Genomic DNA, 72,089 nt, shown 5'->3' with positions numbered 1-72,089 from the left:
ATGGACACTGTAGGCTCAGTGTAACCTTTTTATATAGAAACTCCGAAATTGCCCAGGAAGATACCATCCCGTGTATGCTATGCAAATCCCTTCCAAACTTTGGCCCAGCAGTTTCCCTTATAAAAGAAATAATAACTGTAGTAGTTAATGTTCATTGAGAGCTCGTTATGAGTGTGTCAGGCATTTTGCTACGCACATTATGTGGATGATCAATTCCATCCTTTCAACATGCCTGTGAGTAGATACCATTATTATCATCATTTTACAGATCATTGGACTGAGACTCTGAAAAGTTAGGTTACTTTTTTTTATTGTTTTAGATAGAGAGAGCACACATGCAAGTCAAGGGAGAGGGGCAGAGGGAGAAAGAGAGAGAAAATCTTTTCCTTTTTTTTATAATGTTTATTGACTTTTGAGAGAGGGTTAGTGAGGGAGGCGCAGAGAGAGAGCCGGGGACAGGGCATCTGAAGCAGGCTCCGTGCTGACAGCAGAAAGCCCCATGTGGGGCTTGAGCTCATGAACCATGAGATCCTGAGCTGAGTCAAAGTCAGATGCTCAACTGACTAAGCCATTCAGGTGCCCCAGAAAGAGAGAGTATCTTAAGCAGGCTTTGCCCTCAGTGAGGAGCCTGATCCAAGCTTGATTCCATGACCCTGGGCTCATGACCTGAGCTGTAATCAAGAGCTAGATGTTCAAACAATTGAGCCACCCAGGCGCCCATGAAAAGTTAGGTTACTTTCTAAAAGGTCACACAGCTAATGGGTCATAGAGACTGGGCTTGAACCCAGTTCTGTCCTCAAAGTCACTTTGCTACAAAAAACAAAACAAAACAAAAAACTAGCACACACACACAAAACGACTAGCACACAAAGGTTATTACATGAAAAGACATTCACTGTGAGTTGTTTATAATAGTGAGGAAAGAAAATAAAACATCTGATAATCTTCGAGGACTCTAAATTGGGTAAAACTCATCTGATAGCTTGCAGCTATTAAAACATGAGTTTGAAGTAAATAAGTATTGTGGGGCCAGTCTCCTTATATAATACATGAAAAAAAGAAATTACATAATTATAGCATTGGGCGACATTTCTAAGAAACTGTACCTATAAGTGTGCCTTAATAAAGAAAGAGCTTACACCAAAATCCCAACAGTGATTTATCCCCTAGATGGTAGGATTATGGGCTATTTTATTTTGTCTTTTCTTTTCTGTATTTTCCAGTTTATACAATGATCGTCAGTAGGAGTGCCACGGGCGATACAAGCACTGTCTCATGTAATTCTAACACTCGTATCCCCAGTTAACAGGTAACTTGCCACAGTGCACAGGTGGGAAGTGACAGAATTTTACATTAGACTGACTCCAAAGTACACAAAATGAACTGTCCTTACATGCAGTCTCTAAACTGCTTTTGTGGTCAGAAAAATAAAGCCACCAAAGAAAAATGGCCATAAAGAAAATTAACTAACCCCCACATGAAATGCATGCGTGGAACAATACGCAGGTGGAGTGGGCTGGGGTCCAGAGGGGAAAGTAGACTTGGGCCAGCCTTGAAAAAACAGATTCCTCTTTAATTTTCCTTACAGAATTGAGCTCATGATAAACCTTAAACAGAATTTTGTTCAAGCTTTTGGCTACTGGGGTGAAGTGGGGTGCTCCAGAAATAATCTGAGGCACCCCTATAGGAGGGGGGCTTTGACTGAAATTCACTCTGGCTGTTTGCGTGAGGTTCTTTAGACCAGGACAGAATCACACTCCACAGCGTCACCAACGGAACTCCCCAAGGGTGTGCTGTTTCAGCAAGCATGAAGGGCTCTCTGCAGAGAGAAGCGCCTGGGTGGCTCAGTTGGCTAAGCATCCGTGACTTCGGCTCAGGTCATGATCTCGCAGTTCATGGGTTCAAGCCCTGTGTTGGGCTCTGTGCTGACGGCTCAGAGCCTGGAGCTTGCTTTGGATTCTGTGTCTCCCTTTCTCTCTGCCCCTCCCCTACTCACACTCTCTGTCTCTCTCTCTTTCTCTCAAAAACAAATAAGCATTTTTAAAATTTTAATTTAAAAAAGCTTCATTTAAATTAAATAGCAAATGTAAACATAGCTTCAGAATCAGTCCAATAGGCCTTGACAGTGCGACTTTGGTGGATAAAAACGTGGTCTTAGATGAGGCTGGAAAAGTACTGCCTATGAACAGAGCCTTCAAGAGAGCTATAAAGAATATTTATCTGTGAATATTTCTGGAGTTATAAATATTTCTTTAAATGATAATGAAAATGATTCCTCCTGCCCACTCAGTTACTGTTGCTGCCTTTTCTTACAGACACAGATGTCTCCTCTGGTCATCTGTCTGGAATTCAAGAAGTGGAAGAGTGGGGACTTTCGGATGATATCTTCTTGTTTGCCCACAGAATGGAGTGTTTTCTGCTTTGCCTAGCAGACCCCTGAGCTGTGCGGTTCTTCAGCCAGGAATCGTCAGCATAAGTACCTAACATGTGCAAGGCATGACAGCCACGTAGAAAAAGGGAGTGGGGACTGAGGAAATTAATAAACCATGCATAATTATAAAAAGCTTTAAGGGTGCCTGGGTGGCTCAGTCCGTTAAGCATCTGACTTCAGCTCAGGTCATGATCTCACCATTCATAAGTTCAAGCCTCGCATCAGGCTGTGTGCTGACAGCTCAGAGTCTAGAGCCTGCTTCCAATTCTGTGTGTGTGTGTGTGTGTGTGTGTGTGTGTGTGTGTGTGTGTCTGCGCCTCCCTGACTCATGCTCTGTCTCTCTCAAAAATAAGTAAACATTAAAAAAAAGTTTTATAGATTCCTTCCCTCCTTCATGCAGGTCATGACCAGGTTACCAGCAGCTCAGTGAACAAGGATTCTGTGCCTCATGGTACAAAATGAATATCCACCTTTCCAGTTGCCTTTTATCATTTACCATGTTAACAGATGTCTTGTTTGGTTAAGACAAAGCCCATTCAAAAATACCTGGTCTAAAAAGACACCACTTTGCTTTTGAATCTAGTGTGTATAGACAGTGGATGAGCTGGGGTGGGCGCTCACTCCTCAAGGCCGCTCCTCTGTCGCTTGTGAACTGATACCCATGGGGTTTGCCCCTGCAGAAGGTGTGAAGCCGGGGGCCTCGGATCTATTCCTTAATCATATTCTTAGCTTTCATCACAGATGACATCAGGGGTCATTGGCAAAACTCCAGGGAGGTGACAAGGCCATCTGGGATTGTCCGGAGGCTAATTATTTAGACTCTCTTATCTCTTACCTCCCCTTTCCATGTCGTTTTGCTTTTTCCCTCTTTTTGTTCAACAGCTGTCTCCAGAGACAGGGGAGTCAACTACTTTCCTGAAATGTCAATTAAAATTTTGTGTAGTATGAAGGGGTTGTAGCAAAATAGAATTTAGGGATCATCATTACACATGCAGCTTGAGTATTTCACGCATGATAACACTTTGTCACAACAAATCCCATTATATCTATGTAATATTATTATCACCTCTGTTCTACAGATGAGGAAGCCAAGGCACAGAAAGATTAAACAACTGATCAGAGGCCATATAGCTAGTCTGTGATAAAGCTGGGATGTGAACCCAGTTAGGCTAGTTGTAGAATTAACCTCCAGGCTATGTTACCTCTTTTAGAGGTTACAGGGAATTTGGTTGTATTTTGCATTTATACCTGCTCCTAAAAATTAGAGCAATTTGTGAATTTCCTTGTTTTCTTTACAACAACCTTCTGTCTGCTCTTCGGATTTATACAAGCTGCAAGGCCTTTATTATAGCAGTTGAGGGGGGAAGCCAAGTGAACGCGCTACCAGGTGTGAAGCCCCTCTCTTGGTTAGCTGGCCTGACAGAGTGATTGATGGTACTGAGCTTAACTCTGACAGCAGCCTGACTGGGCAGCCACAGGCAGGGAAGCTTCTCTCTCTCATTCTGGATTGACTTTCCGGAAGGAAAAAGAAGGTATACTTAAGATCTAGCCAGCCTTCTGCCTGATCCCCTTCCCCATGGAAGACCTGACAGTCTGCTCTTCAATTTCAATCTGGCCTCCTTTTATTAGAAGCCGGTTAGCCTTTCCAAGCTTCATGACTGCCAATTCATCACCACATCCCCTTGCCATGTTCTCACCTGCTCAGAGGATCTTGCCCACCAAGTGGCTCTGACCCCTCAATCCTCCAGATCTCAGGATGCACAGCTGGCCACATTGGGGCAAAAGAGAGTCCTGCCAATAAGAACAGACAAGTGAGGGGCACCTGGGTGGCTCAGTAGGTTGAGCGTCCGACTTTGGCTCAGGTCATGATCTCACAGTTCATGAGTTCAAGCCCACATGGGGCTTTGTGCTGGCAGCTCTCTGTCTCCCTCTCTCTGCCCCTCCCCACCCTCTCTCAAAATAAATAAGTAAACATTAAAAACATAATAATAATGGACATGTGAGAGGTTGATAAAATGGTAGCCCAAATCAATTCTAAATAATATGCTAATTCTGCTCTCTTGTAACTTACCAACTTTGAATGGAGCAGTCATGAGAATCTCTCACTTGAAAGCATGATGAATGTGGCAACTCACTTGGAATCCAACAATAGCACACCACGCCCAAGTGTAGAACTGAATAGGTGGGCGTATGTCACTTTAACGCAAGATCATTAAAAAGCAAACCAACAAAAAGCCAGAAAACCAATATTACTGCACTCCTTTGGTCCAGGCATTTTGACATACATTGTCTCCTCCAATCTTCATAATAATCAAAGATGGTAGCTATTACAGACAACATATTACAGATGAGGGAAGTAACAATTATCAAATGTAAGTAGCTGTTCAGGGTTACACTGTTAGCTGGTGACAGGCAAGATTTGAACCTGGGGTTTTGACCTTCATTATAGCAATCTCTTGAATTCAAAAGTCTTTGTTTGAGCAAGCTTGAAACCTTGGAAAAGGGTTTATTTAAAATGCTCTACAATCAGATGACATTTTTAGATGCAATTATTCTCATGAAGAGTAGATTAATCAAATATAATCATGGTGGATGATCTACTTGATTAGCCTTATCCTTCCCAATTTCAGATAAGCTTTGGTAGAATTCTCCTTGCCCATACAAACTGGCCTCCATGATTAAATGCGATGCCGCCAGACTGCTGTGAATCAGAGTCTACATTCACTGAGCTCCTCATCTAGTCAACCATCTATACTGCGTGTGTGTGTTTTTTTTTTTTTTTTTGTACTCTGTATACTGAGATTCTTGCCAGAAGGCCCTTGAGGGTAATTCTAACTAGCTTTATTTGGAGACCATTACCTTGCCAATGTCCCTCGTCTTCACTGGGATTCTTCCTGGTTCAGTCTCATGTGTTTATCTTTGGCCAGTGCTGGATTTGTAATAACCTCCTAAGTGGTGTATCTCCAATTTCTGAATTTTCATGCTATTAGTTGTATTCCAAAACACTCTTTCCCCTACCCCAAACCACAGGCTACACCTGTGGAGAAGTTGAAGTTCCTTAGTATGTATTTAAAACTCTCGAAATTCTTGCTTTAATGTAATTTTCTAGATGTGTTGCTTTCCACTTCCCTTCATGATACTTGTTTTAACCAAACTGGCCCCTTGTTGTTCCCAGGACATATCACTCCTGCTCTCTGCCTCTTACCACATGCTGGGCCTGAAGTGACCTTGTCCCCCTCTTCGGTTGACGACACCCTAGCCCAGCTCAGATCTATGTCCCCTTCCAAGTCCACACAGTCCCTCCTTCATTGTTGCTTCCCTTGTATTTCAGGGTTTTTTTTTACTATTACAGCATATAATAGTTTCAGCCTTGACTTACAGCTGCTTATAAATAGGAGTCTGTCTCACCATTTGTAACTGCTGTAGGGGAAGGAACATTTCTCATTCACAGTTGTATCCCCTGCAAAGCTAAGCACAGTACCCTGCTAATCATAGGTATTCAGTAAGTGTTTGAAAACTTAAATATATTCTAATAAAGTTAATTTCTGAGTATGTGACAAAGGTTATGAAATCATTAAAACTGGATGTTTTAAGAAGTAAGAGCTAAAATTATTTTTAGATTCTGCTCTCCTACTGACAGAATGGCATGTTTGTTCAGGTTATTTCTTTAATGTAAGTCCTTCTGGAACACCAAATATCTCCATGCAGAGGAATTCACTGTAATCTGCCCCTTATTGTAGATACCACACTTTGCCTACCTACTTGATGAGTATTTCAGCAGCCTTCAGATAAAAGCAAAATAATTTGACCCAGCCTGAGGAAAAGCCATTATAATGCAGTGCTATGATCTTCTTGGTTTGTAAAAACTATGAGTTGTTCTTTTTTAGTCACAGGACTCTCTAAACTGTCAATAAGATATAATTCATGTCACAAAATTGATTACTGGGAGCCTTCAATGCTCAGCCTTTGCTTTACTCCAAATTCTCTCCTTCCTATTTTCCACTTCTGATAAAAAATGACTTGTTTGAATGATAATATATATGTATGTATATCATATCAGATATGATACATATTATACCACATACACATATCTATTATATATTATTTTATATGTATCAGCAATGGAAGAAACTCCGAAGAATGGCAAACTTTGCAAGGGAGTCATGCATTTTCAGTCCAAGGTGATCTTAGAATTAATGTGCAAGTTCTAGGCAAATCATTTGTAAAATTAACTTATGGTCTTTGGGGCTGAACTGTGTCCTTCAGGAGCACACTACGTACTTGTGTGACGTAACCCAGCAGAGAGCCCTGTTTGGTCCGGACTTACAGATGAAGAGGCAAATGAGGAAGTTGAAATGTGTTCTATGAATAATAATGAAAATGATAAAGCTGTGGAAAATATGAAGAAGAGGTCACCATAGTGGATTAAATAACAAGAGGACCCTTCTTCAGGCAGGGTTTTCAAAGTAACACCTCCAACTACAACCTACCTTCTTACCCAACGCAGTGCTCAGGGAGGTCTTTTCTACGTCAGGCACCCACACTGTACAGTCCCAGCTGGCCTGGGTACCGACTTCTCTACTGCAACTACTACATATAGTGACTACACATAGTGATGATGTATAGTGACTATGCATAGCAACTACACACAGCAGCTTTACCCCTCCCTCCGTCTGTGGTCAGGAATGTGACACTTGGGTGTGACTCTGTCTGTATCTCAGGGGTTCTTCACCTTCTGTGTCATGGCCCCTGATTACAATCTGGTTAAAGGGACTCACCGTACACTCAGAAAAATGTACATACATCCCCAAAGCTTTGTGTGTGATTTGGGAGGTTCACAGTCCATGGAAGTCCATTAGAAGTCCTATAAGCTTCTAATCCCTTTGGACAATAAACTCTTTGAGGACATTGATGCACTTTATTCATATTTGTATTACCAGCGAACCTAACATATGAGAAACACTTGGCAAATGTTTGATGAACTAATAAAAACAAGAAATTTGGACGAGAGACTATCTGTTCTATTAGTTATGAGTGTCTATTACTTTAGCTCTTACAGCTGTTGGTCTCTGGCACCACTGAGTCAAGAAGGAGAAATAGGATAACTCCTATTAATTAATAACTGGACATTTGAGCTGGCTGTAATGGAGGCTTCTCCAGCAGGAAGGTTGGTGCTTTCATATCAAAGTGAGCTTAAAAGAAAGGTGAGCTTCTCTAGGTTGCTTTTAAAGCAGTGTTCTTCTTTGCAGTAGGACAGAGCAGCATGAAGTGGGGGTAGCCAAGTAGTGATGGATGAGCCTGAAGTTGACCATGGCTGTTGCCTCCATCACACATGGGGGTCTGCAAACCCCAGACCTCAAAATGGACTCTCTGTCCCCAAGGGCTTAAAGCCCTAATCTGAGACCAAACGCCAGAACTGGAAAGAACCCCAAATCAGACACACACTAGGTGACCAAGGCAACAATGGGGGCATGGGGAAAAACCCACATGGCGGATGGGGTAGGGGCTACATTTAGAGGGTTTGATGGTGAGACATGGAAGCCTGTCCCAGGCATCCTGGAAAGCAGGACAACAGAGAAGAACAGCAAGAAGAGACGTGCCCTCGTCACGACTGTCAGTTTCCACTCTCCGCTTACCTCTCAGGTCTGGACCCTATCCTCAGGGTTAGGAAGGAGCAGAAGTCACCCCAAAGACCCAAGGGGGTTTGCCAATGTCATTCCGGGGTTAAGGTTTCCTAGAAGCTCATAGCTCAAAAAATCAAGTGTGGGATGCATCCAAAGAAGAATGTGGTCTGAGGCAGAAAAACTTTTCTTTCTATGGCCTTCTCTACTTCTCTCTTTCTCTCTTCACCATCCTAACACCTCTCAATTACTTTGTTTTTGTTACTTTTCCAGGCGTTTGGTATATTGGGAATGGAAATGCCCTGGTGCCACTTGCATGTTCTGGGACAAGTCACTTCTCATCTCTTAGCCACGTGCTATCATTTGTGAAGTAAGGGCACTATACTAAAACGTCTAAGTTGTGATGATCTACAGAGGGCTAAGCCTATCTCCGTCTCCTCTTCTATTTTTCTTATCTCAACTTTTGGACATTGGAGAGGACATCTCTTAGTTCTAAAGTGTTTTTTATAGCTATTAAAGCATAATATTAATAATAACAATAGCTGTGGCAGATTGTGGTTTCCAAAGATGACCACCACCATACACCCTCCCCCATGTCTTCTTACTACAATATGGCATTGACATTCCTCCCGTCTGGTGGTGAGGTCTGTGTCCCTTCCCCTCGAACTTGGAAGGAAGAGTACAGAGGAAGTGAGGCTGGACCAGTCCCTGGACCAGGGTCTTCAGAAAATTGCCACTTTCAATCCCTGTCTTTTGGGATTCTGACTCACGAAAGCCATCCACACGCTGGGAGAAGCCAAGTCGCCACATGGAGAGGCCCCATATGGGTGTTTGGATCAATAGTCTCTATCGAGTGCCCAGCCAATAGCCAGCATCAGCCACCAGAACAATGAGTGAAGAAGCCATCAGATGATCCTGTAGAGATCAGACTCTTGCCACAGAGTCCCCCTGTCTGAGCCTGCCCAGCTGAGGCTTCAGACACTGTGGAGCAGAGACAAGCTGTCCCTTCTATCCATTTCCCAAGTTCACGACTCACAGAATCCAGGAGCATAATAAAATGGTTGTCTCTTTACGTCATTAAGTTAATTCAGCAATGAATGACCAGAACAGTAACTAGCCTTTATTGAGTGCTTGTTATATGCTTAACACTCATTCTAAAGGCTTCAAGTCGAATAGCTCTTTTGATGCTCACAGCAATCCTATGAGGTAGGTACTTTATTCTCACCCTTTACTGAAGTGAAACTGAGGCATTGAGAAATTTAGCAACCTGTCCTTATTCACACATCAGAGAATCCAACAGCAATAGCCCAGCCCTCAGGCCCTGCACACTTAACTATTATGCTATCATGCTACTCAAAAATGGGATTTTTGAGAAGATACAAACATATTTCAGCCATGGTTTACATCTGTAGGAAACCAAATATCTGGTATCTTGAAGCTCAGCTAAGTAAAAAAGTAAGAAAAGGTGATTTATAACATCTTTTAAATATTTAAATGTCAAGGGACCCTATAAGAGGAGTGCTGTTACCTTTTTTCCTAGAAATACAGAAAGGAGACCCAAAGAGGTCGTATGCAGTGTTTGCATACATGCAGCTGGCTGGGGAAAGGTTGGGGTTTGAATCCAGGGCAGTCAAAGTCCAAAGACTACATCTATCCCATTAAAGTGACCAGCCCACCTGCTCACTAGACCATGTGGGCAATAAACTTTAGAAGGGTGAGGAAACAGAAGAATAGCATAGAGAATGCATTTTATCTTCTTATAAAAAAAAGTCCTAGTTGCCGGAATAAAAACATAGCAGCAGACCATAATCTCTTTGAGGGATAGGATTATACTTCCTTTTTTTTTTTTAATTTTTTTAAATGTCTATTTATTTTTTTAGAGAAAGAGACAGAGCACCAACAGGGGAGGGGCAGAGAGAGAGAGAGAGACCCAAAATCCGGAGCAGGCTCCAGGCTCTGAGCTGTCAGTACAGAGCCTGACATAGGGCTTGAACTCATGAACCGCAGGACCATGACCTTAGCCATTGTCTTTTTTTTTTTTTTAATTTTTTTAAAATGTTTTTTATTTATTTCTAGGAGAGAGAAAGACAGCGTGAGCAGGGGAGGGTCAGAGAGAGAGGGAGTCACAGACTGAAACAGGCTCCAGGCTCTGAGCTGGCAGTCAGCACAGAGCCCGACGCGGGGCTCGAACCCACGAACCGCGAGATCATGACCTAAGCGAAAGTCGGACGCTCAACCGACTAAGCCACCCAGGCGCCCCAACCTTAGCCATTGTCTTAATAGAACACTTAACTAACTGAGCCACCCAGGCACCTCTATACTTCACTTTTGAGTCCCTACTACGTTACACTGTTGTGTGTGGTGCATGGTGGTTTCTTAATAAATGTTTGTTCAATGTATGAAAATGAATATTTTATCATTGTTATATGCTAATGTGGATTCTTATTATTCATATTTATTACTTATAATTTATATGTGTTAACATTCATGTATTCAATATTTTTTTTAGTACATCTCAAGTAATAGTTTACCCTGTAAGGATATAGTTTTCAACATGAAACACAAGGTTCCTGCTCTCACGCAACTTAAATTTGAATTGGCAAACAAACAAAAAAGTGTGTGTGTTTATTATATATGCAAACTATACACATACAATATGGTAGAAAATGACATTGAACTTAAGAGCTGAATGACTAGGAGATGCCTATGTAAATTTTAGGAGGAAAAGCATTCCTGGAAACAGCTCATGTAAAAGTGTGATTAAGCAATTTAGGAAAGGCGGGAGGCTTCTGGAATCGGGAATGAGCCCAGCATGAGGGAGGAACAGCAAGAAAGCCAGGAGGCTGGAAAGAAGGGGGAGAGAGTGCTACGAGGGGTCAGAAGTGAAGCAGGAGCCAGGTCACGCAGGGGCTGAGGATGGTGGGAAGCCACTGGGTGGCTTCAAGCCGGGAGCTGTGTGATCCGATTTACAATTTGTAAAGGTGACTAGATACTGGGTGGGGAATGGACTGAAGGGCCAAAATGGTTACATGGAGACCTGTTTAGAGGCCACTGCAGAAAGCCAGGCAAGAGATAATGGTGCTTTGGAAACAAAAATGTTTTAATTAAAAAGTAAAAAATAACCACAAACAATAAAATAAAAAAGATTAATTTAAAAAATAAAAATAATAAATAATAAATAAAATTTAAAAATGAAAAAATAAATAAAGAGGGACACCTGGGTGACTCAATCGGTAAGTGTCCGAATCTTGGCTTCAGCTTAGGTCATGATCTCACAGTCCGTGAGTTCAAGCCTTGTGTTAGTTTCCACACTGGCAGCGGGGAGCCTGCTTGGGATTCTCTTTCTCTCTCTCTCTCTCTCTCTCTCTCTCTCTCTCTGCCCCTCCTCCACTTGCTCTCCCTGTCTCTCTTTCAAAATAAATAAGTAAATATTTTAAAAAAAGAAAGAAAGTGGTGCTTTGGACTAGTATGATGGCAACAGCGATAAAGGGAAATCAACAGATGTTAGATACTTCCGAGAGGCAGGGTCCGTATAACCTGCTAGTGCATTAACTCTGGGGGATAAAAGAATGCAAGGAATCATGGGAGGCTTCCAGTTTGGGGGGAAGCACCTTGGGGTGCTGCTGCTTCAGTGGGGTACAGGAGATGGTGCTGGTGGGGAACAAGTTGAAGGGAAAAGAAGAGACACAGAGAAGTACCAAACACGTTGCCAGGCGCTAACCGAGTACTTAGTAAAATGGCTGTCATTTATCTAAAATGGGATCATGTGTAGATAGTCCACAGCTCTTACGATATCCCTGCAAGTCACTAGCATCCACATTTAATTAGTGACCCTACGGACTTTAAGAGAGATTAAAGACTGTGCCGAAGGTGGCTCAGCTAAGAGGACTGAGAATTGGAACCCAGATGGTACAACTAAAAACATCCTTTCTTTATTAAGCCACCCTGCCTCCCAGCCCGTCAGTTTATCCCCTTGGTCTTCATCCTGTGTCTCAGGTTTTAACTAAATTTGCTGCCCCGTGCTGTTGATTCAATGTAACCGCCTGTAGTTAGGAAGAATTTTTCCAGAAGCGGCCATGTTCTGTTAAACTCAACAAAATGTATTGAACACAAACTAATTACAAGACTCTACGGAAGGAGTTTGTGGGGAATTTATATGAAGAGGAGACAGGCCCTGCCTTCAAGGACTGTAGAGGTAGCTGACTCTTTTTGAGCAGAGGAGTGAAATCTTTTTGTTTGTTTTTGGGGGTTTGATTGTTTTGTTTTGTTTCAGAAAGAGCAAGCTCAAGCAGGGAAGAGGAGCAGAGGAGGGAGAGAGAGACTCTTTTTTTTTAAATTTTTTTAATGTTTTATTTATTTCTGAGAGAGAGAGAGAGAAGCATGAGCAGGGGAGGGTCAGAGAGAAAGGGAGACACAGAATCTGAAACAGGCTCCAGGCTCTGAGCTAGCTGTCAGCACAGAGCCCGATGCGGAACTCAAACCCACGAACCACGAGATCATGACCTGAGCTGAAGCCAGACCCTTAACCGACTGAGCCACCCAGGCAAACCGAGAGAGAGACTCTTAAGCAGGCTCCGCACTCATTGTGGAGCCCAGCACAGGACTCAGTCTCACTATCCTGGGATCATGACCTGAGCCAAAATCAAGAGTTGGATGCTCAACCAACTGAACCACCCAGGCATTCCAAAGAGTGAAATGCTTTAAGAAGCACGAAGAAGAAAAGAGGGAGGGGAACCTCCAAAGGATGTGGGGCAGGCAGGGATTAGGGGCCACGTCTAGGACACAGGAGTATTTGACATGAATCCTTAAGGATGGGCAGACATTGTGGGAGAATCGGTACTTCCAAACCAATGCCAAAGCTTGAGTGAGAGTAGAGTGGGGTCTCCGGGGCTCTAGAACACAAGGCAGTGACTGGCAGTGGTCAGAGCATGGACACCACAGCAAGAACACCGCAGTCAGGCTCTATCACTGGCCACTGTGTGACTTCAGGAAAGTAATTTAACCTTTTCGAGACTCAGTTTCCTTTTCTGCAAAATGGTGATAATAGCAGCATTTACTTCATAGGGTTCTTGTGAGATAGTAATGATTTAACGCATCTAACGTGCTTAACACAGTTCCCAGCTCATGGGAGGTGTCACCTCCACATAATTGTGAGGGATGGGAAGTTGGAAAGTTGGAATCAAGTCTTGGAGGGCGTTGAATGCCAAATTGTAGCTTTACAACTTTGTTCTCTAGGCCACGGGGATCCATCAAAGGGTTTCTGAGCAGGGGATTGACATGAGTAGCCTTCCAAAGATACTTCTGGCCTCCACATGTAGAGAAATAGAAAGCAGGTGACCAGTTAGAAGCCATCAAACTTCCTCACTAAGGCGCCTGGAAATTTTCCGAGATCGTGTGAATGTGTGTTTGCCTTGTATTTTCAATCATTCACAAACGTTATACCTACACAACGCAGTGAGTTGAAGGGTGATTTAACATGTTGGGAAGGGGCTATGAGGTGGCTTTATCTACTGAGGGAAACATCTTAATTTTTCTAGAAATGTTTTCACGGTAGAAATTTATGTAGTATAAAATGTCACACTAACTAAAACTGGGGCTCATTGGAGAAGACAAATTTCTGTGCAAATATTTTTCCAAAGCAGGGATAAGGAAAGGAGGACAGAAATAGTATCAAAAGGGCAAATAGAAAATAACTTAAAAAAAAAACTTTCCAGGGGCACTTGGGTGGCTCAGTCGGCTAAGCATCCAACTTCAGCTCAAGTCATGATCTTGCAGTTCGTGAGTTCAAGCCTTGGGTTGGACTCTGTGCTGACAACTCGGAGCCTGAAGCCTGCTTCAGATTCTGAGTCTCCCTTGTCCTCTCCCCCTCCCCTGCTCATGCTCTGTATCTCTTTCTCTCTCTCTCTGTCTCTCAAAAATAAACATTTATAATTTTTTTTAAAAAAGAAAATAACTTTTCATGGTTTCATTGAATATGCAGATTACCCCAGAATCAACCCCACAACTCGTGCAAATTCTTTCTCCCAGGTTGTCTCCAAAGAAAGAGAAAAAACTAGAAATGTGAGATCTCTGTGCTTCCTCTTGAGCTTTAAGAGGATTGGTATCCTTTTCTAACTGGTGTCTTTTTTTTCTTTCTAACCTGAGTTAATGAGATGATTTGCTCATAAATGTTCTGTGAGCAACTTCAACAATAACTCACAGGAAAATTGCTTCAACAAAAATTAAGCAATCCGAGTCAAGAAAACAACACTTGCTGTCTTCAAAGAAATCCCTAAAACTGCTTCTTTTTTTTTTTTTTGAGCTTCATAGGAAAAGTGAGTGTTCTGAGTTCCAGAATCCATAGTATTACTAAAGCTGAGGAAGTTATGAACAGAAAAGAAATACATGTACCCGTTTGACCCAAGGACTAGATTTGATCTCATATGGCACCTGAGGAAATGTTGATTTCTATTATAATTATTATTGTCTTGGTTTTTGTTGCTGTTGCTGTTTTGGTGTGTTTGTTTGTTTGTTTGTTTAAGCAAGCATTTACTGTATTCTTTTAATATGCCTCTTCCTAGACAGGGAAAAAAAAACCATGCCTTGATACATTGGACTGTGACCTAATTCGGGCAAAAACAAATCTTATTACCTCGTCAATTTCCAGCCATGATCTCTTCTTTTAATTTGAATTCAAAACATGCAAAGTGTTGGGAGGGAATTGGATGCTAACAATTATGTTGGGATGTGAGGTGTTTGATTTCCAGGCTGTGCCCTCAGCTACCACTGGTTGAAATCACTGTGACTCTTTTATCGCCTTGATGAATGATGGAAGTCCCGAGGGAGGTGGCTCCTTTGCAATCTGCTTACTTAAGCTCATACTTACATGTTACTTTTTTAATGTTTTCCTGTTTATTTGGCCTGCTGTTATCCAGTAAGATAATAGCCTCCGCTTTACCACTCCACTTCTGTGTCTGTGATCATAAGAAGCCTGACGGATCAATATGAGGCTTTTAATGTACTTTTCCTGCGTTTTTCATTAAAGGTTTGCAGACAGAGTATTAAAATGCAGTTGAGACATAATCTCTTTCTAGCATTTGGTTCCCAAGAAGAGGGCTTCCCAGGGAGAGTAAGGGTCTACACGTGGTGGCTTTTGTGAAGTAAAGCAATGGAGCCTCGGTTCAAGCAATTTTATGGGACGCTTGTTTTCTGGGGGATTAGAGATTGCTGAGTAGATGTCTGCGCAACTTCCATGTGCATTCAAAAGCACTGTCCTTGTTTTAATGTTTCTTCTTTTTTTAATGCTTACTTTCGAGAGAGACAGATCATGAGTAGGGGAGGGGGTGGAGTAGAGAGGGAGGGAGACACAGAATGGGAAGCAGGCTCCAGGCTCTGAGCTGTCAGCACAGAGCCCTTCTTTGGGCTTGATTCCACAAACTGTGAGATCATGACCTGAGCCGAAGTCGGATGCTTAACCGACTGAGCCACCCAGTTGCCCCCTTGTTTGAATATTAATTCTCATTGTGAGGCAAGACTCAAATCAAAAAGGGTTTTTCCAGGGCACCTTAGTGTGTGCTCGGCAATGGTTAACAACAGGCTCGGGGTGGGGGTGGGGGGCAGGAGATAGCCCTGATTTGTAGCATTCGCTGATTTCTAAGGTATAAGTACAGCCACCAAAGCCAGTCTCAAGCTACCAAATGATACCACTGAATGCGGCGTTGGTTGGTGCTCCTCCACCATATAAATATAACACATGTGGATAACTAAGATAATGGGTACCAGGAAAATGTAGGAAAATAACTGGAAGCGACGGGTTTTGAATTCTTTTTTTTTTAATCTTTTAAATGTTTTTATTTATTTCTGAGAGAGAGAGAGAGACAGTGTGAGCAGGGGAGGGTCAGAGAGAGAGACACACACACAGAATCCGAAACAGGCTCCAGGCTCTGAGCTGTCAGCACTGAGCCCGATGTGGGGCTTGAACCCACCAACCGTGAGATCATGACCTGAGCCGAAATCGGACTCCCAACCGACTGAGCCACCCAGACGCCCCATGAATTCTTACCTTCATTTTTAATAAAATGCATTTAGTTGTGTTTACATATGTTTTACTAATGACTGGGTTTAACAAGCAGCTTGCAAAATTCCTAGAACCTGAGCAATGGGGTCTGACTGAGCTGATTCCAATGGGCTAGTGCACATGCTTTACTGAGCAAAAAAGCACCTTTTTCTGGGTAAATGGTCCCTTACACGATGCCTCTGGCCCTTAGGGGAGAGATGCCTGTAGTCATTTTCTGGAAACTGGCTATATTCGCAGAACTCACTCATAAAGCACAGTCAGTTGTGGCAGAAGGCTGTGCTCATGACGCAAAGGGCACACCACCTGGGCCGGGCATCAGGAGGACTCCGGAGGCATGACCATAACCCAGCAGGTCCTCAGTGGCATTTTACTCCCATAGAACATGGAAATTGTGCAGCAAGCGTTCAATAATTCTGCCTTTGAAAGTCAACTGAAAGTTGAAGCAGCATATTATGCAGTATACTGTTTGTTTGTCCTATTCTTTTTCAAAATTTTTAAAATGTTTATTTATTTTTCTAAAAGAGAGACAGAAAAAGAGGGGAAGAGGCAGAGAGAGAGGGAGACACAGAATCTGAAGCAGGTTCCAGGCTCCCAGCTGCCGGCACAGAGCCCGACGCGGGGCTCGAAGTCAGAGACTACGAGATCATGACCTGAGCTGAAGATGGATGCTTAATCGACTGAGCCACCCAGGCCCCTCCTGTTCTTTTAATGGGGGGGAGGGGGGTAATTTAACTTTAAATCAGTCATAAGAGTGTTCCACATTATTTATTCTTTCTTTCAGAATACATTTTCACACCATTTACTAAAGTAAACCTGTCTTTGGTAATTTATTCATGTGTTCATTATTCACATATTTATTGGGTCCCCTTGGCATGCGAATTAGACAAAGGATATTCAAAGACAAGTAAGCCAGTCCCTTCTGTCCTGCAAGCTACAGTCTAGTGGAGAGACAAAATACATATGTATGTGTGATTTAACATATTAAATCACAATTTAATATAATAATTTCTGAGTATAGTGTTGGGGAGCCTGGGAGGCTCAGTCCATTGAGAATCCAGCTTTTGATTCCAGGCTCAGGTCATGATCCAAAAGCTATGGGATCAAGCCCCATATCAGGCTCTGCACTGAGTGTAGAGCCTGCTTCAGATTCTCTCTGCCACTCTCCCCTGCTCCTCTCTCTCATAAAATAAAATAAAATAAAATAAAATAAAATAAAATAAAATAAAATAAAATAAAACAAAAAGAGTTACATGAGCAAAGGGCATGAACAACCAGTTGGAACTTTTAATAAACTTCTCCTAAAAGAATTGAGGGACTAAGGAATAGTTTAAAGAAGTACCCCCAAGAGATGCATGATGAAGAAAGGACCCTAGATTCCAGGCTGTTTCCTGCATATATTCCCAGCTTCTGTTGTGGTGACACTCCATTGGTAGTGGCATCTGAGTTGTTCAGTCCACACTCTTTGTAGGAAGCGCTCAGTACTCAGTGCTCTGACCTCATTGGAACTCAGGTTAGCCTTCAATCACAGCAGAGACTGGAGCTAGCGAAAGAAAACAGGGTTGTTTCAGGGATACAGGCAGCCATAGGACAGCCATTTTGGAAAGCCATAGAGCTTCTATTTCCTTTTCAGGGCTGCTTCTCTCTTGTCCTCCCCCTTCCCCCCCCAACCCCTCCCCCCCTCCCCCGCTGGCTGATATCCTTGTTCTACCTTATCCATGGCCTATAAAGGCTGCCTTAGCTTCCTCAGTAACACCTTAGCTCTCCATATGTTGTATCCTTCTGTCCTCTCCCCGTCAGTGCTAACCTTGGAAGGATTAGGAGCTTACTCAGTCCAGGCAGCAGGGACCAGGGCTGGCAGAAGACACACTATCCAGAAAATGACTGTTTAGGACAGTAGGAGGTCCAGCCAGGAATCTCCCAGAAGGAAGTGTGGATGGGTAGGCATTGTGAAATATTGTGGACAGGCCCCAGGGAATGTCGGAGAAGAGCACTGGAATGGAAGTCAGTCTGCCCATGTACTTGGCCTTGCTTCTCTGGTTGCCAGTTGCAGACCTTGAACAAAAGGCTACTCTTCAACCATGGCTTTCCTCATAGGAAAATGAGATTGTACTAGTACTTGCCCTACCTACTTTTTCTAAGGGCCATATTGAAAATAAAGGCTTACCAAAGTGCCAGGAAGACAACTAAGCACTGAACAAAGTAAGGTGGTTAAGAGAACTTATGTATGTATGTTTTCAGAATCAGTCACAGCATGGGCAAGTTCAGAGGCAAAGCATGGAGAAACTGCTACTAAAAAATGGTAGGCGGAAGGAGAGGGGGCCAGACTGGGCAGAGCAGAGCCTGGAGACATTGGCTTGGTTCTGGAGACACTGGCTTGGTTCTGGAGGCACTGGCTGGTTCTGAAGGCAGGAAGTACCTGTGTGTGCTCCAGGGGTGGCCTCTCTCTGCTTGCTGTTTATTCAACTACTGTTTCTTCCTTTAATTCCCTATGTCCATCTGGCCCAGAGACATTTAGGAACAAAAACAAGCAAAAATGGTAACTTCTGCTTTTCTTAAACTTCTGGCTTATTTTTCCTTGAGATAAGGCTCAGAGAGCCTGTAACCTGCTTGACTAAAGGTAAAGGGAAGATGAAAAATTTCATGTCCTAATATATTGTCAAGGCCCACATTCTCCTTAATGGTCAATAATGATTTAGGAACCAAGTGGGACTGATCATCACTAATTCCATTGGGAAACACTGGGAAGGCAAGAGCCAACCAAAATTCTAGCACGTTGAATTATTTTGGGGGAAAAAAAAGAGTTGTTAGAGATCTTTACTAACGTAGAGGTGTTTTAACCGAATGGCAATCCATCCTCACGCACCTGGATTTGCAGCAGTTATGATAATGGTCTTTGTTCCTCTCGGGGATGTTGAAGAACATGGGGATGCAGAGAGTGCAGTGATGGGAGCTGAGATCAGTGGTCTGGGGGCCACCAAGTGCTGCTTGGACAAAGGGCTGGAGTGCCCCCTGCTCTGAACAATATGACGACATGGAAGGACTCTGCTGATTCCATGTCACAGTGTTCTTGGGATGGCACACAGCATACATCCAATCTCAGGACAACTCAACAAATGGAGAATAAGACCATGCTGTGAGCTGGTGACAGCTCCCTGTGGGGAATAGAAAGACAAACAAGAGGGGTTCCTGACTGTCAGAGTTTGTGGCAAAGGACAGAAGCCATGGAAGATGATTATAGTACAAGGTAGGGTGTGCAGTACTGAGCCAGGTGTCCAGGGAGTGCCGCGGGCACACAGGCTGGGTGTGGGGGCAGCCGTAAGGCAGAGCAGGGAACCCTCAGCTGGACAAGTCTTAGAGCCCCCATTTCCTGACCTATAAAAGACTACTAAGCAGTTCTTCATAGATGGCCTCTGTGAGAACACCTAACCTGGAGGTTGGTTACAGAGTTGGTATTCGACCATCTCTCTCTTGCCCTCTTTAAAATGCTCTTAATAATGACAAACAAGAAGTCATTAACCCAAATAACACAATTAGAAGAAAATCTGACTTCTGTAGGTTTTAAGGCTTTTTTTAATGCTTATTTATTTTGAGAGAGAGAGAAAGAAAGAGAGAGCGCACACAGGAGAGGAGCAGAGAACAAGAGAGAGAAAGAATCCCAAGCAGAGATTCAGTGCAGAGACACATGGGGCTCAATCCCCAAAACCATTAGATCATGACCTGGACCAAAATCAAGAGTTAGACTCCCAACCGACTAAGCCACCCAGGTGCCCCATTTTAAGTTTTATAAAAGAAAATCTATTTCAACAGAAGAACGGCACCTGATTTGCCCTTTGTTATCAGACCACGCCTGGAGTGCTCTGCGCAGGGGCCCCCACTTAGAGGAATGGCCACTAAAGGGAACATAATCAAAGGAGAAGCAGAACAGCTTAGTAAAGACCCAAGCAAATGCAGCGTGGTGAATGCAGAAAACTCCTGAAGCTATTTAGGCTGGAAGACATGGTTAGAGGCAGGAGAGGCAGAGGATCTTTGGCTGCGATATGAACTTCATTGCAAGACAGAGTCAATGCCATGTGTGTTCTTGTGGAGCATGGCAAGGGCTGGTAGGTGGAAGTTCCAGGGAGGTAGGCTTGGCTCAAAATAAAAAGAGGTTTTCCAACAAGAAGTCATATCCCAAAATGAAATGGTCTGCCTCTTGAAGTAGTGAGTTTCCCAAGTTAGGAGGTGTTTAAGCCAAAACTTAAGACCATCAGTGAGGCGTTTTCAGATCAGTGGTTCTCAACCTCTTGTGTGGTAAGAATCACTGTGAGATTTTTTTTTAATGTTTATTTATATTTGAGAGAGAGTGAAAATGGGGGGGAGGCAGAGATAGAGGGCGACAGGGATCTGACATGGGCTCCAGTGTGACAGCAGAGACCCCAATATGGAGCTCAAACCCACAAACCATGAGATCGTGTCCTGAGCCGAAGTTGGGTGCTTAACCGACTGAGCCATCCAGGTGCTTAGTCTCGCTCACTGTGAGACTTCTAAAAATCAGATTGCTGCTTCCAAGTCCCTGAGTTTCTGACCCGGTGTGTCTGGAGTGTGACCTGTGCAGTTGCCTTTGACCAAGTCCTCAGGTGCCCCTTGTGGTATGTAAGATTGGACCAGATAATCCAATTTTCTAATTTGAGAGTCCATTGTGATACTCATAGAAAAAATGAGGTTCCCTGTATGAATTTCAGTATCACCAAAATGAATTTGCTCTGTAAAGCATGTGTATAAAATAACTTCATGAGTATGTTATGGAAAATCAAATTTCTGAAAACATCAGTTGATGTTTGTGGATCATCGAAGGACCCATAGAGACGTTAAACTATATAGATTTTAGTTTTAAAGTAGAATCACTATAAAACTGTAGAATTTCCTGTAAAAGCTCATTATATGACTGTTAATGCAATGGAAGAATGGATCTAAGCTCTGTTTTTCCTGAATCTAGACTGCTCTTTTCAATTACTCTGCTTCCACAGTGTTTCCATAGCAAAGAGTATAAGAGGCCAGAGGACTGATGGGAAGAATTCCCGTGATCAGCAATGGGATGCTGGCATTGGCCTGCTGTGTAGCTCAGTCACACTGCAAGCAGGTCTGTTTCCTTAGAGGGCTGTCTTGTCCACAGGGGAATTCTCCACTTGCCTTTACTGATGCATAAACCGAGGATTACCAAGATCCAAGGCTTCTTTGTATGGCTTTCCACTAAAAACCCATATCTATGTACAAAAGGCAGCAGCGGTTTGGAGTATTGTTGGCTGGACCAAATGGATACTCAGTAGTCATTACCAGAAATAGGCCTTTGGCTCTTTGTCAAGATCTCTAACAGTTAACACATATGTATTTTAAAAACATTTTTTTAATGTTCATTTTTGAGACAGAGAGTGTGAGCAGGGGAGAGACAGAGAGAGAGGAAGACACAGAATCCAAAGCAGGCTCCAGGCTCCGAGCTGTCAGCACCGAGCCCAATGTGGGACTTGAACTCAAGAACCGTTGAGACCATGACCTGAGCCAAAGTCAGATGCTTAACCAACTGAGCCACCCAGGTACCCCATTAACATTTCTGTATTGTGGAAGACTATATGCTTTAGAAAGATGAGGCATTATTGTATGTGCAGGTATTAAAAGATATTCATTGAACAACATCTCATTGTAGGACCATGTGCATTTGTGATCCCATTTCCAGAAAGAAACTATATACCTATGACTGCACCTGTATATGCAGTTTTAGGAAGACACAAAACCCTTCACTGTGGCTTCCTCTGGGGATAAGGATTGGGTATGTGTATATAGGGGGTAGTCTTCCATATTTTATGGATTTTTTTTTTTTTTAACTGAGAGAGACTGTAAAATTCCAGGGAAACAAAATAGGCAGCAACTTGGAGAATTAATTCAGATCATCACTCTCCTGTCCTGATAGGCATGGTTTAGAAAGGTATCTATAACCTGCAAAGAAGATTTAGGGAGATCAGAAGTGATCTAGACCGGTGACCTAAACATTGCAAATTTTCCAAATTGCTACTTAACATGCCTCTCACTTTGATGTCTGTGAACAATTTGTACATATGTGTAGTTGTTCTTATGTAGTATGGTTAACAAAGTGCAAATAGAGCAGTTGTTGGAAATGTACTAATTGTACAATAGAGCTGTACACTGAGGGGAGCCCACACACCGATGTAACCCATCTACACCAATGGTGGGTTTTGTCAGTGTCCAAGCTCGCCCTCTGCTGGCCATTCTGGGGGAAATCACCGCTGTTTTAAAACAACAGTGTCCTCTCTGACTATCGTCTAGACCATTCATTCATTCCAAGGTTATTAATTAGTCACCTGCTATCCGTTGGGTGCATATATGTATCATACATTATACTTTAGTATCTATTGTATGATTCTATTCACTTTCTGGTATGTTTAAGTATTTTCTCATTAAAAAATATGTAGTAAAAAATGTACATATTTTTGTAGTAGTGTACATATTTTTTGTAGTAGTGTACATATAGTATAGAGAGGAAAACAAATCAGAAAAATGATATGATAAAATTTTATATTTGCAGTGTAGGCCCTGACAGTTGTGGGTTTTGTTTTTTTTTTCTTTTTTGTAATGCAAGTGATAAGGCAACCATTTCAAAGAGGCATCAACTTCGCAGTTTGTCTTGAATAAACACATTGTCAGCCAGTCTGTCCCTCTGCACTGAGGCTCCTTTATTTCAGAGATCTGGGTGGATTTGGGTAACTGACCATTTGGGCCACTTGTCTTCTCTCTTCCCCATGCTTTAGATCCCCACGTTTTAAATTCCCAAGCTTTAAGCTCGCCAATAAAGAGTAAGCCTTCGAAACCTTAAGTCACTCCCAACCCCAATAAAAGCATAATCCCTGACCGGTGAGCTCTCTCTCCCTCTCTCTCTCTCTCTACCTCTCTTTCTCTCTACCTGCGACCTCACAGTGTGATCCCAGTGTACTGTGTAATTTCCAGGTCTTCTAAGTAATAAGTCTTAATTTTTTCAAGCTTCCCTGATGGTCATTACTGAAGGGTATCTTGCAAACCTAAGAACCATGAGGTCTGGTCCAGTCATAACCTTAGTTTAGAAAAGGGAAATGTCTGTGGGACATTCATTGGGTCCCAGGTAAGTGCCCCCCAGACATTTCCAGCCTATAGCATTCCCTTCAATAGGCTGAGACTGGCACAAAACAATATTTTAAAGGAATTCTGGTAGTTTTTTGCAACAGTAAAACAAGGTAAAGGCATGTAATAAGTTCCATAGCATTTTAGGACCAAGGATGGCTTAAGAAATATTTAGTTCAACCCCCTTTAGAGTCAAGAAAACTGAGGTTCAGAGACAGGAAATTAGGGGGAAAGACAGAGCCAGCACTAAAATTTATATCACCTCGTTTTTTGATTTGCCACATTTGCAATCGAAGACAGAAATAATCAAAAAGAAAAAGAACCAAGGTGCTGTGTTCTGGCTTTTTCTTGTTGCTGGATTTTTATGTTTAAGCCAGGACCACTGGTTTGGTAAAATAAACACATACAAACTAACACTTTATGTAGAAACATATATTTAGGGTTCATCTACATAGACATAAATATGGCTGAGGTCAGAGAACAGAGGAGAAGGAAGAGCAGGGGTGAGTTGAGAAGTAAAAACGAGGAAAGCTGATCCCATTCCTTTGCAAGGCGTGTGATTCAGGAGCTCCGGAGAGAACGTGCCTGCACTGACCCAGGGCTGGAGACTGGCAGAGCTCAGGAGACTCTGGTGAGAGAGCCCGGACCTCACTGGGGGCGCAGTATGTGAAAGACAAAAGCACTTGGTCTTGTAGTTACATTCTGCAAAGCTTGTGAAGTCTTGGTCTATTGAGTCTTTTTTTTTTTTTTTTAAGAGCATCCGCTAGAGTCTGGGCAAGAAGAGTTGGAGGCCTTTGTAAGCACAAGCCATGTCCCCAGCAGGGTCCCCAGTGAGATGTCATGCTCCAAAGAGCCACCAGGAGGAGGTGCTGAAGCGTGGGGAAGGATTCTGCCTCTTCCATGCTTTCCAGTCCATTCTAATCTTTACCCCATAGAGAAGATCATGTGGTTCTGGCTGTACCAAAGAGGCCACGTGACTTCTGTGTTATTCATCCTGCCCTACAACTGCCTTGACTACCCCACTTTGAACACACTCCTACTTTATGCCAGGTGTTTCTAAGCACCAGATGAAGGGCTTGGGTATTGAACAGTGTGTAGGACAATGGCTATTCCATGGACACTCTCCTTTTCATTTGCTTTTTTAAAAAATTTTTAATCCTTATATATTTTTGAGAGAGAGAAAGAGACAAAGCACGAGCAGGGGGAGGGGGCAAAGAGAGAGGGAGACACAGATTCTGAAGCAGGCTCCAGGCTCTGAGCTGTCAGCACAGAGCCCAACATGGGGCTCAAACTCACAAACCACAAGATCATGACCGGAGCCAAAGTCAGACACTTAACCGACTGAGCCACCCAGGCACCCCTCATTTGCTTTAGTGCTTGGTCAGAAAGACCACGATGGCATCTGTGATGATGACCCAGTGGAGAATAAATTAAGTTCAAGTTTGCAATTATGGAAACTATGATCCAAAGCCTCAGAAAAAGTGTCTATGTCACCCTGTAGGGTGCCTGTGGCTCAGCTGATGTGATTCTAAGAACCGGAAAGGACAAAAACATGCTGATATACATTACGACCCATACACTTCATTAATGAGACAGGATTGGAAATAATGCCGCAGAGTTTATTGACCCTTAATTTTACAGATAATTCTAACCATGGGCTGTCCGGATGTCAGGCCAGAGCAACAAATGAAAGGGGAATACTGCTGGCTACAGACTCGGTGACAAGAGCCGTAATAATGACCAGCACAGGGAGGAGACATTAAAACCTCATTATACCATTTGAGCAGTTATTAAGGTGCTTAATGATGAGAATGAGTCATAAAATCCAGTTAAGTTATATTCGTTGCACACTGTTTGAAAAATGAGGCAAGAGTGTGATAAATTTTAGAAATATTTTGACCAAAGACCAAAGTAAAAAGTAAAGGAACTGAAAGTAAATAAGGATTTCCTTACCTGTGTAAATTTCAGTGTCCTCAAAATTCTGTTTACCCCACAATGCCTAATCACCACCATCGTGTGAAATTCAACCGAAGATCTCGGTACTTGGCACGGGCTATGTGCTAGAGCTGAGGCCTCACAGCAGAGTGAGAAGGAGAGGTTGGTTGGGATAAATACTTGATCAGAGTTGAGAACAGGATCAAAGTTAAGAATGGGACCTTCACTTTTTTTTTAGTCTTCTTTTTTTTTTTACAAATAGTTTATTGTCAAGTTGGTTTCCATATAACACCCAGTGCTCATCCCCACAAGTGCCCTCCTCCATGCCCATCTCCCCCCTCCCCTCCCAGCCATCAGTCCTCAGTTTGTTCTCAGCATTCAAGAGTCTCTCATGGTTTGCCTCCCTCCCTCTCCCCCACTATTTCCCCCCTTCTTCTCCCCCATGGTCCTCCGTTAAGTTCCTCCTAATCCTCCTATACGTGCAAACATATGGTATTTGTCCTTCTCTGCCTGACTTATTTCGCTCAGCATAACACCGTCAAGGTCCATCCACATTGTTACACATGGTCAGATTTCATTGTTTCTCATTGCCATGTAGTATTCCATGGTATAGATAAACCACATCTTCTTGATCCATTCGTCCGTTGATGGACACTTAGGCTCTTTCCATGTTTTGGCTCTTGTTGAGAGTGCTGCTATGAACATTGCGGTCCATGTGCCCCTATGCATCAGCACTCCTGTGTCCCTTGGGTAAATTCCTAGCAGTGCTATTGCTGGGTCCTAGGGGAGTACTATTGTTAACTTTCTGAGGCACCTCCACACAGTTTTCCAGAGGGGCTGCACCAGTTTACATTCCCACCAACAGTGTAAGAGGGTGCCCGTTTCTCCACATCCTCGCCAGCATCTAGAGTTCTCTGATTTGCTCATTTTAGCCATCCTGACTGGCATGAGGTGGTATCTCAGTGTGGTTTTGATTTGTATTTCCCTAATGATGAGGGATGCTGAGCATCGTTTCATGGACCTTCACATTCTAGCATTTACCTAACCTACTGTCTTGCACTAAAGTAGACAGCCATGTTTAAGGATGGAAAACCAGACTTTTGTGCTGGAGGACCAGAGCTTTGTTTTCCTGGATTTTTACTGGCTTCTTAGTATGGTAATGGCCTTGTAGTGAGGGAGGAACAGAAGAGGAAAAGCACTAACTTGGAGCCTTAACCTTTCCTAAAGAACATTTTCACCTCATCTGAGGAAACAGAGCGCAGAAAAAGTATACCCAATAAAGTCTCAGGAATGAATAAATGAATACGTGAATGAATAAATGAAGGGAAACAAATGTGAGTCATCCTCCCTGGTTTTGCAGATTCTTAAGCTCTCAAGTGAGCATCATTGACCAACTTCCCAATCACATCATTTATGATGGGATAATGGTCAAATCCAATGTGAAAGAATCCACGGAAAGAGCCACCATTTTTGAAGACAGTGGCACCGTGGAGAATACTGATATGGTCTTATTTGCTACAGGGTATACCTTCTCATTTCCTTTCTTTGAAGATTCTGGAATATCACTGATGATCAAATATCCCTGTAGCATAGCACATTCCCACTTCACTTGGAAAAACCAACTTTGGTTTATATTGGCTCAATCCAGCTGGTGGGAATGGCCATACTAACAACAGAACTTCAAAGGCTCTATTTACAGTTGAGAGGACAGTGGAAGAATGAATTGTGGTTTCTTTGCTGTGGGTAGATACCCTGAACCAAAGGAGTATGAAAACCAAGCCAGTTTAAGTTAAAAGACTGGTCGATTACAATCATTACTATTCACTAATTTTTTTTGTTTAAAATAATTCCATCTTCCAGCCAAATTTTATTTAGCTTAAAGTAATAACAAGAACAGATTTTCCGTTCCTTGCCTCCCTCCTTTCTCCCTTTTCTTTTCTTTTCCTTTTTTTCTTTTCTATTTTTTTCTTTCATTCTCTCTTTTTCCTTTCTTCCTTCTCTCCCCGCTCTCCTCTCTCTCTCTCTCTCTGTCTTTCGAAATCAGAAGGGCCTGGAAAAAAAAAATTTGAAGAAATCCAATCATACCAATGTTACATATGTGAACAACTTCCCCATCCTTGCATATGCTTTCTAAGCTCCACACACAGTCCAAAAATAGACAGAACCAGCAGCCAGCACCAATATTGTACCACTACTGTGAGCTCCATCTAGAATTTTTATTCCAATTCTTTCTGGAATGAAATTTCTCCTGGATTCTTTTTCTATCTATTCTATGGAACCGACAGTAAGTGTGTAATGTTTTCCAGCGGTTCCGGCTAACTCCCATCTCTACTGCTAACAGAAAAGTCAAGTGTGCGTTTTCTTTCTAGACTCCCTCTCTTAGGTTCTTTCAACTACCTTTAGAGATGCTTGGCACCAGAATTCCTACTTTTTTTTTTCTTTCCCAGATACTCTGTCTTTGCCTAGACCCTTCCTTATACCACGCGTCCTTCCATGTAACCAAACATGTTGGCCTCCTTTGAGGATGTCACAACTGACACGGTCTGCAGAAGGGAGGCTTTGGGGAGAAGGTAGGGCCCTTCACCAGCAGGCATTTACTGGAAACAGCATTTATGGGCTTAGGGAGGTGGGGTCAAAGGAAAGTAAAATCTCTGAGTCAGATTTTAGACACAGCTTATAACAGCATAGAGACAGCTTCCAGCACCTTTCAAAGGAAAGACTGAAAGCTCATTATTGCCTCCCTTATGCTTACTCTGCCCTGGTGCTAATATTCAGGTATAATTTGATTATCGTCTGAGCCAAGAGAAATGAGAGAAACAAAGCAGAAATTCACGTATGAGACAAATATCTGAGTGCTTACAACACGTCAGGAACCAAGTGACTCAGATGGGATCAAGGTGGCAATAACATGATTCCCACCCGCGAAGAACAGCCAGCTGACAGTAATTAAATGTTTACCAGCTGACAGAAAGAATCTTTACACAGCTAAGACCACAAATGTGTCCCAGGAGAAAATTTGAAAGCGACAGCAATAATTTGAATGCTCTAAGTAGGAAACGACCTAAGGCTACGAGATATTATTTCCTAGGCTTCTTTTTGTCTCCTTTGGGAGGCTTCTATGCAGGTCCATTTTTAGGTTTAATAAAGAAGGAAAATAGGGGCACCTGGCTGGCTCAGTCGGAAGAGCATGAGACTCTTGATCTCGGGGTTGTGAGCTCAAGTCCCATGTTGGGTGTTGAGATTACTTAAACATAAAATATTTCAAAAATAATAAAATAAAGAAGGAGACTAACCTCAACCCTTAGAACAGGGTGGAAAGAAAGCCAAATTCAACCTTCCACAGCCAGATACTCCAAATGAACTCTTAGTTAATTGTGGGAAATGCTTAAATACATGTCCGCTCCATGCCTACATGTGTGGTGAAATCTATGTAGGCTATAAACCATGGTCCACAAGAGGAGGGACTCGAACCTCATCCGGAAGATAACACTTGTCTGTGCAAAAGGAAAGAGAGGCCAAGCATCCCAGGATCAAGAGTGGCCCCAGAAGTTGCAAAGTCATTAACAGTTTCTATCCTCTCTGCACAGTCACAGAAAGCCATGTGGTTTGTTCTTAAGTATCTCAGGGCCCTTGGCATGGGCTTTGGAAGGATTATATAAACCACGTGGACAAAGTTGCCTCTCAGGTAGGAAGGCAATTCAGTTTGCTATCTCTCTTCATCATCGACCCCAGTCTAAGCTCTGGAAGTTTTCTTTGGGTCATGTACCTCATAGCAGTACCACCAGCAGGGACCAGGGAAATAGGACGGAGCCCCAAAGCCATCCTGACCCACAGAAAATAGATCTTCAATCCCATGAAGAACTCGGTGGTCCATGAATACACTGGCCAGTCTCAGAGGCAGCCTGGCCATCTCAGTGTTCATGAACACCTGCCCTCAACACGACAGAATGGGCACGCCTGGGTGGCTCCGTCAGTGGAGCATCGTACTCTTGATTTCGGCTCAGGTCATGACCTCATGGTTCGTGAGACGAGCCCTTTCTTGTGCTCTGCACTGACAGTGCTGAGCCTGCTTGGAATTTTCTCTCTCTCCCTCTCTCTCTGCCCCACCCCTGCTGGCTCGAGTGCACATACTCTCTCTCTCTCTCTCTCAAAATAAATAAATAAACATTAAAAAAAATAATAACATGACAGAATGGAGCAAACGTTACAAAAGCCTATCTGTCCCTCTACTTCCTGAGGTCAACACCACTGCCTTTGGATGACTTCATTCCCCTCACATGGCTTGCTCCCAAAGAGGCATCTGTTCATCATAGATCACTGAGAGAGGAGGTTGGGGTAGTTGTCATTGTCTTCCTCTGTCATTATGTATTCAGGGCTCACAACACACACTGCACTGTCCCCAGCATGGGCGATCATCCCACACTGTTTGAGTTTCGGGGACAGAGGTGTAGAGAATAAAGAATGTTCAATACGTGGGGCGCCTGGGTGGCTTAGTCGGTTAAGTGTCCGACTTTCGCTTAGGTCATGATCTCGCGGTTCGTGGGTTCGAGCCCCGCGTTGGCCTCTGTGCTGACTGCCAGCTCAGAGCCTGGGGCCTATTTCAGAGTCTGTATCTCCCTCTCTCTCTGACCCACCCAGAGGGTGCTCACCCTGTCTCTCTCTCTCTCTCCTAGAAATAAATAAAAAATATTTAAAAAAAAATAATGCATCTCATGGAATTCTATGTGACCAGTGTCTCCATTCAGCAAGAACAATTAGATCATGGTTGCTTTGACCAAGTATCTCTACATATCTATTCTTAACTGAGAGGAATTTGGAAGATACCCACTCCACTTAGTGTATGGCAGGCTTATTATGTAATTGTAATTGTCCATTATCCAGCAAACACTTAAATAAATGAACATTTATTTACCTACCATGCTCTAGCCACTGTTCTAAGTATTTTGCGTATGTTACTTCAGATTAGTCAAAACAATATACACAGGGGAAGAAGTCTGTCTGTCTTCCTTCCTTCCTTCCTTCCTTTCTTTCTTTTATGGAAGACGTTAGCCTGGATTGCCCGGAGTTATATAACTAATAAATGGTGGTTCAGCATTTGAACCTAACTGATACCAGAGCCAGGGTTCTTTGCTGTACATCACACTATCTTCCATTCATTCTCAAAGGATATATTTCAGGAGTTTATATACTGGGATATTTACAACCCTACGAGTGTGACATGTATTTTCTTTATTGTCAGTTACCTGCTGAAGCCAGTGAATTGTGATATTGTACACAGGCAAAAGATGTATTTTTCTAACAGCACATAAATATTTATAACAGAATGCCTATTTGAAATTTCCTTCTCCATATAATTTACAAATTGCATATTCCAATGATCTGAAGCCAGAAATATTTTTAAATCAAATTCTATTTCCTAAGATGAAAATGTTTATCATCTCAGTCCTTTTAGAACATTTGAGTAGAAAAATGTACATTTTAAAGAATTTTTGTTAAAAGCCTTTCTTTGATTGATTGGTATGGTATATATCAACTCCCAAATTCTGGCTTTCAGTAGAATCTGAGGTATGAAAGTGCAAAATGTATTTGCACATTATAAATTATCTGGAAAAGCATCTATAATTCTATCAATATCATTGTAAGATTCATCCGTTTTGTTCATCAAATATTCCTGGTTTTCAGGGGCCCTGGGTGGTTCAGTTGGTTAAGCAACTGACTTCAGCTCAGGTCATGGTCTCACAATCCATGAGGTCCATGAGCTCCATGAGTTTGAGCCCTGTGTCAAGCTCTGTGCTGACAGCTCAGAGCCTGGAGCCGGCTTCCAAATGTGTGTCTCCCTCTCTCTGTGCCCCCCCCCCACTCTCTCAAAAATAAACATTTTTAAAAAATATTCCTGGTTTTCTCTCTGATCACATAGTAGGAGTTAGCTTCTTGCCCCCTTGGAAGTTAGGCATGACAGTCTGTCTTGCTTTGGCCAAATAAATGTAAGTAGAAGTCACATATGTCACTCCCATATAGAATCTTTAGATATAGTGCCAATCACACCTTTTCTCTGTCAAGGTTGAGATAATTGAGGAAATAGGTGTGAAGATGGGAACCATTTCAGCCTGGATCCCTGAGTGATTACAATGAATAGTCTGATCACATAGTATGAGCATTTGTTGTGAGTTACTGAGAGATAGGGATTGATTGTTACTATGGCATAACCTGACTTATGCTGACTGATACACAGCAGGGTTTCCATTTCTTCGTGTTCTCATCACACTTCATGTACATAAACATACAGTTTTTTACATGGACATGATCATAGTATACACACACCTTTCTTTGACACTTTTCAAAACATACTGTAAACATTTCCTCATCTTTTTCTAAACACTTTTTCAAACATGTTTGTCACTTTAATGGTTGTATAATAACCTATTATATCAACATGCAATTATTTATTAACTAGTTTTTACTATTATTTAAATTGTTTCTGTTTTTTTTTTATTACAAATAATGCAGCTAAAAGTAACTTTGCACACGTAGCTTTTTTTTTTTTTTTTCAAAATTATTTTCTCAGGGGGCTCCTAGGTGGCTCAGTTGGTTAAGCATCTGACTTCAGCTCAGGTCATGATCTCACGGCTCATGGGTTCAAGCCCCACATCGTGCTCCATACTGACAGCTCAGAGCCTGGAGTCTGCTTCGGATTCTGTGTCTCCTTCTCTCTCTGATCCCTCCCCTACTCATGCTCTGTCTCTGTCTTTCAAAAATAAATGTTTAAAAATTGTTTTAAAATTATTTTCTCAGGATAAAGGAAAGAAATCATTGTTGGCCTTCCAGTTTTATTGTATTTTATAGTCAAACTTACAGCACACTTTTCTTTAAATTGGTATAAGGATTTTAGCAACAATGAAATTGAGAAAAGACTGGTCCTTATGTTGTCATCCTTTGAAATTACAGTGCTAATTCGTTCAAAAGAGAACATACAGAATATTCCGTGTTCACAAAGATGTCCTTCTGAGATAAAATCAGGTCACACTCTAAACCTCACATCCTGAAGAACTACTTGATCCCAGCATTTTTTACTCACTATGAGCGACTTAAATTTATGCAGATTTCAGCACTAAAAACAGCTGAATTGTTTCTGCTGAGACCAAATTAGCAATGTTTCGTCCACATGTTCAATGAGAGAAGCAATATTTCTATAGAATCTTTCATTGGTGGTAAACATGTTTATACTACATTAATCCTAAGGAAAATCAGACTGGCTTGCCCAGCCAGGAAAAAAACAAAAAAACCACTCAGTTTTCTTCACTTTACATTGATCACTTTGATGAATAAAGCAGTTTTATTTCTCTTAACGCATAGACTATATATCTGATTTTGTCTGTCACTTTTATATTCTCAGTATTTTATATTTATCTAACACTATTTTCCAAGGCACTCAAAGTGCTTCTTAGATATTATCTCATAAATGCTTTGTAGAATGATGAAGTCAGCACTTTACACAAGAATTTGAAACACGCAGATCCACCGCTTGGGAAATCTTTAACTACTGCCAACCTTCTTCCTCTTCTTCCTCCCTTTCTCTTCCTTCCACTTGATGTTGTATTTTTAGGTTTCTCCTATGCTTCGGGGTCTAAGAGATAAAAACACCACACCCAACACCCTGACGGTAAACCCGAAGCTTCACAAAGAGGTGGAGATCTTGCTTTCCTAATGCTCACCACTTATGCTGACTGATCCACAGCCAAGGTTCCCAATTATAAGCCAGGCAGCCACCAACATTACCCGATGGGCACTAACACCATGACTTCCCACGCTGGGCATTACCTTCAGCAGCTTAGAGATGAGGAGCTGAGTATCTAAATGGGGTCCCTGAGTAATTTCACGAGAACTTGGGTTGGTCAGATGATCTTTTTTTTAAATTAATTTATTTAAATTCAAGTTAGTTAACATACAGCGTAGTGTAGGTTTCAGGAATAGAGCCCAGTGACTCCTTGCTTACATATGACACCCAGTTCTCATCACAAGTGTCTTCCTTAATGCCCTCACCCATCTAGCCTATCCCCACACCCATCTCCCCTCCAGCAACTCTCAGCTTGTTCTCTGTATTTAAGAGTCTGTTCTGGTTTGCCTTCCTCTCTGTTTTTACCTTAATTTTCCTTCCCTTCCTATATGTCCATCTATTTTGTTTCCTAAATTTCACATATGAGCGAAATCATACGATATTTTGTCTTTCTCTGAAGTATTCCTCTTAGCATAACACTCTCTAGTTCCATCCACGTTGTTGCAAATGGCCAGATTTCATTCTTTTGATCACTAAGTAATATTCCATTGTATGTATAAACCACATCTTCTTTATCCATTCATCAGTCGATGGACATTGGGGCTCTTTCCATAATTTGGCTATTATTGATAGCACTGCTGTAAACATTGGGGTGTCTTTCTAACACCAGATTCTTACCTGTAAAATAGAATTAGTCACCATTCTCAAAGAGGGGCTGGAAGAATCAGATGAATAATGGAGGCAAAAGTGCTTTGAAGTCATCTAGGTGCATATATAACTGCATCAATCTAATTGATGGTATTAATAAATGCTCTACTACCACAAAAGAAATCAAAAGATTACAACAACAAAAGCTTATTTCTCCAAACAAACAAACAAACAAACAAAAATCTTAGGTTATGTCCTATTGTAAGAGAAAAAAACATGGCAAAAAAACCCCACCATGATTTATGATTTAGAGAAATAGAAGACATTTTGGGCTGACACATCTTTTTAAATGTTTATTTATTTTGAGAAGGGGGGATTTATTTTGAGGGGGGGGGCCGTCCCGTGCTGGTGTCGAGTGTCCCTTCAGATTCCTCTGCTCTCCCTCCTTCATGATGGCTCAACTCCTTTGATGCTAGCTGACCAGTTTGCCTGCCGTGATACCTTCTCCACTATTTACAGCATAATCTTTGCAAAACCCAAAATCTGACCATGGCACTGTCTTATCTGAAAGCTTCCACTGGCACCTCTTTGTTGATGGGAAGACTTGTGCATGGCAGGTGCTCTCCCCTTAAGGCCCTGGAGCCACCACGACCCCTTCGTTCTATGTTCCAGGATGATGCCACTCACTTGCATGCCTGGACCGCTGCTCACATCCACTCCTGTATTTGTGCAGACTTCTGTTGGCCTGCCTCTTAGCTCGGTGATAAATCTTTACTGAATCTTAGAAACTCAGCGCAGCTAAGTTTCTTTCTTTTATTTTTTTTATGTTTATTTATTTATTTTGAAAGCGAGAGAGAAAGAGAGAACAAGTTAGGAAGGAGCAGAGCGAGAGCGAGAGGAGGAGGAGAGAATCCCAAGCAGGCTCCGAACTATCAGCGCAGAGCCTGACACGGGGCTCGAAACCACAAACCACGTGATCATGACCTGAGCCGAAACCAAGAGTGGGACCCTTAACAGACTGAGCCGCCACCCCCTCCAGGCACCCCTAGCTAGTGTCTCTTCTAAGAAACCTTCTCTGCCCTTGCCTGCTTTGGAGTCAAAAATTCCCTTTGCTTTGGTCCCTTCGGTTCCTTATATGTATTTGTGTGACTGCCTGTAACACACAACACTGCAATTATTGCTTAATGCCTGTCTCCCAAGTAGAGCAGAGGCTCTCTTGAGTGTGGACGGTGTTGGGTTATCCCTGAGGCTCCAGGGATGCCTGCATAGTGTCCATAGTGCACGGTCGGCCCACAGTGAAGCTTGCTGACCGGATGACGGAGGGACACTACTTGGGAAAGCCACCAGAGGACAGACTAGAGTCCGTGAGATCCTGGAGACCAGAGCCCAATACCTAAAGTCACAGCCATGCGGTCAGTTTTGTCTCCACCACCAGCCCGAGAAGAAAGGAGACCAGAGAGCAGCTCCAGAAAGTGTGTGAGAGCGGACAGGTCTCGCTCCCACGTGGGAAGCCCTTCTGTGCTTTAGGTCTCAAGCTCGTCTCCGGGACAGAGGACGGTCCGGTCACATTGGACACCTGTGACACACGTGCAGAGCAATGTGGGCCACCTTCCCCCACTCAGGGAAATGGAATTCTGTGAATGCACTGAGATTGTGCTTTGGAGGCAGATGGCTGACTGACTCAGGCCCTTAACTGTATAACTCGAGAATAACCTACTGCAGAGTGAGGGTGTTGAAAAGGCTTTGTGTGTCAGAAGGGATGAGCAAAGTCTTAAGTTGCTGTCCTGCAGTTCTTACGTCGTCCCCTTGCCTGAGCCCCACACAGCACAGACAGGCACGTGGGGACTTCCTGGGATCATCCCTGCACAAATGCGCACTGTGGGCAGTCCGAAGGTCGTCCTTGGGTGAACCAGGTGGAGAATGCTTTTGCCAGCCATCCTGCTTGTTTGTCCAAGACCTACAAAGGTGCCAAGCTGGAAAAACGGGCTGACTCCACCTGTAGTGAGGTAAGCCTTTGCAAAACTGTAGCCCCATCTTCTCGGTGTGACAGAGACGCGTCGAGTCTTTGGCTCTGCCAACAGTGTAGCCACGAAACCAGAGCTCAGATATTAGAGAACAGGAATTCAGTAGCCTTCTTCTCAAAAGATCAGCTTGTGGATTTCCTGTGCATTGTGTGGTCATTCAACTGAGGAGTGAGGCCCCAGCTCGATCTTCTGCACCCCCCCACCCCCACCTCCCACGTGTCCGCAGCTCAGGGCTCTGGCCTCAGAGCTTTCCGGAGACAGTCCTGAGCACCGTGTTGAAATGCCTGAGCTGCCCACGGTTTGGGACACAGAATATCATAATCGCTGCATGGAGAACAGGGGAATGAATGAAAAAAAGTTGCGAACAGAAAGGCAGAGAGTAAAACCTGTAGACAGTTTCTGGTACAGAGGTGTAGAGAATAAAGAATGTTCAATACGATATGTGTGGAAATTATTTGGTTCAACTTGTTCATTAGGTAGATAAGGCCATAGTAAGGAGTCCCACTTACTCTTGGTGAGGTGAGAAACCACTGGAAAGCTTTGTAACAAGTGACTTTTGAGTTCCCCAGTCTGGTGACAAATGGTCCCCATTTGCCTCTGGCCACAAACTGCAGTAAAGGTAGTGTTTCTCACATTCTAACATAGGGAGCTGGTTAAATGCAGGTTTTGGGGGGGGCCAATAGGTCTAGAAAAGCCTGAGAATCTGAATCCTAAGAAGCACGGAGAAGATGTAGATGCCGCTGGTCCTCAGGCCATTCTGAGGAACAAGAGACCAGGAGACTGCCCCTTTTTCAGTGTACTCTGCATGGCAATCGAAGAAGGTTCGAAAAACATTGGCTTATATTTGTTTGGCATATCTTTCCCCATACTTCAGTTCTGATCTGTTTTTTTAAATGTTTATTTATTTTTTAGAGAGAAAGACACAGACAGAACATAAGTGGGGGAGGGAGGTGGGCAGAGAAAAGGAGATACAGAATCTGAAGCATGCTCCAGGCTCTGAGCTGTCAGAGCCTAACACAGGGTTCAAACCCACAAACTGAGATCATGACCTGAGCCAGAGTCTGATGCTTAAACAACTGAGCCACCCAGGCACCCCTCCATTTCCACTTTTAAAGGATGAACAAGGTGGGGGGGTGTGTGTGCCTGAATGGCTCAGTTGGCTGAGCATCCGACTTCGGCTCAGGTCATGATCTCACAGTTCATGGGTTTGAGCCTTGTGTCAAGCTCTGACAGCTTAGCGTCTGGAGCATGCTTCAGATTCTGTGTGTCCCTCTCTCTACCCCTCCCCTGCTCATGATCTGTCTCTCTCTGTCTCTCAAAAATAAATAAATGTTAAAAAAGTAAATAAATAAAGGACAAACAAGGAAATGGGGTTTAGTTGTTGAGCTGAGGGCAGCTAGGATCCAAGGAAAGATATCAAATGAGTAGACGATCAGGGTTAGTTTTGCTAAGCCAAGATCAGGAGCACTCAAAGTCAGGTAAGCATTCTAATCTAGGAGCACCCAAAGGCAAGATCTTCATCATCAGAGTGGAGTTTGGGATTTTAAATACCAGGCCACAAATGATAGAATCTTTTTTTGGTATTCACCCAGATGCAAGGATTGACTTCTGGTGTTCCACCTGTCTGCTTCTTCAGAAGGTTCCAACACTTCTAGTTGGTAAATCATCAAATACTATTGTATACCCACTATGCTGGCACCTGTGACACAGCAGTGAACAAAGGAGAGATTCTGTCCTCAGTAGAACAGTTCACACACACACACACACACACAACACACATACTCGTACGCGCACGTACACACACACACGTGCACTGCTTACATACCATCTATACAAATGATGGACTTGCTAGAGCAGCCCCGTGTGAGAGGAGGGATTGAGAAACGGGTGGGGTCTCCAAAATCTTTTGCCTTTGACTGTCACTGAGTTTACTTCCTAACGAGTAACCAAATCAGAAAGTGGAAAGCTTTAAAAAGCCTCCTCTGGAGGGGCGTCTCGCTGGCTCAGTCGGTCAAGTGTCTGACCTCAGCTCAGGTCATGATCTCACGGTTCATGAATTTGAGCCTCTCATGGGGCTCTGTGCTGACAGCTCAGAGCCTGGAGCCTGCTAAGGATTCTGCCTCTCCCTCTCTGTCTGCCCCTCTCCCACTCAAACTCTGTCTCTCAAAAATGAATAAACGTTAAAAAAAAAAAAGTAAACTCTGCATTTGAAAAAAAAAAGCTTCCTCTGGAGCTTTTTAAAAATCAGCATTATTCAATTTAATCCAGCCTTTTCTTGCAAATATAGAGTTATTGCTTGCAACATGTAAAAAAATATGAGTATTTTCTTCAATCTGTCTTGCTCTGTTTTGTTTTGTTTTAGAGGCTGTTCCAGAGTTTATAAACTATATTTTAACTTATTGCACTCTGCAGTAGTATTTGTCATACACATATAACCCTGTGTACTTTATTGTTCTCCCTGTACTTTTTTCTTCTTGTCATACATTTTACTTCTACATATATTTTAATCCTCACACTACATTGCTATTCACTTTGCCTTCAGCCACGTATTATCTTTTAATTTTTTTAAGTTTATTTATTTATTTTGAGAAAGAGAGAGAGGGCACAAGCAGGGGAGAGGCAGAGAAAGAGGAAGAGAGAGAGATCCCCCAGCAGACTCCACGTGGTCAGCATGGAGCCCCATGCATGGCTCAAATTCACGAACCAGGAGATCATGACCTGAGCCAAAATTATGAGTTAGACACATAACCGACTGAGCCATCCAAGTGCTACAACAACGTATTATGTTTTAAAGGTATAATTTAATTACATAAATACCTTTTATATTTATCTCTGTATTTATCATTTCTGGTGCTCTTCACCTCTCAATAGGAGAAATAGCAAAGAATTTGTGGCCATCCATTTAAAAACAACACATGCATCATGAAAGGGACTGCTAAATCAGAGTGAGAATCAGGGAATTTGAAGTTAAATAATCAAGCGTTTCCATTCCGGTTCTACCATTTACTGGACAATTAATCTCCTTTAAGCCTGTTTCCTTGTCACTTTTTGATAGGATTAAATGAGATTATGTTTTCAAAGTGTTTATTTGCAATCCTTGGCACATAGATAATGCTCACTAAATGATAGTTCTCCCCCACCTAAGTTAAATCAAAACACTTAATACTTGGGGCGCCTGGGTGGCACAGTCAGTTAAGCGTCTGACTTCGGCTCTGATTATGACCTCGAGGCTCATGAGCTTCAGTCCTGCATCAGGCTGTATTGACAGCTCAGAGCCTGGAGCCTGCCTCAGATTCTGTGTCTCCTTCTCTCTCTGCCCCTCCCTCTCAAAAATAAATAAACATTAAAAATGTTGTATTTAAAAAAACACAATACTTACCATACAATACAAAATACTGTAATAATCCATGCTACAGAAATATCTTACATGGTACAGTTTTGAAGTCAATTTTTAAGGAAAGTAATAAACTTTTGGAAGTGCCTTTTCAGAAACAGCAAACAATACTTGGAGGCAAAAAAAAAAGGTGATTTGTATATTAAGGCAAGAAACAAGAAGACTAAAGAAAAGATTTCCCAGTCAGAGTTCTGAGCAAAGGACAGCAAAAAAAAAGAGCTCCCTCTCTAACCTAATGCATATCTCAGGGTCATGGCATTCCTTGTGGAGGTTCCCAGGGTCTTGCATAACAGCCTTCCAGATACAACATGGAATGTTGCCCTGTTTATAAAGCAGACCAGAATCTCACAGAGTCCAACTCTTCACAGAAATGCCTTTTTAAAGTATTAAATGTGTTCAGAATGGGGGGAAAAATCGAAGCTCAAATAAAGCAAAGTGGCACATGTCAAATGGGGATAAAAGACAGTCTATGTTAGACCTTAAGTAAAAGTTTATGTTTAGCACAAGGAAGAATTTGACATCACCACTGCACCCCAAAACACACACAAAAGCTGCCTGTCTTAAATAGGTAGGAGGCAAGTGTTAGTGGGAGAAATATGGGCTGTGGATCTTTCCATGTGCATCAAACTTTGGTGAATGTGCAAAATTAACTTTTGTCAAACTAGGAAACTATACCTTTGGGGCCATGAAGATCAGATAGACATAGAATTTTCATGTACTTAGAAATGAAAAGCACAGTGCAACAGGGAGTCAGCACCCAAGAAATATGATCACAGGTCCCGCAGACATGTGTTTCATGTGTGCTTCACGATGTTTCAGTTAAGCAGTAACATTTTGCTGAAACAGCATTGCACTGTTGACGGGCAGGCAAGTGACAGCAGCCTGCTTAGAAGGCCACCATGACACTCCAGCAATGGCTTGCCTCAATTTATTAAATCCTTTCATCTTTCCAGCATCATTTTAAAAATTCTAGTCCTAAAATGTGCCACAAACACCTGAAAGTTGAAAACCACTGGCAGAGATTTTGCCTCCTGACAGTCTTAGGTTTCTAATGAGGTTTCTGCCACATAACAATTATGAGGCCCAGAGGACTTTGGCCATATTACTTAATTTTTCCTCATCTGTAAAGTCGGGTTAAAAATAGCTACTTCTAGAACTCTTGTGAGGTCTAAATGAGATACCAAATGTGGGGAAATTGTCTACCATTCAAAGTATCTGAGACACGGCAGGTTCTGTTTTATGTGATATAGATCTGTAAACAACTTGGTAGCTTATAAAAATATTGATTTTTGATTCCTCCCTGGAGCAATCTGCTTGAATAAATTTAAAGAGGAAACTCAGAAAGACGTTCAGCATTTATTTAAGTCCCTTAGTGATTCTGATGCTCAACTAGATATGAAAACTACCAAAATAGGTAACCTTCTAAATTAAAAAAAAAAAACAATTTGTAGTTTACATTCTGTTTTTGAGAATATCTTTAAGTGTAGCTTTTTGTCTAAGCCATTTCATAATTCTGTGCATTGGTATTCATATATTATCATTCCTACTTTACACATTTTTTTAAAAAAAGAGGCATTGCTCAGACTCACGCAAGTAATGGCAACAAATAGAGAGATGAACAATTCTTCTGAAAAGTTCAATGCTTTTCCTGCCTGCAACGTTCCCAGCTGCTTCGTTGTGGATATGTCCTTTCCGTTGGAACATTTAATAGATGGATTTGGTTGTCTTTAAGGTAAAATGCATAATATGACTATCAATCATCTATAAATTATAACTTTATAGTCAAAATAAAGTTGACTATTGGGGTGTCTATTGGGGTGTCTGGGTGGCTCAGTTGGTTAGGCATCTGACTTCAGCTCAGGTCATAATCTCGCCGTTCGTGGGTTCAAGACCCTCATCAGGTTCTTTGCTAACAGCTCAGAGCCTGGAGCCTGTTTTGGATTCTGTGTCTCCCTCTCTCTCTCTCTCTGCTCCTCCCTTGCTTGCACCCTGTCTCTCTCTGTCTCAAAAATAAATAAACATTTAAAAATTAAAAAAAAACAACAACAAAATGAGTCTTTATACATGTGTGTAAATCGATTACTGAAGATGTAAGAAGTTTAGCTGCCAGTTTTACCTTTCTGCTTTCACTTCAGAAAGTCGCAAAGTAATTGAAGATGTTGATTTTAGGGACTTTACCTTCTCCAAAATCATGAAACCTCTAGTTCAGAGACTTTTTACCTTGTCTGTTCCTAATTATTTATAATAATCACATTGCCTGTTAAATAGACTCACTGATTTCAATTAACTGAAGAAATATTGGCAATGATTTTAAAGGACTAATAAGATTTACCACAAAGTTATTAAGATGTGTTATAATGTCACAATTCATTACCATGAAATAGAAGGCACAATTTTATTAGAGAACTTTATTATATTATATAAGGTTCCAATCTATTTTTCATCAATTATAAAGCAAAACTTGAGTCAGCACCTGAGGACATGCCTACAGGAATCTGGGGTGGGTTCAGTTCTTAGAACCCCTCCCATAATTAGATGCACCATAAGGCAATTCAGAAGTTGTGGCGGGGGGGTTAAATTTTTTATTTATTTTTTGAGAGAGAGAGAGAGACAGAGCATAAGCAGGGAAGAGGCAGAGAGAGGGAGGGAGAGAGAGAATCTCAGGCAGGCTCTGCACTGTCAGCACAGAGCCCAACATGGGGCTCAAACTCACAAACAGCGAGATCATGACCTGAGCCGAAGTTGGACGCACAACTGACTGAGCCACTCAGGTGCCCTGGAAGTTGTGTTTCTGACTAAGGACACGAGCCAAAACAGAATGCTCAAAACAAGGTAGGTGGACAATTTTCCGTGGACTTCAGCATTTCAATCATTGTGTGTCCTCAAACTTTTGGTTTCTGAACTCATTCGGTAGAATTTCACTGTAGGTCTGATATCAAGTGGGTCCCTGGTAGGCTATGTTTGAGAGCAATCCTGGGTCCTCACTCTGCCTCCTTCTTTCTACCCACTCAAAGATTTCCTTCCCTTGCTTTTGGTTTTAGATCTGTTCATACCCAGTTTATTTCTAGGGGTTCCTTAACTGCAGAGTGTGATATAGAGCCTTAAAAAAAGTAAGTTAGGTCCTTCTTATTTGTTTTGAAATCTTCCAATCTGGGAAATGGCCAGGGAGTAACAATAATAATACAGGTTCAGGGATCTCATGGTCAAGATCCCAGATCCACGGCTCCTGAGTTCACTGGGAAGTTTAGTGGCCTCCCACTCCCTCAAGAACATGGGAGCTCATCAAGGTACACTGCCCTTCCCTGAGAGCACTTTATTTTCTATCAATTTTATGCCACCCTTCAATTATCAGTTTTGACTGAATAAACACTCAGTGAGTATTTACTGCCACCTCCTGTGTGGTAGCATTATCCCAGGTGCTGCGAGAAGGGAAGAAGTACTCAAACGCCTTGATCTTTGAGCTTCTTTTTTGATCACTTAATTTGGTGTTTAAGGTTCCTAAGATTTTTATAAGTTCACTATGGACAAGAATCTTTTCACATTTTTGCATCTCATGTCCCTTTAAGGAAGATGAATACTTTGGATACTTTCCCCCCTAAAAAACGCACATTCTCACATGCACAACTTTTGCGTACATCTTCAGGGGGTTCATGGACTGCTGAAGCCCACCCATGACACCTTGAATAGCCATGGGTTTCAGATTCAAAACTACAGACATGGATGTTTCTGCATATTATTTTCTGAATATCACAGAAGAAGTTTAAACCAAAGGAGATAGAGCAAGAGGCAGGGAAGGAAGGGTTGCAACAAGAAGATGATGAACAATTTTTTTTTTTTACAAATGTTTATTCATTTTTGAGACAGAGAGAGACAGAGACAGAGCGTTAGCTGGGGAGGGACAGAAAGAGAGGGAGACAGAATCTGAAGCAGGCTGGAGGTTCTGAGCTGTCATCAGCACAGAGCCCGATGAGGGCCTCAAAATCGCAAACCCTGAGATCATGACCTGAGCCGGCCAAAAGTCGGACACTTAACCAACTGAGCCACCCAGGTGCCTCATTTATTTTTAATGTTGACTTATTTTTGAGAAAGAGACAGAGCATGAGTGGGAGAGGGGCAGAGAGAGAGACAGTCAGACAGAATCCGAAGCAGGCTCCAGGTTCTGAGCTGTCAGCACAGACCCCTGATGTGGGGCTTGAACCCACAAACCATGAGATCATGACATGAGCCAAAGTCAGACGCTTAACCCACTGAGCGACCCAGGTGTGCCCTCCCCTCCCCCCGCTTTTTTTTTTTTTTTTTTAGAGGTTGTGCAAAACTACTGTATTTACAAAAATGGCACAAAAGTGAATTCAACAGTCAATGCACATGCACACTTCATTCACATCTTCAACAAAAGATATTCTAACACTACAGAACTGAGTAAGAATACTAGCTTCAACGGCAGCTGTTAAGCACTAGAGTCACATAAGTTACACCAGAATGGGCAAATATTGCCCAAGTAAAATTCTATTGTTAAAGCTGAAACAGGTTTAAGGCCATTCAAGTTCAAGCACAGAGATACAAATCTTTCAGAGCCCCATCTATTTTTGTTTGAAGAACGTGACCTTTCTTCCAACTTGTGGTCTTAAACTTCTGTTTTTACAAAACCCAAAAGGAAAATACAGAAGAAATCAATACAATAGAGGTTATATTAAATAAGAGTAACATACAAAGCTATTTAAGATGAGTTAAAGACAGCCAAAACATTACAATTGTAAAACTTGCTTGTTACTTGTTGAACCAGTCCTACACTAGGAGTTAGGTACTATATACAATTATTTTCAAGTAGATTACTTTATGTTGCTCTAACATGTTCTCTTTATCAGTGCACTGTTAAACTAATCAAAAACTCTACACATGTATATTCCCTTACAACAGCAGCACACACTACCGCTACCTGCAAAGCTGTCATTCTCAAATGACTTAGTGAATGAAAGGAAACAAAAAGCAGAGAAAGTAACATATTAAGGAGAAATAATGGGAATTGGAAGATTCATGCAGTTCAGCTCTTTTAATCAGCCAGCCAGCTTGCTGGCAACAAGGGATGGTTTCCGTTGAGGAAGGTCCTGTGGAGTGGGAATGTGGTCACCAGTGACCTCTGTCTTATCCGGAGCTGCAGTAGGAAGCTGCTTGTTCTTCATTTTTGCTTTAGCCATGTTGTAATCCCCAGAATCAAAATATTTTTGCCCTTTCTGCAATCGTTTCCTTAAGAAATCTGAACCTCCAGGTTTTTGTCCCAAATGAGGATACCTTGCTTTTAATTTTGCTTCTTCAGCTTTCTCTGGACTAGTCACTTTATCTTCCATTTCCTTCTGCTCCTCTGCGGAGGCTGCCTCGGGGACTTCCGCGGACATAGTGCTCCCTCTTACCCCGCTTCTCCCCCCGCTTTTTAAAACAGTGTTTTATCTGAGCTTCTAGTTGATGTTCACCAACTTTGGCTGTTCTGCGAACCATGCATTGATTTACATCCTGAGGCCAGTTCCCTATCACGTTGGGAGCTAACTGGTTGACTCAGCTCTGTGATGAATCCAAAGGTCTTATTTAATTTTTTAAGCTATAGCACCGTGCAAAATTAATAAAGAGCAAAGAGCCAGTTACAAATCGACAGAGATCAAAAAGTTACAAAATGAGATTACATGTAATAATAAGTTAAAATTTTGAAACATATAAATGAATAATCCTTAAAGAAGATAATTTTTAGTGATAATCTTTAATAATAAAGGTTATTGTACATGAAAAAGTATAAGACAAAAGTTTAAAAATAAAAATTATCTCCAAAAAATAACTAGGCTCAAATGATTGCCCAGGAAAATTGGTTTTATTTTTCAATACACAGATATCACCATACTATGTAACTGTTCAAAGTTTAAGGTAAATGCAGAAACTTCCTCATAACCCCAAAGCAAAGAGTATAATTTTGACAAAGACAGAACCAAAAAATAAGCAATAGACCAATATTAGTTGTAATTTTAAACCATTAACAAAGTTCAAGAAATAAAATAAAATACAATTTTTTTTTTTTCTAGGAGAGAGAGAGACAGCGTGAGCAGGGGAGGGTCAGAGAGAGAGGGAGTCACAGACTGAAACAGGCTCCAGGCTCTGAGCTGGCAGTCAGCACTGAGCCCGACGCAGGGCTTGAACCCACGAATCGCGAGATCATGACCCAAGCGAAAGTCCGACGCTCAACCGACTAAGCCACCCAGGCGCCCCTAAAATACAATTTTTAAAGATTAAAAAATTTTTTAATGTTTTATTTATTTTTGAGAGAGAGAGATAGAGACAGTGTGAACAGGGGAAGGTCAGAGAGAGAGGGAGACACAGAATCCGAAGCAGGCTCCAGGCTCAGAACTGTCAGTGCAGAGCCTGACGCAGAGCTTGAACCCACAGACCATGAGATCATGATCTGAGCTGAAGTTGGTCACTTAACAACTGAGCCACCCAGGCGCCCCTTAAAGATTTTTTAATACTAGCATATCATGACCAAGCTAAGATTTAATGTGGAAATGCAAATATAGTTCAAATGGAAAAACTATTAATATAATCCATTACAGCAATAGATGAAATTAGAAAACTGTATGATTATTTTGGGTGCCTGAGTGGCTCAGTCAGTGAAATGTCTGACTTCAACTCAGGTCATGATCTCACATTTCACGAATTCAAGCCCCACACTGGGCTCTGTGCTGACAGCTCAGAGCCTGGTGCCTGCTTTGGATTCTGTGTCTCCTTCTCTTTCTGCCCTCCCATGCTCATGCTGTCTCTGTCTCTATCTCTGTCTCTCTCTCTCTCAAAAATAAAAAATAAAACATTAAAAATTTTTCTGAGAAAAGAAAGTATATGATTATCATAGTTGCTTGAAAAATGCACTTACTTAGTCGCACCCGGGAGGCTCAGGTGGTTACGAGTCCAACTCTTGGTTTTGGCTTAGGTCAAAGTCTCACAGTGTTGTGAGTTCAAACCCCACATCAGCCTCTGTACTGATGGTGTAGAACCTGCCTAAGATCCTCTGTGGCTCCCTCACTTCCTGCCCCTCCCCCACTTGTGCTGTCTCTCAGAATAAATAAAGTTCAAAAAACATGATTAAAAATTTTTTAAAAGATGCATTTAATAAAATCAATACTGTGTCCTGATTAAATACACACATACACAGAACTATCTAGAAAGAAAAGAAATTTTCCTTAATATGATATAGCCTATATTTCTCAGATCAGGAGCCAGTACCATACTCAAACACAGAAGAGTACGCGTTCAGTAATTGTTCAGTAATTGGAAATTGTTCTGAAAATTCTAGGCAATTCAGTAAAAGAGAGAAAAAATACAGGAATGCTTATTAGAAAGGGAGAGGCTCTATTACCATTTTGATTCTTTGATTCTCTATTTGTATTAACATCAGAATCACTGAAATATTGAGAATGAATAGGAGTTTAATAAATGATTGAAATTATATCTGTGTATGAACTATTTAAAAGAATCATATTTATGGTTTCCTATGTAATATGTAAATAAATAATATATATACAAGTATTAGCTGATATGCCAGCAATAAGTTCAAAAACACAATGGAAAAATTAATATTGCCAATAATAATCAGATGTGCAACTAGAAATCAACAATAAAATTTGTGAGCCCATGGAAAGAACCTTTTGTGGTAGGATACAAAAAGAATATGAATAAAGGTTCCATGTTATAAAGATGTCAATTATTCCATAATTAAAGACACATTTGAATAATCTTTTATTTCTAGGAGCTGTGAACAATTAATCCAAGTTTCACCCAGAAAAATACATTTGATTTTAAAAAGTAAAGAAAATATTGAAAGAGAAGAGTAGTAATTGGAGGCTGCACAGGGAATTATCAAAAATCTTTTAAAGCAACAATATTTAAATAGGATGGTTTTGATGGCAGAATATAAAGAAGCATGAACAGAGAAGAAAATAATGATCTACAATAAAATAAAACACCTAACTATTGAGAGTATTATGAAAGTGGCAATTCCAATATGGTAGGGAAATGAAGTCTTGTTTGATAAAGTGGGCACAAAATACCAAGTGATTATCGAAAGAAAGGATCGTGTTGAAGTATTGCTTCCCACCATGTCAAAATTGAACTCTGGAAATATCAAGAAGCTAAATAAAAACATAAAACCATAAAAATATAATGAATATAGATGAATAACTTTATAATCTTGAGATAGGGAAGACTATGAGGATGCTATAATAACCAGGAACTATAAAAGAAAACATATATTTCACTTGGTAAAAATGGGGGCAAAAATCTATGTAATTTTTAAAAGCTAATGACAAAACAAGAGAAAATATTTGGAAAATGTATGAGAAGAAAAATGGTTTCTATTTATAACATTAAACGATTTCTTTAAGCAAAAAGAACACAAAAATGTAAAAATGACATTCATCAAACTCACTAAAGAAAAGTACAAGTGGACCAAAAAATATATGAAAAGAGTTTAGACTCACTGATATTCAGAAAATGCTGGATTCCATTAAGAAAATGAAATATTTATGTAATTAGCAAGGAGGAAGGAAAGAGTATCTTCAAACGTTTTAAATCATAATGAAACTGCTTTAATCTTTATTTGAAACAATATATCAAAGATCTCAAAATCTGTTCTTCAAATGCCTTTTGACTCAGTCATTACAGTTGTAGGAATTTAGCTTAAAGAAATAGTCAGAAATGGGTACAAAATTATGCATGAGTTGTGTTTTTGACCAATCTCTCCTATTCCCTATTCTAATTTTGGTGATGATCCTCTATCAACTGAAATACGTTTATATTCAGGGCAGCTGGGTGGCTCAGTAAGTTGAGTGTGAGACTCTTGATTTCGGCTTAGGTCATTATCCCAAGGTGGTGGGATCAAGTCTTCGTTGGGCTCCATGCTGAGTGTAGAATCTGCTTGAGATTTTCTCTGTCTCTCTCTCTCTCTGCCCCTCTTCCCTGCCCGCACTCTTTCTCTCTCTTGCTCTCTAAAATAAAAACTAGTTCCATTATAGGTATATACCACATCTTCTTTATTAATTCATCAGTTGATGTACATATGGGCTCTTCCCATAAGTTGGCTATTGTTGAAAGCACTGCTATAAACATTGGGGTACATGTGCCCCTATGAATCAGCACTCCTGTATTCTTTGGATAAATTCCTAGTAGTGCTTTTGTTGGGTCGTACAGTAATTCTATTTTTAATTTTTTGAGGAACCTCCACACTGTTCTCCAGAGCAGCTGCACCAGTTTGCATTCCCACCAGCAGTGCAAGAGGGTTCCCATTTCTCCACATCCTCACCAGCATCTGTTTGTTTCCTGAGTTAATTTTAGCCACTCTGACAGGTGTCAGGTGGTATCTCGATACGGTTTTGATTTGTATTTCCCTAAGGATGAGTGATGTTGTGTATCTTTTCATCTGTCTATTAGCCACCTGGATGTCTTCTTTGGAAAAGTGTCTATGATATGTGGAATTCGAGAAACTTAACAGAAGACCATGAGGTAAGGGAAGGGGAAACAATGGCTCAAACAGAGGGGAGGCAAATCATAAGAGACTCTTAAATTCAGAGAACAAACTGAGGGTTGAAGCGGGGTGGAGGGGAGGGGAAAATGGGTGATGGCATTGAGGAGGGCACTTTTTGTAATGAGCACTGGGTGTTGGGTATAAGCAGTGAATCATGGGAATCTACTCCTGAAACCAAGATCACACTGTGTACGCTGTATGTTAGCTAACTTGGAAATAAAGTACATTTAGGAAAACAAAAGTTAAAATAAAAATAAATAAATAAAATAAAAACTAGTTAATTAATTAATTGATTAAGAAGAAGAAATATGTTTACCTTCATTATCTATCATCCCAGGAGATGAAATGTTTCCCTATGTTTGCCAAGTTTCACTATAGATCCATTTCCAAGCTGTATACTCTTAATGAACTTGCTTCCAGACTTCTTTCTACCTTTGATTTAATTAGACTTTGTTAAACCAACACAATTACTATGGTTAGAAGACTTTGATATCATGACAGTTTCTTACCCGAATCCCAACTTTAAAATCCAAGCGGAAAGGAGAGAGACAAGGGGAGGAGTTTTTGCAAATTAGCCATCGCATAAAACTCACTTCGTAGGGCTACTCAGTATTAGGAAGAGCAAAGAAGCAGCCAGTAGTCTCCATAGGAGACAAGGATTCAGAGCCCATTTCTTTACCTTGGCACCAGGAAACTTCAAGAACAAATCTGCTTTTATTTTTCTTCTTGCTGCAGGTTAGTTTTATGACCTTTATTTCCTCAAAGACATTGAGGCTTAATGAGATTTAAACATTTTTGTTTTATGCCATATAAATGCATGATTAGAAAATATCTTTGTGTTCTACATATGCACTTTTATTTTTTTTAAAAAGGTTAATTGAGGGTGTTATGCTGAGTGAAATAAGTCAGGCAGAGAAGGACAGCTACCATATGTTTGCACATATAGGAGGATTAGGAGGAACGTAATGGAGGACCATGGGGGAGAAGAAGGGGGAAAATAGTGGGGGAGAGGGAGGGAGGCAAACCATGAGAGACTCTTGAATGCTGAGAACAAACTGAGGACTGATGGGTATGTGGGGGGGAGCGGAAGGGGGGTGATGGGCATGGAGGAGGGTACTTGTGGGGATGAGCACTGGATGGAAACCAACTTGACAATAAACTATTTAAAAAAATAAAAATAAAATGGTGATGGGCATGGAGGAGGGCACTTGTGGGGATGAGCACTGGATGGAAGCCAACTTGACAATAAACTATTTTAAAAAAATTAAAATAAAATAAAATAAAAAGGCTAATTGGAATATTCACAAAGAAAGGAAAAATGAACTAAGAATTCATCCAAGAGCAACTCATTATCATTTCCAGCGAGGAAGAAGACAGGTTGAAGTTAGTGTTGGCTATACATATGGAGAGAGATTTTGCCAACTGAGATTTAATTTGGGTTTGTTTCAGATGAGAGGCTAAATAGACAGAGGTGACTGGGCACTGGAGGTTAAGGGGAGCTTCTAGAAGAGCAACAGGATATAAATGATCAAGGAGACACTTACAACACACTAAACACAGATTTCACATGCTAATCGCCTGTTATTTCAATAGCCAAAGAAATCAACTACCCTGGAGAAAAGTGTTTGACCAGATAATTTTGACATCTGAAAGGTGATTTTTCAAGCAAACGTATATATCCCAATGGAACATAATAGCCTTGGCATTAAAAAAATGGACATGGAGTATTTGGGTTTACTTTTCAAATTATTAAATGTAAGACTCATTATCTATGTATTTCTGTTGGTAGCAATTTCTTTGTTAATATAAACTCATTCTGCTACTTTGTGATCTAGGGTGTTGACCGATATTACAATCCTGGAAGTACTTGGAAAACCTACGCATTAACTGTGTACTCAGAGAGGATTATTTAAGTACTAGCTGCTGTCACTGAGTAAACTCATTGCTTATAGCCTCTGGTTACATTTTCAAACAGTAGCAACACATCAAATGGTACGGGGTTATGTTAATAAGCCTTAATTTAGAAGAATTTACCAAGGAACTCCAGATTAAAAAATAGTCTCATATTTTAATAGCTGCTCTAATCCACTATAATGTAAATTTATTAAAATGCAGTACAGAATTCCTGGGGTACCTGGGTGGCTCAGTCGGTTAAGTGTCTGACTTCAGCTCAGGTCATGAGTTCAAGCTTTGGGCTCCGTGCTGACAGCTCAGAGCCTGGAGCCTACTTCAGATTGTTTCCCTCTTTCTCTGTCCCTCCCCCACTTGCTCTCTCTCTCGCTCTCTCTCTCAAAAATAAATAAACATTTTTAAAAACTTTTTTTTTTTAATGCAGTACAGAATTCCTTTCGGTTTCTCCTTCAGAGAGATATTCAGGCTAAAGAACAAAGATACAGGGAGAAAATCATCAGATGAGAGTTAAGGAGACCTCTCTTAAGAAAACCGTATTTCAGGGGCCCCTGAGTGGCTCAGTTAGTTCAGTGTCTGACTCTTGATTTCAGCTCAGCTCATGATCTTGCAGTTTATGAGTTCAACCCCCACGTCAGGCTCTGCACTGACAATGTGGAGCCTGTTTTGAGTCTCTCTCTCTCTTTCCCTCTCTGCCCTGCTTCCTCACGATTTCTCTCTCTTTCTTTCAAAACAAATAAACAAGCTATTTTTTAAGTTTAAAAATCTATTTCAGAAAGAAAGATAGGGGAGGGAAAGGAAGAAAGGGAGAGAGGAAGAAAGAAAGGAAGAGGGAGGGAAGGAAGAAAATTCTATCTCCTCTTGTTTCAGCTGAATAGCAGAGGATGGAGCTACTTCATAGAGCAGGCAGGGAGAGGAGAGTGTTGTCCTTGGCATCACTTATAGGAACGTGTTGTGACATCTCTGAGTACCTATTGATATTGTCTGTATATTTTCTTTGCTCCATCCTTTGAAGAAGTGTGTTGCCTGATTTGACCCCTGATTCTGATCCTGACCCTGACACTGATGCCTAATATTCATCTCCAACCTCATTATACCCTCTACCCCTTCAGCACCCACTCACAAATCTCCCCTTGATTTTCTTCAAAAATGTCCAACATGTTTCTGTCTCAGACTCTTCTCCTGGAATTCTCTTTCAGATACCTACTGGTCCCCAATCCCTGCTGAAATGTCATCAGGAGCCCTTCCTTGACGGTGTCGTAGGAAACGATACCCTGCATCCTGTATTCCACAGCTCCTACTCTGCTTCATTTTTCTCCATAGTGTGTATCATCATCTGGCTTACTATTTATGTCTCCCTTGTTTACTCTCTACCCCCTCAGAATGTTTTCAAGGAACTGTGTTAGATCTGTTCACTATGGTATCTGCCCAACTAGAGTAGTACACAGAGCAGATACCACGAAACGTTTAGTGAAAGAGCAAATGGCAGAACGTTAATCTTCAGTATAAAGACAGTTAGACAACTTTTGTGAAGAACATTTACGTGTATGTAGCTTGCACTCTGGCCCAACAACAGTGGGATGAGTGATATTTACTTGATGAAGTATTCTGTTGGAGTTTTCTTTTTCCCACTCACTTCAAACCCTGTCATAGGGTAAAAGTGGGCATTTTCTGGCTTACGTCAAAAGTAAACTGCCAAAGTAGCCAACATGAGTGTTTCGGCAAGCAGATCGTAGTAGCAGAAGGAATTAAAAGTCAGTTTGTGCAAAATTTGTGTATGGAGGGGTGTGTGTGCGTTTGTGTGTGTTCAGTTTTAGGAATCAAACTAATTTTGAGAGAGAGAGAGAGAGAAAGCGCACGAGTGGGGGAGGGGCAGGGGACAAGGAGAGAGAGAATCTTAAGTGCACAAAGAGCTTCATCTTTGACCTGACCCGAGCTGAAATCAAGAGTCGGATGCTTAACCAACTGAGACACTGAAGGGACCCCAAACTTTTTGTTTAAGCAATCTACTTTGTACTTGAAAATGAGAAAGTCTTGTGTGAGAAAGGGTTTTCTGTCACTCAGAGAGTGTTTGAACTGGATAGCGGCTTTGAGTAGGACATTACTTAAATGCTTTAGCTAGCCATTGGGGGGGGGGAGGAAACGCCTAATGATCTTGCACTATAGAAAAAAAATACATGATAATAAAAATCTGAATTTCCTAGCAATAAATTCCCTGATACAAGGAACAATGCCAGGAAAAAGAATTGCGGTGATTGGTGCTGGGGTCAGTGGATTGGTCGCCATTAAGGTCTGTCTGGAGGAGGGATTGGAGCCCACCTGTTTTGAAGAAACCAGTGACATTGGAGCAGTGTGGAGATACCAGGTAAGTTCGAATAGACTGTTACCACGTGTGTGATGATATCTTTTCCAGGTCTGGGAAACAGGAATGCAAAGATATCAGCAGTAAACTATCCTCAACTACCAGCATAATCATTATTATTTTTATTAATGCCTGCCTACACCTGTGCATTGAATCCCAATCTTTCCTTCCCCCAAGGATGATACTCCAACAGTCCTTCCTCCTTACAGAGTCTAACTTCCTGAAGGAGAAGCTCTCTGGGTAGTCTGATGCCTACTGCATGTTTCCACCAGCATTACCTGATGAGCATACTAGCATTTTGAGAAAACTGCTCTCACTGCTGTTACTAATCAAAGTTGTCAAATCAGATGCACTTCCTGTGCTAAATTTTCTTGCTTTCTCAAGGGGATCTAAAAACGTCAAAAACCAACTCATTTAAAAAACTCTTTCAGTGTGTGTTTGAAACACTCTCACTGTGGATGACTGTGGTTCTATTCTCAATCCTTTGGTCTTTTACTTTTTACAAGTCCCTTAGGATTCTTCCTTAGCACCAGACATTGGCTTTCACCCACTACATATATGCTACTGCTTGATTTGTAGATTTTGATCTTCATCCTAATAATATATCTGTCTTATTAAGGGCAGCTAACACTAACTGTCCCACAGACAAACTCTGAAATCTCCAGAGCTTAGCAAAATAATGATTTCTGTCCTGTATCATAGTCAGATGTGACTAATCGGTCCCTCTCCAACTTAGAGTTATGCCCAAGGTAGAAATACAGCAGCTCTTCACTGCCTAGGTCTAGCCTACAAGTGGCTGCCTGCTTTTGATAACCTCTGGGATGTACCACCAACACCTAGTTGACTTTTTAGGTCTTCCTTCCTTCCTTCCTTCCTTTTTTTTTTTTTTTTTATTTATTTCTAGGAGAGAGAGAGAGAGACAGCGTGAGCAGGGGAGGGTCAGAGAGAGAGAGGGAGACACAGAATCTGAAACAGGCTCCAGGCTCTGAGCTGGCAGTCAGCACAGAGCCCGACGCGGGGCTCTAACCCACTAACCGTGAGATCACGACCTAAGCGAAAGTCGGACGCTCAACCGACTAAGCCACCCAGGCGCCCCTCTTTCTTTCTTTCTTTCTTTCTTTCTGACCATTCCCTTTATTACATCCCTTGTTTCAAGTATTGGGAAAGTTTCCATGTTCCTTTTATTCTTTGTTTTTAAGTTTATTTATTTTGAGAGAGACAGAGAGACAGAGTGAGCAGGGGAGGGGCAGAGAGAGAGAGAGAGAGAGAGAATCCCAAGCAGGCTCCATGCTGTCAGCACAGAGTCTGATGCAGGGCTCACACTCACGAGCCATGAGATCATGACCTGAGCAGAAACAGACAGTAGGACGCTTAACTGACTGAGCCCCCCAGGCGCCCCAGTTTCCCCGTTCCTGGCGGGGCCTTAACCAACACAGACAAGTCCCCAGGAAAGCTTCTGCAGCCTCCAGGCCTGATCTACAGCACCCTGTGCACACAGTCTATTAGCTCTATCACACTACGCACATTGGTTGATTTTCCGTGTAAGGATTTTAAGCATTTTTTTAAAGGCAATTTTCTTTTCTTTTCTTTTTTAATGCTTTATTTGTTTCTGAGAGAGAGAGACAGAGAGAGAAAGACTGTGTGCAGGGGAGGGTCAGAGAGAGAGGGAGACACACAATCTGAAACAGGCTCCAGGCTCTGAGCTGGCTGTCAGCACAGAGCCCGATGCGGGTCTCGAACCCACGAACCATGAGATCATGACCTGAGCGGAAGTCGACACTTAACCGACTGAGCCACCCAGGCGCTCTGGTTTTTAAGTGCATTTTATGTGCATTATTATTATTATTATAACCTTCTCCCCAATTGTGTTTTCTGTGTATATTAAAATGACTATATTTGGGGTGCCCGGGTGGCTTAGTCGGTTAAGCGTCCGACTTTCGCTTAGGTCATGATCTCGCAGTTCGTGGGTTCGAGCCCCGCGTCGGGCTCTGTGCTGACTGCCAGCTCAGAGCCTGGAGCCTGTTTCAGTCTGTGACTCCCTCTCTCTCTGACCCTCCCCTGCTCACGCTGTCTCTCTCTCTCTCTCCTAGAAATAAATAAAACATTAAAAAAAATTAAAATGACTATATTTTAAGATTATAATAAATTCTTCTAGGAGAAAACAACATATTTTAAGTGGTAGTGTATTTTTTTCTTAGCCTTAAATCACTTAAGTGTCTAGCCTTAGTTTAAAAAAAAAATCAGGAATGGCTGGTAACGCACATAACAGATATTATGTATTGTGTGTACAGACTTGTTATAACCTGAAAAATTAGCATGATATTATGCTTCGCAGGATTGAATTAGGCAATGTATATAAAAAAAACTCTTTAGAGGTGCCTGAGTGGTTCAGTTGGTTGGGTGTCCAACTTGGGCTCAGGTCATGACCTCACAGTTCATGAGTTTGAGCCCTGCATCAGCTGCTGACAGCTTGGACCCTGGAGCCTGCTTCAAATTCTGTCTCCCTCTCTCTCTTCCCCTCTCCAGCTTATTCTCTCTCTCTCTCCTCTCTCTCAAAAATGGATGAACATGAAAAAAAATTTTATAAACCGTAACATATCATAAAGTGCTAAAATACAATATACCTATCTGTGTGTACATAGATAAGTAGATAATAAATAGAGAGATTCTGAAAGATTGAGAGACTAAGACCAGAAGTGTATATATCAAAACATTTAAAGTGATCATCAAATTGACAAGGATGGAAAGAAAAGGGAATCTTCTTTTTTTATATTTTAAATGTTTTATTTATTTCTAGGAGAGAGAGAGAGACAGCATGAGCAGGGGAGGGTCAGAGAGAGAGGGAGTCACAGACTGAAACAGGCTCCAGGCTCTGAGCTGGCAGTCAGCACAGAGCCCTACGCGGGGCTCTAACCCACCAACCGCGAGATCATGACCTAAGCGAAAGTCGGACGCTTAACCGACTGAGCCACCCAGGCGCCCCAAAGAGAATCTTCTAAAATTGTTGATGGGATGTAAACTGGTGCAGCCACTCTAGAAAACAGTATGGAGATTTCTTAAAAAGTTAAAAATAAAACTACCCTATGATCCAGCAATTGCACTACTAAGTGTTTACCCAAAGGATACAAAAATATACATTTGAGGGAGTACATGGATCCCAATGTTATAGCACATTATCAACAATTGCCAAACTATGGAAAGAGGCCAAATGTCCATCATCTAATGAATCAATAAAGATATAACATATATATACAATGGAATATTACTCAGCCATCAAAAGAAATGAAATCTTGCCATTTGCAACAGTGTGGATGGAACCGGAGGGTATTCTGCAAGCGAAATAAATCAATCAGAGAAAGACAAATACCACATGATTTCACTCATATGTGGAATTTAAGAAACAAAACAAATGAACATATGAAAAGGGAGAAAAAAGAGACAGGGAGACAAGCCATAAGAGACTCTTAATGATAGAGAACAAATTGAGGGTTGATGGAGGGAGGTGGGGGGGGGGATGAGCTACATGAGTGATAGGCATTAAGGGGGTCACTTGTTGTGATGAGCACTGGGTGTTGTATGTAAGTGATAAGTCACGAAATTCTACTCCTGAAACCAATATCACACTACATGTTAACTAACTAGAATTTAAATAAATTTTTGAAAAAAAGAAAATGATCATCAAGAATGATATTTGTCTGTGATTTTTTATAAAATTGTAATAAACATTGGCTGCTTTTGTAATTAGAAAAAAAAATCATCAATTTAAAAAAAGGAGGGCAAAAAAGAAGGCCAAAAGTAGTAATACTCTATTCTTTTCTATCTGTCACTGCAAATAGCGTCAGCTTCTTGAACACCCTCTGACCAGGACTCCGACCCCACTGAGTTCAGTGGGCAGAGAGACAGCCCCAACTTCCTCTACTTATTTTCACTCTCTGATATTCTACATACATTTTTCTTTTCATGTTATTTCCATCTTTTCATATTCTCCTTTTTGTTCTTCAACAAAATTATTTGTTATTTTTTTAACTTTTTTTTTTTTAATGCTTATTATTTTTGAGAGAAAGAGAGCAAGTAGGAGAGGGACAGAGAGAGAGAGGGAGAAAGAGGATCGGAAGCAGGCTCCAAACTCTGAGCTGTCAGCACAGAGCCTGACGCAGGGCTCGAACTCACGGACTGTGAGATCGTGACCTGAGCTGAAGTCAGCCGCTTAACTGACTGAGCCACCCAGGTGTCCCAGTTATCTGCTATTTTAAACTAAGACAAGGTATCTCATCTCTTCATGAAGGTAATTGAAAAGCAACTTTACTTTCTTTGAAGAAATTCATCCCAGGAGTGTCATAATATGACAAATAAAGATATAGATGTTTTTTTCTCTGTTACTCTTGTATTCTAAAAAAAAGGAAGTATTCTCCTTCTCCTGGCAGGAGGAGACTAAGGGTGGCAAAGCAAGTATCTACAAATCTGCCACCACCAACACTTCAAAGGAGATGACAACCTACAGCAATTACCCTTTCCCCGATCACTTCCCCAACTACTTGCACAATTCCAGAATCATGGAGTACCTCAGGATGTACGCACAACACTTTGACCTAATGAAGTATATCTGGTTTCTGGTAAGTGGAGCAGGGAACACTCAGCATGTGCAGAACCTTCTGGGCAGAGTCCAGAACCAGGCTAAGTGAGGGGCAGCAAGGCACAGCCATTCAAACTTGGAGGTTAGCAATACATGCCTCTCTGGTGAAGTCAGTAGGAACTTCCATCCTCACTTCCTTCAGGAAATAGTATGATGGGTTGGCTGAAAATGCCAGATGTTGGTGTTGGCTCACCATCAGCCACATTTAGGACCACAGCTGGGGACATGCTGGCTTACATCTCTACTTAAAAAGGTCTTGGTAGGAAAACCAACTATAAAGAAACTCTTTCAGAAAACCCCAAGGGAGAGTAGCTATAACCAACCTTACTCATTGAGGCCAAAAGTTCTGGAACAGGAGGCAACCAGGAAGAGAGGCCAGAAATCCAAGTTTGTCTCATTCCCAGTCGAAGGTGCACAGCGTGAGGAAGCGCTCTGACTTCTCTTCCACGGGACAGTGGGACGTCCTGGTTGAGACCACAGGGAAGCAGGAATCCTACGTCTTTGATGCGATTATGGTGTGTAGTCGCCTTTACACCGACACCATCCTGCCACTCCAGAATTTTCCAGGTATGTCATATAGAGCGTAAGGCACTGGCGATGTGGGGTTTTATCATTGTTGCTGCTGTTATTCTTGAAGAAAGTTCATAACTCAGAACGCCACCCTATTTTCAAAATAAATATTATTTTTTCTGATTATAAAGTAATGTAGGCTCTTACAGGGTCCATTCAAATAATATTATAAAATCAAAAATTAAAATTACTAATACTTTATCACCACTAGTTCTGGGCTATTCAGAGAAGAGTGTTACATTTTTCCACAACTGGAAAGCAAAATGTGGGAATTGTGTGTTGGTAATAGTTGGGAGTAAATATGGGGATCCTGGCTGGCTCACTTGGAAGAGCATGTGATTCTTGATCTCAGGGTCATGAGTTCGAGCTCCATGTTGGGTATAGAGATTAGTTAAATGAATAAAAACCTTAAAAAAATAGTTTGGAATAAATAGAAGGATCAAAGCTACAGAAAATATATTAAGATTTAGCTATATATATATATATATATGTATATATGTGTATGTATATATAAAGATTTAGCTTTATATGTATATAAAGCTATATATATTAAATTTATTGTCAAGTTAGATAGGCTATAGTGTACTCCTGGTTTGGTGGGTAGATTCCCATAATTCATTGCTTATATATAACACCCAGTGCTTTATTCCTGAATGTGTATGTAGGTACATAGCATGATGAATATAAATAGCCGTGTACACATCTTAGAAGCTGCTGTAATGCTATGCTTAAGAAGCTCAAGCACCTTACGTATAAGGAATGGTGCAGGAATGGCTTACCTGCAAGGAGCCTCCCTGTTTATCTCTAGGAGCAGGATGCATACTCAATCTTTTCAAACGGGGCTGAACCTGAGACTCCTTTGGGGTTCTCAGACGATTCTAGGTGCCCCCACTTTCATTATTGTATGTGTCTGTTTCCCAGTATATGAGAAGATAGAGAAGGTTTAAATGAGTCAAAAGAAATCTATTGACTAGTTGATTAGAAATTTAAATATTCCTGTATTCATCCATTCAACAGTCATTCAAGAAATATCTATTGGGCACCAATAGATCCAGAGGTTCAGCAGAGAACGAAACAGGCAAAACCTCTGCCCCCAAGGAGCATGCTTACAGCAGATAGACACAGACAAAAATGGTATAAATATGGGGAGGCAATAACTGTGGGAAAGGGGAGCGGTTTGGGGGTGGGAGTTTCAATGTAAGGTTAGATGGAATGGCCAGGTAAGGTTTCCAGGAGAAAGGGATATTTGAGCAAATGCCCAGAGGAATTGAGGAGGTGATGCAGATATCTAGAGAAAGTGCCCCTGCAGGAAGAAGACCAGGTGCAAAGGCCTTGAGGGGGGGTGTGCCTCTCAGCTCCAGTGTGCTGGGAGGAGCAGATGGAGTGGGCAGGAGATGATGGAGAGTGAAGCGTGGACCATTGTTTGCACTCCGGCTTTGACTTTGAGTGAGGTAAGAGCTGTTAGGAGGGTTTGAGCACAGGAAGGACACACTCTCCTCTCTTTAGAGAATGCACTCAGAATATTCTGGGAAGGAGGTAGGAGAGATGGAAAGGGAGAGAGTAGGGACGAAGCTCTTGTACTAATTTAGGTGAGAAATAATGGTAGTTTGGACCAGGTGGGTGGCAGTGGAGATATTAAAAAGTGCTTGGGTCTTGAATATAGTTTCAACATAGAGATGATAGAATTTGCTGATGGGCCAGAACTGAGATGTGGTAGAGAGATATCAAGGGTACCTCTCATGTTGTTGGTCTGAGCAATTGAGTTGCCATTTCCTGAGACAGGGGAGAATGCGGGAGATGCTGATTCTGCCTGCGTGGGGAAGAAAGATGGAAGAGACCACAAAGCAACAAGGCTGAGAAGATGTTCATTGAAAATGGGAGAGCATGGGCTGGGATTGAAGATAGTTAAAGAAGAGTATTGAACCGATTTCTCAAGTACTTACTATTTAGGAACATTTTAACAGATCTGATACCATTCCTATGAGCTAAGTGAAACCATACACATTACAAACGTCACTAGGAGCAAAAACAAAAAACAAAAACACTGAGCTTCATGCCTATGTTTGTCTGACCTCAAAACCCCCCTGCAGTTTGGCCCACAGAGCAAAGGATTCATTTTAGAGTTGAAGAGATATATTTTCTCCTGGGGAAAGGAGACAGAAAAAGGATGGATGAAAACACAGTAACTTTTAGGTGTTGAGAAACTCACTTAACTCCTTTGTTGTTACATAAAAATGAGAAGAAAGGTGATCTTCAGGAATGAGATGACTTGCAGTGGCTCCACAGGGAGGGGGAATAACTGATGAGAAATTTTATGGACTACAGAACTTGGAAAGACAGAGTTTAGGAACACTTAGATCCATGCCAGGATTTCACAAAGTGAGGATTGAAGAACTGCTTCCAAAGGAAAGCTTAGATCTTGGATCAGGCTCTGTAGGGAGAAAGGAACAGGGCAAGGGCTGACCCACAGTAAGGACTGACTAGGGCTGTCCAGCATCACAAGAGGAGCAAATGAAGCCCATACATGCAGCCCTCAGTGTTCTTTAAAAGATGAAGTGCTGTGAAATCATCCAGCTTTTATGGCTTTGCCATATGAGGTTTCTACTTAAGTCAGAGGAAATTTTTAGGCAAAAATATGAAGTTCCTACATTAGTTTAGCTTCAGGTCCTATAGGTAATGTTGGCGTGTTTGTCCCCAGTAGGAAAGCAGAGTGAGTAGTGCTGGCAGGAAGGGTGTCCCGGGCCCAGCATGAGATGGAAACATCTAGACAGGGGTGAAACTTGGGATGGGAAAGCAAGGCAGGAAAGTGGTCCAAAACAGTAATTGTAAATAACAAGGATGAAGGAAAAGGAAGGTGCATTACTTAAATAGGAGCCAGCTACTTTTGAAGGCTTGGCAAGGAATAGGTAAGTAAAAAGAAGGCAGAAATCAGATGTCTGAGTTATTTAGAAACCTGGTAATGTGTTTAAGCATGGGATGTATGATCTAGAACAAAAATGTTTGACGATTTATTCTGATGACGTTGGGCAGACAGTCCACAGGCCAGCCTCAGTAAAACAGCAAGTAAGAGGTTTAAATAGGATGGTCTTTGAATCCAATAAAAGCTTTAAAAAATAACATGGGGGCGCCTAGGTGGCTCAGTCGGTAGAGTGTCTGACTTTTGATTTTGTCTCAGGTCGTGATCTCAAGATTCATGGGAGCAAGGCCTGCATCAAACTCTGTGTTATAAGTATGGAGCCTACTTGGGATTCTCTCCCTCCCCCTCTCCGCCCTTTTCCCTCCCTCTTTTCTTCAAACAAACAAACAAAAGTAAAATAATCACCAATGCTTGAGTAATTCTATTCTTGCCCACAGGAATCAAGAGATTCAAAGGTCAATATATCCACAGCTGTGAATACAAGAGTCCAGAGAAATTTCAGGGGAAGAAAATCATCGTGGTCGGCATTGGAAATTCTGGAGCTGATTTGGCAATTGAGCTCAGTCATGTAGCTTCACAGGTTTGGTTCCTAAAATTCTCTTTTTTGAGATGCAGTGCCCTCTGAGATGTTGGCATTGCATGAAGTGTGTGTCGTACGTACCCACACACTGCTTCAATCCTGATTGTTAATTACCTTTTCACACGTGTTTTCTTGGAAGACATCTTGATAATACCTTTAAAAAATGAGAATGAAATAAAAACAGATATTTCAAACTTTAGTGACTGCCATATTATTTTCACCCGAGAGTGTTGGCTTCATTGGTGCAGCCAAGAGTTTAAAAAAAATGAACCATATCAGAAAGTCACTTTAAATCCCTTTATTTTTCACTGATATGACACTTGATACATCTCCCGACTCTGATTCCTTCCATACTTGGTTTTCTTGGGATACATATTAACCAGGTACATATTCCAAATTCTATAATATCAAAATTATCAGATGGATGGGATCTTACATGTCAATCTGTTGATCTCTAGTCTTCTTATATCATTGTGTTTGTCCAGAATTTGCAATGTAAGAGATGGCAGGCATCAAACACTATTTTGGAGGAAGAGCAAGAGGGTTAGTGAGACCCAAAGGAAAGCTGAGGGAGATTTCTGGAACTATGAGCCACAAGTCAAATGTGTCTGTTTGTATGGGTGTTTGTGATGATATCTGTCTATCTGTCTTTGAGAACAGATGCACTCTAAGCTAACGGGGCAAGAGAGTTCTTATTCATTTCTCATGAGCCAAATGAGAGATATCTTAAAAACTGAGAAAGGAAAGTGCCTCTTACACTGTGAGGCATCTATTTTTTCATTTATTTGCATTCTTTCCCAGGTGTATCTCAGCACAAGGAGGGGTGCGTGGATTTGGAACCGGGTCTGGGATAATGGGATGCCCATGGACACTGTTCTCTTCACTCGTTTTAAGACCATCCTCAATAAATTTTACCCTACATTCTTCATCAACAGATGGACAGAGAATAAGTTAAATGCTCAATTTAATCATGACGTTTATGGCTTGCTACCTAAACATAGGTATGTTCTAGGTTTCTTAGGTTCTAGGTTTTAAAGTAATTTTCCTGTCTTTTACCCTGGGGTAGTTAAGTATTTCCTTCCTTCCTTCCTTCCTTCCTTCCTTCCTTCCTTCCTTCCTTCCTTCCTTCCTTCCTTCTCTTTCTTTCTTTCTTTCTTTCTTTCTTTCTTTCTTTCTTTCTTTCTTTCTTTCTTTCTTTCCGTTGGTAAAATGCAATTCCTATTTCCTATCTGTTATGAGGTATGAATGTGCAAGCACAAAAAAAATTGATTATGTGTACAGTGTAGATAAATTTAATAAATATTTCTGAGCTTCTACTATGGTCAGGAAGGTTTCTAGAATGAGGAGTAGAATAAGGAAAGGTTAAGGGGAGTCCTAGTTCTTGCTGGACCTCCTTTCTAGTAGAGGAGAAACCAACTAGGGGATAATGCAGTGACATGGAGCAATATGTGCTATAATGAACAGTAAGCAGAGTTGGGAGGAGGAATCTTTCTTTGGATGGGGTGGTTCCGGAATAAGTGTGTGATGAGAGAGCATTTGAATGGGGACCTGAAGGAAGTGAGGAGGCAAGCACTGAAAGAATGCCTAAGATAAGAATATCATTCCAGGCAGAAGAAACACAACTCCAAAGGCTGGAATGAGCAAGGAACCCAGTGTATAGACTGCTGGGGGAGGGGAAGTGGTAAGAAATAAGTTCACAGATGTAGGCAGGAGCCAGATCACAGAGGGATTTTTAGGGCTAGGGCATGGTCATAGCTTTTAATTTCATTTTTAGTGAAACAGAAACTCATCAAGATATAATTCTACACTTTAGGGGCGCCTGGGTGGCTTAGTCGGTTAAGCTTCCGACTTTCGCTTAGGTCATGATCTCGCTGTTTGTGGGTTCGAGCCCCGCGTCGGGCTCTGTGCTGACTGCCAGCTCAGAGCCTGGAGCCTGTTTCAGTCTGTGACTCCCTCTCTCTCTGACCCTCCCCTGCTCACTCTCTCTCTCTCTCTCCTAGAAATAAATAAATTTAAAAAAATTTAAAAAAAAGATATAATTCTACACTTTAAAAGGATCATTGAGGTTACTAAGTGGAGGGGAAATTATAGGGGGTTAGGGGTGGAAGCAGGGAGACTACTAAGTATTAAATTATCTCAGTGAAGTTTATAAAAATGGTATGTACGTTCTCAAAATAAATGGAAATCACAATATGCTCTACTTTTCCTATTCTAAGATGAACACTTTCACCAATTGCTTTTAAAAATCTCTCCCCAGGGGCGCCTGGGTGGCTTAGTCGGTTAAGCGTCCGACTTTCGCTTAGGTCATGATCTCGCGGTTTGTGGGTTCGAGCCCCGCTTCGGGCTTTGTGCTGACTGCCAGCTTAGAGCCTGGAGCCTATTTCAGAGTCTGTGACTCCCTCTCTCTCTGACCCTCCCCTGCTCACGCTGTCTCTCTCTCTCTCCTGGAAATAAAAAATTTAAAAATTTAAAAAATTTAAAAAATAAAAATCTCTCCCCCAAAAAATTGTTTTCAAGAAATTAGACATCAATATTATCACTGGTATAAGCTTATATACCACATTCCAAAATCTTCTCTTTGTATATAATAAGTATTAAATAAATGTTACTGGTATTCTAATAAGTAAAGAATGCTTATTCAGTAAACTATTCAGAAAAAGTATTGAGTTAAAGAAATCTTTCATAAAACAAAAATTTTTTTTTCTTTAGCTCAACTAAAAAATATTAGAAATATTTTTGAGCTCAACTCCTATCCAAAAAGACATGTTAATTTTCCTGCATTTCAATTTTCATTCTTCAGATTTCTCAGCCATCAAGCAACTTTTGATGATGATCTACCCAATCATATAATATCTGGAAGAATTCTGATAAAACCAAATGTTAGAGAGTTCACGGAGATGTCAGCCATCTTCGAAGATGGCACAGAAGAGGAGCTTGATGTTGTTATTTTTGCCACAGGATATACTTTCTCTTTTCCCTTTTTAGAAAAGAATGCAACAGTTCTGGACAGCCAGCACTCCATGTTTAAATTCGTCTTCCCTCCTCAACTAGAGAAACCAACACTAGCTTTCATAGGCTTCCTCAGGCCAGTGGGGGCCACCATTCCCACATCAGAACTCCAGAGCCGATGGGCCGTGCATGTATTTAAGGGTATGTGCTGACTTTATGCATATTTAGAAAAGGTGGCCACCCAAAGAGGTCATTTCAGAGGTATTGAAAAGGTCTTCTGCTGCAAAACATATGTGAAGTTCACCTTTACAGTACCCGAAATTGTGCCACTTGATATTTGGTACGTTAGTGTTTGATAACTATTTAACCTTTAGGATTCCTGTAGGAAAATGAAGATTAAAAAACTACTTTAAGTTATCATCAAGTGACAACTTTTTGGCAAGTAATTCTTCAGAGTATGTTAGGACAGTGCATAGTAGAGGAAGTGATGGAAGTAGAAGAAAGATCTCAACCTAAAGTATAGATGGGAAATAATAGCTATCCCACTTCTCGATTGTTGCTAGAATCATTCTGTAATGAGCCTAAATTAAAGGGAGCATATTTCCCCCTCTGAGTTCAAAATAAAAAGAGGACAGGTAGAGTCACAGAATTATGAACGGTAAATTATGTGAGTTATGTGAACTATGGCAGGATCACCAAGTAACTGGGGTAACACTACAGCACAATTAAAAGGGCTCTGTACAGAGACAAATCTGGGATTAAAATCCAGCTCCTCCAGCAGTGCTTGGGTGGCTCAGTCAGCTAAGCATCTGACTCCAGCTCAGGTCATTATCTCATGGTTTGTGGGTTTGAGCCCTGTGTTGGACTCCATGCTCTGAGCCTGCTTGGGATTCTCTCTTTCCCTCTTTCTCTGCCCCTCCCTCACTGTGCTTTCTCTCTCTCTCAAAATGAATGAATAAACTTAAAAAAATTTTTTAAAAGAAAGAAAGAAGGGGCTCCTGGGTGGCTTAGTCGGTTAAGCGTCCGACTTTCGCTTAGGTCATGATCTCGCGGTTCGTGGATTCGAGCCCCGCGTTGGGCTCTGTGCTGACTGCTAGCTCAGAGCCTGGAGCCTATTTCAAAGTCTGTGTCTCCCTCTCTCTCTGACCCTCCCCTGCTCACGCTGTCTCTCTCTCTCTCTCCTAGAAATAAATAAAAATATAAAAAAGAAAGAAAGAAAGAAAGAAAGAAAGAAAGAAAGAAAGAAAGAAAACCAGCTCCTCCAAATACTGTCTCCATAATCCTGAAATGTTTCTTGACCTCCACAATTCCCTTATTTATAAATGGAAATATTTACATGTACTTGGCAGGATGGTAAAAGTTAACAATTAAGCATTCTGACTTTTATAGACATTCAGTAAATACTGACCAAATGAATGAAGATTAGCCATGCTATTGTAATTCTTAATTATTATTCTTTATTATTATTCATTATTTCATTAATTATATCATTCGTCATATCATTAATTCTATAGTTGAGAATTAATTGATGAAGACGAATATACTACCTACCTTTTGTCAATCACATCGTAATAATTCTGCTCGTTTGCTTGTTCCTCCTTAAAAAAGTTCCCCATATTTTCCCGGAACATTCTGTGTTTCTCGAAATATAGAATGTCACTCATCAAAGAAATGAAAGAGAATTATAGGAAGGTGTCTTCCATGAGTTAAGATGGAAAATTAAGGGGCGCCTGGGTGGCTCAGTTGGTTGAGCATCCAACTTCGGCTCAGGTCATGATCTCACAGTTTTTGAGTTCAAGCTCCACGCCGGGCTCTGTGCCTGCTTCAGAGTCTGTGTCTCCCCCTTTCTCTGTTCCTCCCCTGCTCATGCTCTGTCTCTCTCAAAAATAAATAAACATTAAAAAAAAAATTTAAAGATGGAAATTTAAGAATAAACCTCTGTCCAATGAAAACAATTAAGAGACATTGAGTCACTATTTATTAGTAAATACAATATGTATTTGTAAACAAATTCGTAACATAAATGAACAGGTATAACTCTATTTAAAGGACTGCCTGAGTAGCTTAGTATGTTAAGGATCTGTCTCTTGATCTGGGCTCAGGTCATGATCTCACAGTTCATAGAATCAAGCCCTGTGACAGGCTCCACTCTGAAAGAGCAGAGCCTGCTTAGGATTCTCTCTCCCTCTCTCTTTGCTCCTTCCCCACTCATGCCTATGCATCTGCATGCTCTCTCTCTGTCTCTCAGAAATTAAGTAAATAAACATGTTAAATATATATATATAAAGGACAGCCAGAGTGAACCACACACACGCTACTTTGTGTTTTGTCGTTTGGGTGCGACTCCCTTCATTCCATCCTTCTTCGTGGGCTTTGAGGTCTGCTAGTCAAGAAGTGAACTCATTAGAGGACATGTCTTTGCATCTGTAAGGCACTTGCATTGGATAAAGCAGTGAGGTCATTCAAGAGGACCTCCCGGACCCATCTGCCCCCATCTTGTGCAACCTCACTCATGATGTTCTCTATCAAACTGACTCTCAAGGTATTCGCTTCTGTTGGAATCTCATCTTCTTTCTTTCCTAGGATTGAACAAATTACCTTCTGTGAGTGGCATGATGGCAGACATAAGACAAAAGAGAAAAAAATGTGAAAAAAAGTAAGAAACTTGCTTCTTAGTAAAAGTCAATTGGAAGTGTTTTGGTGAAACTGTTTGCCTATCAATGATTCTTTATATTTTTCTCATCATAGAATCTGAGTCTCTTTGCCTCGATGAGTTCTCAAATTGTCAACTTCTTCATTTCTTCCTAATCGAGCATAATATAAATGTATGAAATATTTATGGGAAGAATGGATACAGAATAGTCTAACATGGAAACCTTAGAATTTTGTTTAAAATTCATGTAACACTAGATAAATACAATTATAAATTTATGTCATATGATAGCCTTAGAGCTGCGAAGTGTAGAAAAACGTAAAATGAAATGCAAGGTTGTTTTACTCCCTTAAAGAGTTGGAAAGATAAATCAATGTGAGAAATGAGTTGGCAAATCATTACAGAATCTAATTAAAATACTGACGTGAAGTCAGAGGCTTGTGGGTTGTATGAAATCTTCTTAATAGAAAATCATTCTCAACCACTGGGGTGGGAAATGTAAGGTATTTTTATGCAACAAATACCTGTTGAGAATCTATAGTGTGAATGTCACAGCCTGTCTCTAAAATCAGAGGGTTTATCCTAAGAAGAGTCAGTTATCCTGTAACTGATTTAAGAAGGTCGGCCAGGAATTACATTTTAGTGATACTTAAAATCAAATGAACATCACACACACCTAAATAACTGGACTGTACAATTTCATATTCCCCACCACTTTACCAAAATGAGATTATACCCTGAATGAGAATCCAATGCATGGCCAAAGTGCAGGATTTAAGAAAAGAATCCCACTAGTGCACCTGGGTGGCTCAGTTGGTTAAGTGTCCAACTACTGCTCAGGTCATGATCTTGCGGTTCATGCGTTCAAGCCTTTCATTGGGCTCTGCGCTGACAGCTCAGAGCCTGGAGCCTGCTTCAGATTCTGTGTCTCCCTCTCTCTCTGCCCTTCCCCTGCTCGTGTTCTGTCTCTCTCTATCTCTCAAGAATAAATAACCATTTTTAAAAAAATTTTAAAAGGAAAGAATACCATTAATATGAAAAAAGTCTTCTGAAACCCATCTATTACCATTCAAGATCCTGGGAAGGATTTGAGAGTGAAAAATACAGTGTGTGAATATTTTGATAGAAACCACTGAGAGGAGCACCTGGGTGGCTCAGTCAATTATGTGACTGACTCTTGATTTAGGTTCAGGTCATGATCTTGTGTTTCATGGAATAGAGCCCCATGTCAGGCTCTGTGCTGGCACTGCTGAGCCCACTCAGGATTCTCTCTCTCTCTCTCTCTCTGCCCCTCCCTCCCACTTGTGCACTCTCTCTCTCTCTCTCATAAATAAATAAATAAACATGAAAAAGTTTTTAAAAAGGAACCACTGAGAAATTATCCATAGCCATTGATTCTTGCCCCCATGGGCTATTTCCCTCATACAAAGTCCACATTGGAAGGAAGGAAGTTGTCATCTGACTTGAGGTTTCTGATTGTGGGTTTTTTTTTCCCCTTCTGCTTTCAGATACCTAAATAATCATCGGGACACATGCAGAGTGGACTTTGTGGATTACATGAATGAAATTGCTGCTGAAATAGGTGTGAAACCCAACCTGCCCTCACTCTTCCTACGGGACCCAAAGCTGGCTATGGAAATTTTCTTTGGACCATGCATGCCTTACCAGTACCGCCTGCAGGGGCCAGGGAAATGGGCTGGGGCCCGGAGAGCCATCCTGACCCAGAGAGCACGGATCATCAAGCCTCTGAGGACTCGAACCCTCACCCACGACCAGCCTCCACACTCTGTGCCATTTTGGCTCAAAAGTGCCTTTGCAGCTCTTCTCCTCTTTGTTCTCACCCTAGTCATGATGAGAGGATAATCCTATGATTGTTAGCATATTAGAAGCTAACAGTGACACACACTAATTAAGGAGATTGCACATGTTCAAGTGTTAATCCCTCAATTCAGACTAGATCAGTGCAATAAATATTCCAAAATCTCTCAGGCGTGAGTATTTTGGCAAAATTGGAGATGTCTTCAACAGAGAGTTCAGATGAAGTGGGTTGGTTGAAACTTTGCTTTGGAAGGGAAAAGTTAATTTCCATAATATGACAGATGTTCTCAGTTACGCCAAGTTCTCTGACGCCCTTCTTTTATAGTAAACACACAGTTTGTCAGCTATTTGCAAGTGGCAAATTCTTGGTTTTGCATATAAAGTACAGGCTAGGAAAAAGTATCTCTTCAAGTGATCTTGAATAGCTAACAATGAACAAATGTCTTCATCCGAAATCTTTTCCTCGGAGTGCCTGGCAGGCTCAGTCAGTTAAGCGACCAACTCTTGATTTCAGCTGAGGTCATGATCCCAGGGTCATGAGATGGAGCCCCATGTCAGGTCCCATGCTCGGTGTGGAGCCTCCTTAAGGTTCTCTCTCACTCTCTCTCTGCCCTCCTCTGCCCACACACTCTCTCAAAATAAATAAATAAACATTAAAAAGAAAGAAATAAAGAAAGAAACCTTCTCCTCCACAGTCACATTCCATAGAATCATGGATATTGAGGTAACAGATTACTTATACACAAGTATTTTATGATTGAGGGTATTTTAGGGGATAGAGAATACCACAGAGGAATAATAGAAGTCAGGAAATGTACATAATTTGTGTTCTATTAAAACTATCGAAACATGAAACAAATTCTACAGTAAATGTACAAAATTCTATAATAACATTCAGGAGAATGTGAAGAAGAAACAGGGAGAAAAGTAGTAAATATACATATACATGGTGAAATGACTACCATAATCAAGATAATTAACAGTCATCATCTCACATAGACACATTCATTTTTTTAAAAAATTTTAAATGTTTTATTTATTTCTGAGAGAGAGAGAAACAGCGAGCATGAACAGAGGAGGGTCAGAGAGAGAGGGAGACACAGAATCTGAAGCAGGCTCCAGGCTCTGAGCTGGCTGTCAGCACAGAGCCTGATGCGGGGGACACGGGGCTAGAATCCACGAACCATGAGATCGTGACCTGAGCCAAAGTCAGTTGCTTAACCGACTGAGCCACCCAGGCACCCCAGATTACGTTTATTTTTGACATGAGAACACTTAGGGCCTACCCTCTTAACAAATTTCAATAAGATGATATTCAATGTGATATACAATATAATATTAAATAATTTAGTAATTCAGTATTATTAACTATAGTCACCATACTGTACATTATGTCCCCAGAACTTATTCATCTTATAATTGAATGTTTGTTCCTATGACCAACATCTCCCCATTTCCCCCCAATCACCGGCCTTTGATGACCACTCTTCCACTCTCTAAGAGTTTGACTTTTCATAATTCCATAAATTAGATCACACAGTATTTGTCATTCTGTGTCTGGTTTATTTCATTTAGTGTAATGTTCTCCTGTCTCACCCATTATGTTACAAATGGCAGGATCTCCTTCTTTTATAAGGCTAGATAATACTCCAATATATATATCTACACACATCACATGTTCTTTATCCCTTATCCATCAATGGACACTTAGGTTGCTTCCATATCTTGGTTTTATGACTAAAACTGCAATGAACTTAGGAGTGTAGATGTCTTTTCAAGATCCTGTTTTCATTTCCTCTGGATAAAATCCAGCAGTGGGATTGCTGGATCACTTATATGGGAGCTCTATTTTTAACAGTTTGAAGAACCTCCATGTTGTTTCCTATGGCGGTTGTACTAATTTACATTCCCACTAAAAGTGTAAAAGGGTTTCCTTTTTCAACTCTCTTGATTCCTCCATTTCATATCCCATATCAAGTTGAACAGCAAATCTTATCACCTTCACAGTAAATCCACAATCCCACCATTTCTCATCCCCTCTGACGCTACCCACCTTACTCCCTGCCACCACCCTGTATGTATAATTATAATAGTCTCCTCACCACATTCCTTGCTTCACGCCTGATCTCTGTGGTTCATTCTCACACAAATTATGTACATTTCCTGAGTTCTATTATTCTTCTGTGGTGTTCTCCATCCCCTAAAATACCCTCAAATTTGGAGCAGCCAAATGATCCTTTTAAAAACATAAACCAGGGGGGCGCCTGGGTGGCTTAGTCGGTTGAGCGTCCGACTTTCGCTTGGGTCATGATCTCGCGGTTCGTGGGTTCGAGCCCCGCGTCGGGCTCTGTGCTGACTGCCAGCTCAGAGCCTGGAGCCTGTTTCAGAGTCTGTGACTCCCTCTCTCTCTGACCCTCCCCTACTCATGCTGTCTCTCTCCTAGAAATTAAATAAATAAATAAATAAATAAATAAATAAATAAATAAAAACATTTAAAAAAACATAAACCAGGGACTCCTGGGTGGCTCTGTCTGCTGAACGTCCGACTGCTGATTTCAGCTCCGGTCACAGTCCCAGGGTTGTGAGATGGAACTCTGCGTAGGGCTTCCTCGCTGAGCACGGAGTGTGCTTAAGGTTCTCTCTCTCTCTCTCTCTCTCTCTCTCCCCCCCCATCTCCCTCCCTCTGCCCCTCCCCCACTCACACTCTGTCTCTAAAATAAAATTTTTAAAAATAATAAATAAATAAATAAATAAAACATAAGCCAGATTATGACACAACCAAAAGTGCCAAGCGCCTCCCTGTCACTGAGAGTAATGGCTAAATCCTAACAATCCTACCAATCCCTTTATGACCTACTTCCTCACTACTTCTCTGACCTCCTATATCACTGCTCTCTTCCGTGTTCATTCCTTGAACAGGCCAAGCCTACTCTCACCTCAGGGTCATTGCACATGCTGTCCCTTTTCCTGGAACTCTCTCTTCCTGCATATCCATAAAGTTCACTCCTTCACCTCCCTCAGATCTTTCTTCCAATGTTATCTTTTAAAGTGAGATCTTTCGGGGCACCTGGGTGGCTCAGTCAGTTGACCCTCCGACTTCGGCTCAGGTCATGATCT

General features: G+C 41.4%; 2 protein-coding genes across 2 annotated transcripts; one reads left to right on the top strand and one right to left on the bottom strand.

The window, feature by feature from the left end:
• Positions 1-44,064: 44,064 nt before the first annotated feature.
• On the bottom strand, positions 44,065-44,442 carry LOC120223994 (cAMP-regulated phosphoprotein 19). The gene has a single exon (XM_039222225.1). It carries the CDS (start codon positions 44,420-44,422, stop codon positions 44,084-44,086), a length of 339 nt encoding a protein of 112 aa, XP_039078156.1. The 5' UTR covers positions 44,423-44,442; the 3' UTR covers positions 44,065-44,083.
• Positions 44,443-52,720: 8,278 nt separating this feature from the next.
• On the top strand, positions 52,721-69,017 carry LOC120223995 (flavin-containing monooxygenase 5-like). The gene is made up of 8 exons (XM_039222226.1): positions 52,721-52,855; positions 57,277-57,465; positions 57,890-58,052; positions 61,410-61,552; positions 62,354-62,553; positions 64,353-64,702; positions 67,085-67,157; positions 68,663-69,017. Exons 1-8 carry the CDS (start codon positions 52,721-52,723, stop codon positions 69,015-69,017), a joined length of 1,608 nt encoding a protein of 535 aa, XP_039078157.1.
• Positions 69,018-72,089: the final 3,072 nt, after the last annotated feature.

This window comes from Hyaena hyaena, unplaced genomic scaffold (assembly GCF_003009895.1).
Source record: "Hyaena hyaena isolate Hyena2069 unplaced genomic scaffold, ASM300989v1 scaffold_1086, whole genome shotgun sequence".
Lineage (NCBI taxonomy): Eukaryota > Metazoa > Chordata > Mammalia > Carnivora > Hyaenidae > Hyaena > Hyaena hyaena.
This window is presented reverse-complemented; position numbering and strand designations above follow the sequence as displayed.

Coding starts and splice junctions, on each gene's coding strand:
- LOC120223994 (XM_039222225.1), bottom strand. CDS start 44,422: ATGTCCGCGGAAGTCCCCGAGGCAGCCTCCGCAGAGGAGCAGAAGGAA.
- LOC120223995 (XM_039222226.1), top strand. CDS start 52,721: ATGCCAGGAAAAAGAATTGCGGTGATTGGTGCTGGGGTCAGTGGATTG. Junction 52,856..57,276: donor GAGCAGTGTGGAGATACCAG/GTAAGTTCGAAT, acceptor TTCTCCTGGCAG/GAGGAGACTAAGGGTGGCAA. Junction 67,158..68,662: donor AGAAAAAAATGTGAAAAAAA/GTAAGAAACTTG, acceptor TTCTGCTTTCAG/ATACCTAAATAATCATCGGG.